At 39.8% G+C, this 72,089-nt stretch overlaps 1 protein-coding gene across 1 annotated transcript; it reads left to right on the top strand.

The window, feature by feature from the left end:
• The first annotated feature begins 23,378 nt into the window (after positions 1–23,378).
• PSMD8 (proteasome 26S subunit, non-ATPase 8) lies at positions 23,379–62,990 on the top strand. Its single transcript, XM_053721624.1, has 7 exons — positions 23,379–23,536; positions 40,658–40,730; positions 43,358–43,460; positions 44,241–44,406; positions 44,489–44,589; positions 46,218–46,329; positions 62,525–62,990. The coding sequence occupies exons 1-7, from the start codon at positions 23,408–23,410 to the stop codon at positions 62,660–62,662; spliced, it is 822 nt and encodes a 273-aa protein (XP_053577599.1). The 5' UTR covers positions 23,379–23,407; the 3' UTR covers positions 62,663–62,990.
• The last annotated feature ends 9,099 nt before the right edge of the window (positions 62,991–72,089 follow it).

Raw genomic sequence — 72,089 nt, 5'->3', positions numbered from 1 at the left:
CTATTACTGTGCATAATTATTAGGCAACTTAACAAAAAACAAATATAAACCCATTTCAATTATTTATTATTACCAGTGAAACCAATATAACATCTCAACATTCACAAATATACATTTCTGACATTCAAAAACAAAACAAAAACAAATCAGTGACCAATATAGCCACCTTTCTTTGCAAGGACACTCAAAAGCCTGCCATCCATGGATTCTGTCAGTGTTTTGATCTGTTCACCATCAACATTGCGTGCAGCAGCAACCACAGCCTCCCAGACACTGTTCAGAGAGGTGTACTGTTTTCCCTCCTTGTAAATCTCACATTTGATGATGGACCACAGGTTCTCAATGGGGTTCAGATCAGGTGAACAAGGAGGCCATGTCATTAGATTTTCTTCTTTTATACCCTTTCTTGCCAGCCACGCTGTGGAGTACTTGGACGTGTGTGATGGAGCATTGTCCTGCATGAAAATCATGTTTTTCTTGAAGGATGCAGACTTCTTCCTGTACCACTTCTTGAAGGTGTCTTCCAGAAACTGGCAGTAGGACTGGGAGTTGAGCTTGACTCCATCCTCAACCCGAAAAGGCCCCACAAGCTCATCTTTGATGACACCAGCCCAAACCAGTACTCCACCTCCACCTTGCTGGCGTCTGAGTCAGACTGGAGCTCTCTGCCCTTTACCAATCCAGCCACGGGCCCATCCATCTGGCCCATCAAGACTCACTCTCATTTCATCAGTCCATAAAACCTTAGAAAAATCAGTCTTGAGATATTTCTTGGCCCAGTCTTGACGTTTCAGCTTGTGTGTCTTGTTCAGTGGTGGTCGTCTTTCAGCCTTTCTTACCTTGGCCATGTCTCTGAGTATTGCACACCTTGTGCTTTTGGGCACTCCAGGGATGTTGCAGCTCTGAAATATGGCCAAACTGGTGGCAAGTGGCATCTTGGCAGCTGCACGCTTGACTTTTCTCAGTTCATGGGCAGTTATTTTGCGCCTTGGTTTTTCCACACGCTTCTTGCGACCCTGTTGACTATTTTGAATGAAACGCTTGATTGTTCGATGATCATGCTTCAGAAGCTTTGCAATTTTAAGAGTACTGCATCCCTCTGCAAGATATCTCACTATTTTTGACTTTTCTGAGCCTGTCAAGTCCTTCTTTTGACCCATTTTGCCAAAGGAAAGGAAGTTGCCTAATAATTATGCACACCTGATATAGGGTGTTGATGTCATTAGACCACACCCTTTCTCATTACAGAGATGCACATCACCTAATATGCTTAATTGGTAGTAGGCTTTCGAGCCTATACAGCTTGGAGTAAGACAACATGCATAAAGAGGATGATGTGGTCAAAATACTCATTTGCCTAATAATTCTGCACTCCCTGTATTGCCAGTTTGTCATTACAAGTTATTGATGTGGCTAAACTCCCCCCTAGGGGTGGGGATAAAGCCAAAATTTTGGGGAAAAAAGAATTATATTGGATCCTTAAACTGCAAACTCTTTATCCATCTGGTATAAACAGAGAATGTAACATCAATTTTTCTTATTGATAATTAGACAGCTAATCATTTAGCACTTTGTTACACTTGACAAATCTGTTCAAGCCAATGTTTAAATGAGGAAGTTTATACATTCATTTTGCAAATATTTATTCTGATATTGGTACTTTGTTTGTGCACATAATATTGAGTCTTAATAACTGGTGCGCTCATATATACTTGTCTTTTCCTCACCATTATGGGGTGTGGAGTTATGAGTGCATAGGCTATATTGTAAATGGTCAAATATTTTAAATGGTCAAACATATGAGTTTATCAGTATATTAACTATGCTGTTCATATTTAATATTTTGTAATATATATATTATCACTGTCTAAGGTAATTTTGGGTTTCTTCTATGTTTTGTAGTAAGATTAAGCCATCTGATTTTAAACATCCTGTGTCCAGTTGTATGCACTTTGTTCTTAACCTCTCTCTTTGTATGATGGGAATAAAGCAGTTAACACTGAGGTTCACATCGTATAAATAGACCAGGTTTCTACAGAGACCTTAGTCTATGAGTAAGCGCCTGTAGGGGGCGTGAAACGTGTCAGCCTGTTTTGCACACTTTCTGTCTGCCATGTCTGTCTAACCTTTTTATACATTTTGAATACATTTGAACTTTTATTGATTTGGTTTTGGGAGTAGTGCTCGCCGCTTTTTTTTCTCCCTCATCTGCTATAATGAGTCTTAGTATAAACTTGTTCGACAAACATCTACTCATACCAAGTCTAAAATTCATCATCTCAATATACATGTGTCTCCCATGAAAAGTTTTCCAATCGCTATATACACTGATTACAACATTAAAACCACCTGCCTAATATCATGTACGACCCCCTTGTGCTGCCAAAACAGCTCTGATGCGTTGAGTCTTGGACTCCACAAGACCTCTGAACGTGTTCTGTAGTATCTGGCACCAAGCCATTAGCAGGAGATCCTTTAAGTCCTACAAGTTGTGAGAAGGAGCCTCCATGGATCGGATTTGTTGCTCAATCAGATTGAGAGCTAGGGAATTTGGAGGCCAAGGCAGCACCTTGAACTCTTTGTCATGTTCCTCAAATCATTCCTGAACAATTTTGCAGTGTTGCAGGGTGCATTATCCTACTGAAAGAGGCCACTGCCATCAGGGAACACCATTGTGATGAAAGAGTATACATAATTTGCAACAATCTCTAGGTAGGTGGTACATGCCAAAGTAACATCCACATGAATGCCCATGTGGAAAATTGCCCAAGCATAACACCTGCCTTCTTCCCAAAGAGCATCTCTGCCCCAGGTAAACGTTGCACATGCACCCGGCCATCAATCTAATCAAAAATAAAATCTGATTCATCAGACCAGAAAACCTTCTTGCATTGTTCCATGGTCCAGTTCTGACACTTATGTCCCCATTAAAGGCGCTTTCGGAGGTGGAAGGGGTTTATCATGGGTAATCTTACACTGTGTATTCTGTCACCTTTTTTTGTGTGTTTTGTAAAATAAATTTGTGTGCCACTATGTGTATTACTGTAGGGCTTCACGGGTAAACCTACCTAGTGTTACTCCCCTCATTAAGAAAGTACTATGTGAGAAAATAATTAGCACCATAAAATGCAAGTAAGAGAGTTTATGAGTGCACATGCAGCTCCTATATTTATTTAGTGAAAACATTAACTTTAATATATAATTAAATTTACAGTTATGGTATCCTTTCCATTTAATCTTAATAATTATATAGTCAAGTTAATGTTTTAACTTAATAAATAAATAAAGGAGCTGCACGTGCATTCATAAACTCTCTTACTTGCACCATAGGGTGCTAAGTATTTTCTCACATAAACCGTTCTATCATGGCAAGCATTCATTTTTTCAGCAATTCCAGCTACAGTAGCTCTTCTGTGTGATCGGACCAGGCGCGATAGCCTTCGCTCCCTACGTGCATCAATTAGCCTTGGGCACCCATGACCCTGATGCTGGTGCACCGGTTGTCCTTTCTTGCACCACTTTTGGTAGGTACTAACCAGGAACACCCCAGAAGACTTGCCGTTTTAGAGATGCTCTGACCCAGTCATCTAGCCATCAGTATTTGGCCCTTGTCAAAGTTACTCAGATCGTTTCGCTTGGCCATTTTTCCTGCTTCCAACACATGAAATTCAAGAACTGGCTGTTCACTTGCTGCCTAATATATCCTAACCCTTTGATAGGTGCCATTTGACAATATAAACAATGTTATTCACTTCACCTGTCAGTGGTTTTAATGTTGTGGCTGATATGACTTCCATAACAAGTCTTTATCTTACTATTTGTGCATCTTCCATGACAAATGTTATATTAATTCACTCAATATAGAAATGTCCACTAGACATCTACTCATAAGTCTTATATTTATACGCTCACTAAATCTACGTCATCATAAGGAGTCATATTACCCAACTAACAAAAGTCTTAGATCAAGGTATGTGCTAAAATACTAGTAAAAGCATTCCTTTCTGTTGCCATTAAAACTTCTGGTGCCATTAGAAGTGAAGGTCTGAGTTTATTCTGAGGAGATAAGAATAAATAGGCACTATAAGGGCTTTCATGGCTCCTCTGCCAAATATTTAGCTAAACTTACTAAAATCAGGAAGAGAAAGAATATAATACCAGTCATCAAACAGAATAAGACCAGATATTTGGAGACTGCAGAGATTTGTGGGGTCTTTGCCTCTTACTATCAAGATCTATACTCTTCAGTTAAAATTAATCCTGAAGCACAAGAGATGTTCTGGTCTAAGATCGTTGTACCTAGGATTCAGTCGGAAGAACTAACATTGTTAAACGACCAAATAACTAGTGTAGAAATTAGCAAGGCCATTGATAAATTGAAATCTAACAAAGCTGTCTAACCTTTTTATACATTTTGAATACATTTGAACTTTTATTGATTTGGTTTTGGGAGTAGTGCTCGCCGCTTTTTTTTCTCCCTCATCTGCTATAATGAGTCTTAGTATAAACTTGTTCGACAAACATCTACTCATACCAAGTCTAAAATTCATCATCTCAATATACATGTGTCTCCCATGAAAAGTTTTCCAATCGCTATATACACTGATTACAACATTAAAACCACCTGCCTAATATCATGTACGACCCCCTTGTGCTGCCAAAACAGCTCTGATGCGTTGAGTCTTGGACTCCACAAGACCTCTGAACGTGTTCTGTAGTATCTGGCACCAAGCCATTAGCAGGAGATCCTTTAAGTCCTACAAGTTGTGAGAAGGAGCCTCCATGGATCGGATTTGTTGCTCAATCAGATTGAGAGCTAGGGAATTTGGAGGCCAAGGCAGCACCTTGAACTCTTTGTCATGTTCCTCAAATCATTCCTGAACAATTTTGCAGTGTTGCAGGGTGCATTATCCTACTGAAAGAGGCCACTGCCATCAGGGAACACCATTGTGATGAAAGAGTATACATAATTTGCAACAATCTCTAGGTAGGTGGTACATGCCAAAGTAACATCCACATGAATGCCCATGTGGAAAATTGCCCAAGCATAACACCTGCCTTCTTCCCAAAGAGCATCTCTGCCCCAGGTAAACGTTGCACAAGCACCCGGCCATCAATCTAATCAAAAATAAAATCTGATTCATCAGACCAGAAAACCTTCTTGCATTGTTCCATGGTCCAGTTCTGACACTTATGTCCCCATTAAAGGCGCTTTCGGAGGTGGAAGGGGTTTATCATGGGTAATCTTACACTGTGTATTCTGTCACCTTTTTTTGTGTGTTTTGTAAAATAAATTTGTGTGCCACTATGTGTATTACTGTAGGGCTTCACGGGTAAACCTACCTAGTGTTACTCCCCTCATTAAGAAAGTACTATGTGAGAAAATAATTAGCACCATAAAATGCAAGTAAGAGAGTTTATGAGTGCACATGCAGCTCCTATATTTATTTAGTGAAAACATTAACTTTAATATATAATTAAATTTACAGTTATGGTATCCTTTCCATTTAATCTTAATAATTATATAGTCAAGTTAATGTTTTAACTTAATAAATAAATAAAGGAGCTGCACGTGCATTCATAAACTCTCTTACTTGCACCATAGGGTGCTAAGTATTTTCTCACATAAACCGTTCTATCATGGCAAGCATTCATTTTTTCAGCAATTCCAGCTACAGTAGCTCTTCTGTGTGATCGGACCAGGCGCGATAGCCTTCGCTCCCTACGCGCATCAATTAGCCTTGGGCACCCATGACCCTGATGCTGGTGCACCGGTTGTCCTTTCTTGCACCACTTTTGGTAGGTACTAACCAGGAACACCCCAGAAGACTTGCCGTTTTAGAGATGCTCTGACCCAGTCATCTAGCCATCAGTATTTGGCCCTTGTCAAAGTTACTCAGATCGTTTCGCTTGGCCATTTTTCCTGCTTCCAACACATGAAATTCAAGAACTGGCTGTTCACTTGCTGCCTAATATATCCTAACCCTATGATAGGTGCCATTTGACAATATAAACAATGTTATTCACTTCACCTGTCAGTGGTTTTAATGTTGTGGCTGATATGACTTCCATAACAAGTCTTTATCTTACTATTTGTGCATCTTCCATGACAAATGTTATATTAATTCACTCAATATAGAAATGTCCACTAGACATCTACTCATAAGTCTTATATTTATACGCTCACTAAATCTACGTCATCATAAGGAGTCATATTACCCAACTAACAAAAGTCTTAGATCAAGGTATGTGCTAAAATACTAGTAAAAGCATTCCTTTCTGTTGCCATTAAAACTTCTGGTGCCATTAGAAGTGAAGGTCTGAGTTTATTCTGAGGAGATAAGAATAAATAGGCACTATAAGGGCTTTCATGGCTCCTCTGCCAAATATTTAGCTAAACTTACTAAAATCAGGAAGAGAAAGAATATAATACCAGTCATCAAACAGAATAAGACCAGATATTTGGAGACTGCAGAGATTTGTGGGGTCTTTGCCTCTTACTATCAAGATCTATACTCTTCAGTTAAAATTAATCCTGAAGCACAAGAGATGTTCTGGTCTAAGATCGTTGTACCTAGGATTCAGTCGGAAGAACTAACATTGTTAAACGACCAAATAACTAGTGTAGAAATTAGCAAGGCCATTGATAAATTGAAATCTAACAAAGCTCCTGGTCCGGATGGATTACCCGCGGAATATTACAAATGTCTTAAAGATGATCTAATACCAGTACTGGAGAAGCTTTTTAATGAATACTATACTTTAGATATTCCCATATCATCTTATTTTTCGATGGCTAACGTCACACTGATACTAAAAAAGGGTAAGGATCCAGAGGACCCAGGATCATATAGGCCTATATCAGTTTTAAACTGTGATTACAAGATCTTAGCCTCAATCTTAGCTAATCGACTCTCTCTCGCCCTACAGAAACTCATACATGTAGATCAGACTGGCTTTATGGTCAAAAGGAATGCCTCTAAAAACATTCGCAAGCTAATCACGCTGATAGATTACGTATGGAACATAGAGCAAAAACCCAGTACAGATATTGGGAAAGACAGGGCAGTTCTTACCCTGGACGCTGTTAAAGCGTTCGATTCGATTGTATGGGATCATCTTTTTACTTCACTCAGACAATTCGGGATACAGGGAAACTTCTTGCAATTTATTTATAGAGTCTATGCGAAGCCAATCTCATATATTCTGGTAAACGGAATGATCTCGCCTAAAATAATCTTACAGCGAGGCACTAGGCAAAGATGCCCATTGTCTCCCCTGCTATTCAATGTAGCTTTAGAACCATTAGCGATAAGATTAAGAAACAGTCTAGCAGGGATTGCAATGGGTTCTCTACGTCTAATCGCACTATTATACGCTGATGATATTCTAGTTTTTCTAGAAAATACACAACAATCAATTCCAATTTTGAGACAGATATTAGAGGAGTTCAGCTCATTCTCAGGATATAAAGTAAACACAGAAAAAAGTGAATTAATGTATATTGGGAATATAGCCACAAGCTATCCGGGTAATCCGTTCAAAGTGGTAGATTCTATTAAATATTTGGGTCTAATGTTACATAAAAACCCGAAATTCTGGTACACAGATAACTATCTCTCACTATTTCAAAAAATTAAACAAGATCTGAAACTATGGACTTCTTTCCCGATTTCTCTCACTGCGAGAGTAAATCTAATTAAAACCATCATATTTCCACGTCTTCTCTACCCGATACAAAATTTGCCCTTGTTCATAACAAACAGAGACCGTAGAGATCTATACACTGCTGTTTCCAAATTTATTTGGCAAAATAAAAAACCTAGCATTGCTCTAGCCAGATTAATGCAGAAATCATGGGCTGGTGGTTTATCATTGCCCGATATTAACCTTTATAATATTGCAGCGATGGTAAAAATTGCTATTGACTGGCTGGCAAATACAAATACATTTGCTTCTCTAGTACAGGAGTCCTTTCTGATCTACCCCTTTGCATTACCAGCAATTTTGCACTGTAAACCAGGTCAACTGCCTTCCAACGTTTCTTCATTAACTACAATCAAGAATATAGTCCTGGCATGGCACAAGTTCTGTAAGTTTTTGGAAATAGATTTTTCAATCTCAGAATTTCTCCCAATCAGGGGTAATCCGCTTTTCCCCCCCGGTTTACGTCAGAAAACTTTTAAGAATTGGGCCGAAAAAGGGTTAAATAAAATTTCTCAACTAATTGGCGCAGATGAGGTAGTATTAGAAGGTGAAACTCTGTTTTCCCTTTTTCAATTATCAAGATTGGATCTATTTGCGTTCTTTCAGGTACGTCATTTTATTGTGTCACAGCCTTGGAGGTTTCCCTTATCAGTTGCATGGTCCGATATCAGAGGTTTAATACAGAAAGTTGTGGCAGGTGTCACTTCGATCTCATTAATTTATGACATTATGCTTTCCAAACAAACGCAAGGCTTCCTCAGCAAGATCAGCGATTACTGGAGTAGGTCAATCGGGGATACAGAGCCCGAGAGAATTATACAAAGTTTTAAATCTTTAGAAAACTGTAAAGTCCCCTCAACATGGAAAGAATCGCATATGAAATTAATAAACAATTTTTATCTCTATCCAGTTAAACTAGCACGATTCTATCCATCCAGATCAGCCCATTGCCCTAGGTGTATGTATAAGGAAGCGGACTTACTACATATGTTCTGGACTTGTCCTAAGATAAATCAGCTCTGGCTGAAATTTATATATTGGTTTAATAATCTACACGGGGTTACTGTCTCTCTCACGTTCCGGGACATTATCCTGCTGGTCGAACCATCGACTAGTTCGGACAGGCATTGGACTTGTTCTCTAAATACCTCAATATTAGCTGTAAGACAGAGCATTCTTAAAAAATGGAAAGTAAAAAAAGGACCGGTTCTATCCGAGATCTTTTACGCTATCCAAGATCAAATTATTTTTGAATCATATCATCTACAGGAGGCCTCTGAAGCTAGAATTAAAAAGTTTCTTCTAGGGTGGTTTCCTATTATTAACTCCTATCCCAGGCCTATACAAAAACAGATTTTAGCGCCTTTTACATCTTCAGTAAGCTTTGCTGAAATGGTCTTACTAAATCTATTTCCACATACGTGGATATCCAATAGTTCAGAAATTTAATATCAAGTTTGGTTAAGAGAAAGGGTTCGAAGCGAGAGGTTTCCCTTGGGTTTTTTTTTTGGGGTTTTTTTGGTTTTTTTTTTGTTTCCTTCTTTTTTCGTCTTGTGTTCATGTTCTTGGCTTTTGTTTTTGTTGTTTCTTGTTTTCTTGGTTTTCTTTTTCTTCTTCTTTTTATGGTAAACAGAAAAAACCCAGCTCAGTGTACAAATATTGTCCTCATTGAGATGATTAATCAAATGTGACAAAGTATATATGTCTTGCATTCTGTAATATTTTGTTTTTCAATATGCTTTACCTTGCCCTGTGCGGCATAAAAGGTTTGATTTATCTGATTGTACACTGTACTGGATTCAAAATAAATATATATATAAAAAAAAAAAAAGTCTTATATTTATACGCTCACTAAATCTACGTCATCATAAGGAGTCATATTACCCAACTAACAAAAGTCTTAGATCAAGGTATGTGCTAAAATACTAGTAAAAGCATTCCTTTCTGTTGCCATTAAAACTTCTGGTGCCATTAGAAGTGAAGGTCTGAGTTTATTCTAAAAGCCCCCAAATATCACCAACACATCAAATATGATCCTAATGACTTAAACAAAAATAAAAAAGTCTTACAAACCCTTAATCCTTTCATTATACAGACAGAGCATACTAATTTAAAAACTTTCTAATTTAATTATTTGTTCTCTTTATATTCTTTGTTGAAAAGCAAACCTAGGTATGTCGCCTGCACTTGATTAGACCACTTCATGACAGCAAACACTGCTGCCATATAGTGAAGCAGCAAACGTATAACATTAATAAAAGTATTCTAGCAAAACCTCTGCCATTATAGTACGCCAGAAACGTTTCTGAGTATGCCTATTTGCTTTTCACAAAAGGATACAAAGACAACAAAGTAAATGTGATAATATCATTCTAAAAGTTTTGTTTTTTTTCTTAAAATGGCGCCTAACATTAAAAAATGTTTCCTTTCCTACATATTTCTAGATTGCAAATAATAAAGTTGAAATCTTTATTGGAAAAATTGCAGCATAATTATCATCTGTCAGAAACTTAAAGGGTCATGATAACCAAATGTTTAGCCCCTTAATGACAACAGTACTTTTCCATTTTCTGTCCGTTTGTGACAAAGGCTATTTTTACATTTTTGCGGTGTTTGTGTTTAGCTGTAATTTTCCTCTTACTCATTTACTGTACCCACACATATTATATACCGTTTTTCTCGCCATTAAATGGACTTTCTAAAGATACCATTATTTTCATCATATCTTACTATAAAAAATATATAAAATATGAGGAAAAAATGGAAAAAAAAACACTTTTTTTTAACTTTTAGCCCCAAAATCTGTTACACATCTGCAACCACCAAAAAACACCCATGCTAAATAGTTTCTAAATTTTGTCCTGAGTTTAGAAATACCCAATGTTTACATGTTCTTTACTTTTTTTGCAAGTTATAGGGCCATAAATACAAGTAACACTTTGCTATTTCCAAACTACTTTTTTTCAAAATTACTGCTAGTTACATTGGGACACTGATATCTTTCAGGAATCTCTGAATATCCCTTGACATATATATATTTTTTTTTAGAAGACATCCCAAAGTATTGATCTAGGCCCAGTTTGGTATATTTCATGCCACCATTTCACCGCCAAATACGTTTAAATAAAAAATTTTTTTACATTTTTCTAAATTTTTGGTTTCTTACTGAAATTATTTACAAACAGCTTGTGCAATTATGGCACAAATGGTTGTAAATGCTTCTCTGGGATCCCCTTTGTTCAGAAATAGCAGACATATATGGCTTTGGCATTGCTTTTTGGTAATTAGAAGGCCACTAAATTCTGCTGCGCATCACACTTGTATTATGGCTAGCAGTAAAGGGGTTAATTAGGTAGCTTGTAGGGAGCTTGCAGGGTTAATTTTAGCTTTAGTGTAGAGATCAGCATCCCACCTGAAACATCAGACCCCCTGATCCCTCCCAAACAGCTATATTCCGTCCCCCACCCCACAATTGTTCCCGCCATCTTAAGTACTGGCAGAAAGTCTGCCAGTACTAAGATAAAAAGGTATATTTGAGTTTTTTTTTTTTATAGCATATTTACATATGCTGCTGTATAGAATCCCCCCTTAGCCCCCAAACTCACAGATCCCCCATCAAACAGTTCTCTAACCCTCCCCCTCTAACTTAATGGGCACCATCTTGGGTACTGGCAGCTGTCTGCCAGTACCCAGTTTCTTAAAAAAAATATGCTTTTATTGTTTTTTGGACTTTTTTTCCCATTTTCTGTAGTGTAGCTTCCCCCCCCCCCCAGAACCCTTCGATCATTTATTGAATTAAAATCCCCCCTTTTCTCCCAATTTTGAAATACATGTTTTCTGTAGTGTAGCAGTTCCCACCCGCTCCCGCCCCGTGCACGCGCCCGCCCGCCGCCCACGTGCACGCGCCCGCGCGTCCGTGCGCGCCCCCGGACACTGCCGCATCCGATCCGGCCTCCGATCCCGCCCCCCTCCAAATCACAGGCCCTTGGCAGGTCGCCCACCCACCTCCCTGCCTTGCTCCCACCCACCAACGACGCTCCGGTGCAGAGAGGGCCACAGAGTGGCTCTCTCTGCATCGGAGGCTTGTAAAGGGGTATTGCAGGATGCCTCCATATGGAGGCATCACTGCAATACCCTCAGAGCTGCTGGAAGCAATTGTGATCGCTTCCAGCACTCTGTTAGACAACTGACGTACCAGGTACGTCTATTGTCATTAACTGCTTGTTAATGCATGACGTACCTGGTACGTCAGTTGTCATTAAGGGGTTAATCACATGAAAGTGATGCAGCATAGTTGTAAAAAGCTGACTACAAAATATCACCTGAACATTTCTAGGTAAAAAAAAGGAAGATATTTTACCTCAAATTTCCTAAGTATTCACACCCCACTGTTAAGAGACTTTAAGCAGCCAGTCAGGATGCCTGTCCCAGGACTTGCTATGGAGTGTGCATCTGGCATGTGCAGGCACAGTCATGTTAATTTTCTATTTAGTTTAACCCCTTCACCCAATAAGACTTATATATACGTAGGGTGACCATATTGCCGCTTTAAAAAGGGACATGTATGAAAAATACATATGTCAGGGCTGTTTAAATAAATGTTTTGTATAAGAACCCTGACATATGTATTTTTCACGTGTCCCTTTTTAAAGCGGCAATATGGTCACCCTATATATACGTCTTGTGGTACTTTATCTATTGTACCGCAAGACGTATATATACGTCTTAGCTTCAGGAAGCTCCAGCAGTCTCGGCTGTTAAGTTACAGCCGAGAGCTGTAGTTCCTGAAGCTCCAGGCATCTGCCGCATATGGAACTGGAGCACAAGGGCAGATGCGTGATCGTTACAGACGGTGAGACTGTGTGTGTCACTGTCTGTAATGATCTTATGTTGGTGCTGGCGGGAGGTGTGGGCAGGAGGCGGGTGGACGGCCCAGCAGTGGAGGGGAGAGTGGGAGGGGCCTACGCTACAGGAAAAAAAATAAAGGGACAGGGAGGGATGGGGCAGCTACACTACAGAAAACGGTTTTGGGGGTATGGGGTGCCCTAACTAATGATTGCAGGAAGGGGGGAAACACTACCTTACAGAAAATAATAAAACAAGTAAGAAAGAAAAAAAAAATATATATATATATATATATATATAAAAAAATTAAACGGTTTATAGATAATGGCAGACAGCTGCCAGTACCTAAGATGGCGGCTAAAAGTTAGAGGGGGGAGGTTTAGAGAGCTGTTTTATTATTATTATTATTATTATTATTATCAGGTATTTATAAAGCGCCAGCAGATTACGTAGCACTATACAACATATAATGGAACATTACAGGGATGCATTACATACACAAACAAACAAGTACAGTATTGGGGTACATTACAGTTGTAGGTGAAATAATTGAGTTATACAAAAGGAGAGGAATGCCCTGCCCTTGAGCACAATCAGTAGTAGCTCACTTTAAATACAAAGTGGCCTACAGGTAGAGAGGCTCTCAAGCTTACAATCTAAAGGAGAGGGATTGGACACAAAAGGTGAGGGAGAAGGGAAATATGTCTGATATAAGGCAGTGTAAACTGAGAGTGAGTGAAATGTGTGGTGAGTAAATGAGAGTTGGGAAAGTGTAACAGAATATGATAAAGTGTCAGTTCAGAGGCTGTGAGTGAGAAGTAGTGTCTCTATCCTGGATCATTAGTGACAGCTGCACCTAATTGCTGTTAGGTGTTTATATATTAAGGTAAAAACCAGGGAGGGAGGCTTGATGGGCTAGTGTGTGCAGAGAGTCTGTAGGATTGTTGTTGCAGTGAGGTCTTCAAATGTTTGTTGCAGAAATGGATCTTTAATATGTATGTGTGCAGAGAGTCTGTAGGATTGTTGTTGCAATGAGGTCTGTGTGAGAAAGAGGGGGGGATCAGGGAGGTTGGGGGGTAAGGGGGGAATCCTACACTGCAGAAAACATCAAAATAAAATAAAAAATATTTTATTAAAAAAAAAAGTATTTTATTTTCATACTGGCAGACTGTCTGCCAGTACCTAAGATGGGGGTGACCAGTGGGGGTTGTGGGAGGGAAGAGAGCTGTTTGGGAGGGATCAGGTAGGAATCAGGGGTTGGGAAGTGTCAGGTGGGAGGGTAATCTCTACACTAACGATTAAATTAAACTTTTAAGCTACCTAATTAACCCCTTCACTGCCGGGAATAATAGAAGTGTGGTGCGCAGCTGCAATTACCGGCCTTCTAATTACCAAAAAGCAATGCCAAAGCCATATATCTCTGCTATTTCTGAACAAAGAGGATCCCAGAGAAACTTTTATAACCATGTGTGCCATGATTGCACAAGCTGTTTGTAAATAATTTCTGTGAGAAGCCTAAAGTTTGTGAAAAAAATAAAAAAAATTTATTTGATCACATTTGGCAGTGAAAGAGGTGGCATGAAATATACCAAAATGGGTCTAGATCAATACCTTGGGTTGTCTACTTAATAAATATATATATATATATATATATATATATATATATATATATATATATATATATATATATATATATATATATAGTTTTGATAGGTAAATAAAAAAAATCCAATTTATTTCTGTTTAAATGGAGTGATAGCAAAAATGCTAAAAATTCTCCGGTATTTTGGGCGTGTTTTGAAAGTCCCGGTAGAGAAGGGGTTATGTAAGTTATATGAAATCTCATTAAATCACATCAAAGCATTACCTCAGCACTTCTGATGCTGACTGGCTATTGGTTTTTTTGCGGCGGTTACATTGCAGCTAAAGAAATTGTGAGGTAAAATATCTTCCTTTTTTACATAGAAATGCTCAGGTGATATTTTCATGTTAGTTTTTTAGTTATGCAGCATCATTTTCAAGTCATTTTCTTTCATGATTCAGATAGAGCATGACATTTTAAGCAGCTTTCTAATTTACTCCTATTATTAATTTTTCTTCATTCTCTTTCTATCTTTATTTTAAAATTAGGAATGTAAATCTTAGCAGCCAGTCCATTTTAGGTTCAGCACCATGGATAGCACTTGCTTATTGGAGACTTACATTAGGAAGCATAACCCAGGTTCTCAACCACAAATGGGCCGGCTCCTTTGCATCACATTCCTGCTTTTTAAATAAAGATAGCAAAAGAACAAAGAAAAATTGATAATAGGAGTAAATTAGAAAGTTGCTTAAAATTGCATGCTCTATCTGAATCATGAAAGACAAATTTGGATTTAGTGTCCCTTTAAGTCCTCTCTATTTAATATTACAACTTTCAAAAAGTTTTTCCTCAAATTTAAGCAAAGTCTCAGTTATATATAGGCACTAGGGTTGCCAGGTGTCCGGTAAAAGACCGGACTGTCCGGTATTTCCGGTTACTGCCCGGTAATTTAATTTAAAAAAAAAACGGACATAACCTTAGGTAATTAAGGTGTGTTTAAAAGTGTTTTACATTTTTTTTTAATGTTGCAAAACTTGCATCTATTTCCTTGTCCTACCGTTGCCGGAGTCCAAGCCGCATCCCCTACCTACCCAGCAACTAAGTCAGCCCGTGTCCACCGGCACCTCTTAGCCCTACACTGTACTTGTCTCACAGCAGCTGATCGCCATGCGTGCCTGCGTGCTGCTGTGAGTGTGTGTGAGACTGAGACTGTCGGACGTCACGTGATCACGCTCGTGATGTCACGACAGCAGGAAGACCTGCGGGGCGAGCTGCGTGTCTACAGTGTCAGTCTATGCTGCTAACTCGGTTGCAAGATAAGAATAGTGCAATTGAAGCAGTGAAATCTTAGATTAGACTCAGTCAGTCTAAATAATACAACATGAGGTATGTGTTTCAGTCTCAGACAGTTCTTTTAAAAAATTGTTATATTAATATCACCCTTCCTTCACCCACACAAAATGTGTATATATGTATGTATATATATATATATATATATATATATATATATATATATATATTAGGGTTGCCAGGTGTCTGGTAAAAGACCGGACTGTCCGGTATTTCAGGTTACTGCCCGGTAATTTAATTTAAAAAAAACGGACATAACCTTAGGTAGTTAAGGTGTGTTTAAAAGTGTTTTACATTTTTTTTTTAATGTTGCAAAACTTGCATCTATTTCCTTGTCCTACCGTTGCCGGAGTCCAAGCCGCATCCCCTACCTACCCAGCAACTAAGTCAGCCCATGTCCACCGGCACCTTTTAGCCCTACACTGTACTTGTCTCACAGCAGCTGATCGCCGTGCGTGCCTGCGTGCTGCTGTGAGTGTGTGTGAGACTGAGACTGTCGGACGTCACGTGATCACGCTTGTGACGTCACGACAGCAGGAAGACCTGCGGGGCGGGCTGCGCTGTCTACAGTGTCAGTCTATGCTGCTTACTCGGTTGCAAGATAAGAGTAGTGCAATTGAAGCAGTAAAATCTTAGATTAGACTCAGTCAGTCTAAATAATACAACATGAGGTATGTGTCTCAGTCTCAGACAGTTCTTTTAAAAAATTGTTATGTTAATATCACACTTCCTTCACCCACACAAAATGTGTGTATATATATATATATATATATATATATATATATATATATATATATATATATATATATATATATATATACAATTCCTTCTGGTTCAGCACTCACAACTCCTGTCCGGGGTGCTCAGCAACAAACAAATATTCCAAATAAAGTAGGCACTCTCCATTTACATTCACAAATTTTTACTGTGCAATAAGTGACGTTTCGGGGTTTCACCCCCGTCCTCAGACTTACAAACAATGTGCTCAAAACCTCCTACTATTTATACCCATACTCTCTACTATTTACATAATTAATCAATCAATCAATAATACTTATAATAATTTAACATACTACATCACCTTGTGCATGTCCGGCTTACAGCGGTGTATACCTGGTGCCTTGTATACGTCATCAAAGAAGAGACACCGCACGTAGTTAGGTATCACCTTTGGAAGCCGCCAACCACCTACCGTCGCCAACCCTAGCGTATCATCGTCATTACAGACGCCGCTTGTTGCTAGGATACGTGTAAACAGTGATCGTGTGCTAACTCGGTGAATCTGTTAAAAGAAGAAAGAACAATCTAATTAAAAACAACATACAGCATGTAGTGAAACACATTATCAGTACTCTAGCACTATTCCCTGTATGACTCTGGCTATCATCTATGGCTATTTCATAGTTAAGAATACTGCTAACTGGACATTACATTATTGTCTACGATTATATTATAAAGGAGATGAGTATCTCAATTTAGACGACTACTCTACAATTTATAGATGTATCTGTCATAATTACAATCAGTAAATACATAAGAAAATAAAAAAGATGGAAAAAAGAAAGAGGAAAAATATAAAGTTAAACACATAAGTAAATCACAGAGATATTCTGTCAACCAAACATATTGTTTAGAAAAAACACTGCCAGTCCAATTTCACATTTAGGCCTTTTGGTGTTAAGGTGTCTAATTCATATATCCATCTGCTTTCCCTTTGCAGCAAGATTGTGTCCCTATCGCCCCCTCTCCTGGGAACTGGGACATGGTCTATTATTGTGTAGCGGAGATCAGAAACATTATGCCCACTTTGTAGAAAGTGGCGAGCCACTGGTAGATCAGATTTCTGATTCTTTATTGCTGCCCGAATTGAGCTCCTATGATTGGCCATTCTGACCCGTAGATCGTCTACCGTCTTGCCTACATAAAATAAGCTACACGGGCAATGTAATAAATAGACCACATGGGTCGTAGTACAAGTCATTCTATATTTATGAGTATACTTCTTCCTACTTCTAGGATGGTGGAAGAACTGCCCTGCTATCAGCCCATTACAAGTAGTACACCCACTACATTTAAAACATCCAGGCTTGGCATCCTCTAGCCATGTTTTTGTAGAATAGCAATGTACTGGGTCTGTTAGTTGTAAGATGTCTTTGAAGGATTTCCCTCGCCGGTATCCTATCCTTGGTTTCCCCATCGCTTTGAATGGGAGGGTATCTTCCATACTTAGTATCTTCCAATTCTCTTTCAAGATGGTATTTAGGCCATTTTTGTCTGCTGCATATGTGGTGACTAATGTCATTTTTTCTCCTTCGACTTCAGGATCCTCCCGTATTCCTATAATTTCTTTCGAATTCACCTCTGTGATATGTTGTTCTAGTAGCCGATTCTGATATCCCCTTCTCAGGAAACGATCTCTCATTTCTTCTCTCTGTATCCTTGCTCTATCTTCATCAGTATTGTTTCTTTTCACTCTAACAAATTGGGATTTCGGTAAAGCCCTCTTGAGCGCTGGAGGATGACAGCTAGTAGCTTCTAGGAGGGAGTTTCTATCTGTATTCTTACGGAACAGAGTTGTACCCAATTTATCATTTTCTTTAAAGATTTTCAGGTCCAAGAACTCTATCTCCTTCTGACTTCGATTCATCTTAAATTTAAGCGTGCTATGCTCCGTGTTAAGTTCATTAAACCAAATATTCAGGTCATCCTCTTTTCCGGACCAAATTATAATCAGGTCATCTATGAATCTTTTGAAGTAGATAATCTCACTCCTCTTAAAACATTCTGTACCATTATTCTCGAATTCTGACATAAACAGGTTTGCATAAGATGGGGCCACATTGGACCCCATCGCTGTTCCCATCAGTTGCTGGTAATATCACCGTATACAGGCTGGTGACATCTAGGGTCACCAGCCATTCTCCTCCTTTTAATCGTACTTCCGTTAGTGAGCTAATGACATCATTAGAGTCCCTTATGTAGGTATTCATACTCTGCACCTGGGGTTGTAATAAACTATCTACATATATAGCCAAGGGTTGCAGTAGTGAATCTACAGCTGAGACAATCGGCCTACCTGGCGGTCTCTCCATGCTTTTATGCACCTTCGGAAGTGTGTAGAAGATTGGTGTCTTTGGATGATCCTTAATTAGGTAATTCATTGTATCCTGTGTAATGATACCATCCTTGTGTGCTTCCTTTAGGTATTCATCAATTTCTCTCTTGAATCTTACTGTGGGATCTCTGGGCAATTTAGTGTATACTTCTATATCACTCAACTGTGTTAGGATCTCTTCCCTGTAGTAGGCATAGTCCAGCAGAACTATTGCCCCTCCTTTATCCACCTGCCTAATCACAATATTTTTATCCTTAGTCAGGGCTCTCATATATTCTCTTTCTTTTTTTGTAAGGTTAAATCTTACCTGTTGTTGTTGACCCTTTATGGATTCCTGCATTTCCTTTTCAAGTACTCTGCTAAAGGTTTGAATGTTAGGATTATTGCTCTTGGGATCAAACGTGCTCTTTTTCTTAAATTCCACAGGTTGATCAGTCTTATTTATACCGAAGTGTTCTTTCAATCTTAACATTTGTTGAAATCTCTATATATCCACATGTAAGTCAAAGTAGTTAGACAACACTGTTGGCACAAACGACAATCCTTTCTTTAGTAGTGACCTGTCAGCTTCTGATAATGTTCTTTGACTTAAGTTGATAACTATGTCATCCTCCTCTAACGCCTCTGGCGTGGTGGTCTTCCTCTTATGTTGCCCCCTCCTCGGGTGGGGACGTCCCCTCCGGCGTTTTTTGACCTAGTGACAACTCCTTCCTGGAATTGCACTCCACTCAGGACACTCTCTCTGTTACTCCATCTGAGTCCGTTCCTGAACCTGAGCTGTCCACTGTTGTTAAGTTAGCTGGCCTCCTTACTGTATATCTCCTTGGCCGATATTCACGTATACGTTGTCGTTTCTCAGGTTTTAGAGTCCATTTATAGACCCTCCTTTCACGGTAGTCTTCTTGCACCGCCTCAAATTTCCTATTTTTGAAGGCTGTCAACTCTTTCTGGTATTGGTTAAGTTGTGTTTGTATTTTTTCAACCCAGTCCTCATCACCTCTTTGTGTTAACACTTCTTCATTTCCTGTGGTATATGTCTCTATTTCTATTTTCAATTGTGCAATGAGACTCCTCACCTCCTGTATCACCAATAGAATAAGGTCCAGTGCGCATTTATTTAATATATTGCACCATCTCTCACAAAAATTGGGATTATTTCTCCCCAATGTTGGTACATTTTTTACTCTAAATCCTCTGGGTATAAACCCCTTGTGATAGTATTCTGAGAGGTACTGGCCATGTAGCTCCAAGTCCTTCTCTCTTTTCTTGAGTTTTAGCAAGTGAGATACAATGTGTTCCACTGGTCTCTCTGTTGGGCCTGTAGTCAGTGTATCAAATAAGATATGTTGGGCATCCTCTTCTGTATACTGGATACTGGAATACCTTTGCTCCTAGAATGCAGCATGTCACAGCCAATTCAGGCTGATACAGAGGGAGTAAGCAGTGGGGCCATTGTAGGAGCAAAGGTATTCCAGTATACAGAAGAGGATGCCCAACATATCTTATTTGATACACTGACTACAGGCCCAACAGAGAGACCAGTGGAACACACGAGGATGGTATCATTACACAGGATACAATGAATTACCGAATTAAGGATCATCCAAAGACACCAATCTTCTACACACTTCCGAAGGTGCATAAAAGCATGGAGAGACCGCCAGGTAGGCCGATTGTCTCAGCTGTAGATTCACTACTGCAACCCTTGGCTATATATGTAGATAGTTTATTACAACCCCAGGTGTAGAGTATGAATACCTACATAAGGGACTCTAATGATGTCATTAGCTCACTAACGGAAGTACGATTAAAAGGAGGAGAATGGCTGGTGACCCTAGATGTCACCAGCCTGTATACGGTGATACCTCACAATGAGGGGTTAACAGCAGTAAGGAAACGATTATTGAACTTCCCCTATGTGGGACCCCCAGTGGAGTTCATCTTAGATCTTTTGGATACCTGCCTGAAGAAAAACTATTTCAAGTTTGAGCGACAATATTACCAGCAACTGATGGGAACAGCGATGGGGTCCAATGTGGCCCCATCTTATGCAAACCTGTTTATGTCAGTATTCGAGAATAATGGTACAGAATGTTTTAAGAGGAGTGAGATTATCTACTTCAAAAGATTCATAGATGACCTGATTATAATTTGGTCCGGAAAAGAGGATGACCTGAATATTTGGTTTAATGAACTAAACACGGAGCATAGCACACTTAAATTTAAGATGAATCGAAGTCAGAAGGAGATAGAGTTCTTGGACCTGAAAATCTTTAAAGAAAATGATAAATTGGGTACAACTCTGTTCCGTAAGAATACAGATAGAAACTCCCTCCTAGAAGCTACTAGCTGTCATCCTCCAGCGCTCAAGAGGGCTTTACCGAAATCCCAATTTGTTAGAGTGAAAAGAAACAATACTGATGAAGATAGAACAAGGATACAGAGAGAAGAAATGAGAGATCGTTTCCTGAGAAGGGGATATCAGAATCGGCTACTAGAACAACATATCACAGAGGTAAATTCGAAAGAAATTATAGGAATACGGGAGGATCCTGAAGTTGAAGGAGAAAAAATGACATTAGTCACCACATATGCAGCAGACAAAAATGGCCTAAATACCATCTTGAAAGAGAATTGGAAGATACTAAGTATGGAAGATACCCTCCCAATCAAAGCGATGGGGAAACCAAGGATAGGATACCGGCGAGGGAAATCCCTCAAAGACATCTTACAACTAACAGACCCAGTACATTGCTATTCTACAAAAACATGGCTAGAGGATGCCAAGCCTGGATGTTTTAAATGTAGTGGGTGTACTACTTGTAATGGGCTGATAACAGGGCAGTTCTTCCACCATCCTAGAAGTAGGAAGAAGTATACTCATAAATATAGAATGACTTGTACTACGACCCATGTGGTCTATTTATTACATTGCCCTTGTAGCTTATTTTATGTAGGCAAGACGGTAGACGATCTACGGGTCAGAATGGCCAATCATAGGAGCTCAATTCGGGCAGCAATAAAGAATCAGAAATCTGATCTACCAGTGGCTCGCCACTTTCTACAAAGTGGGCATAATGTTTCTGATCTCCGCTGCACAATAATAGACCATGTCCCAGTTCCCAGGAGAGGGGGCGATAGGGACACAATCTTGCTGCAAAGGGAAAGCAGATGGATATATGAATTAGACACCTTAACACCAAAAGGCCTAAATGTGAAATTGGACTGGCAGTGTTTTTTCTAAACAATATGTTTGGTTGACAGAATATCTCTGTGATTTACTTATGTGTTTAACTTTATATTTTTCCTCTTTCTTTTTTCCATCTTTTTATTTTCTTATGTATTTACTGATTGTAATTATGACAGATACATCTATAAATTGTAGAGTAGTCGTCTAAATTGAGATACTCATCCCCTTTAAAATATAATGCTAGACAATAATGTAATGTCCAGTTAGCAGTATTCTTAACTATGAAATAGCCATAGATAATAGCCAGAGTCATACAGGGAATAGTGCTAGAGTACTGATAATGTGTTTCACTACATGCTGTATGTTGTTTTTAATTAGATTGTTCTTTCTTCTTTTAACAGATTCACCGAGTTAGCACACGATCACTGTTTACACGTATCCTAGCAACAAGCGGCGTCTGTAATGACGATGATACGCTAGGGTTGGCGACGGTAGGTGGTTGGCGGCTTCCAAAGGTGATACCTAACTATGTGCGGTGTCTCTTCTTTGATGACGTATACAAGGCGCCAGGTATACACCGCTGTAAGCCGGACATGCACGAGGTGATGTAGTATGTTAAGTTATTATAAGTATTATTGATTGATTGATTGATTAATTATGTAAATAGTAGAGAGTATGGGTATAAATAGTAGGAGGTTTTGAGCACATTGTTTGTAAGTCTGAGGACGGGGGTGAAACCACGAAACGTCACTTATTGCACAGTAAAAATTTGTGAATGTAAACGGAGAGTGCCTACTTTATTTGGAATATATATATATATATATATATATATATATATATATATATATATATATATATATATATATATATATATATATATATATATATATATATATATATATATATATTAGGCACCAACCTGGCTTAGTGGTCACTTGCATCATGTAACCTTTACTAAGGATATTAATTATTCATATATTATTTGGTAGCACGACAGGCAGATAATTAATTGACTTATTTGCACAAATTACAAGAGTATAGATCATGGTTTTACCTCAGATATTAAAGGATTTACAAATAGGGCGGTTCAGACTCACCGGCATTTACACTTTTCTGCCGCTAGGTAGCCGCCTGACGTGACATTCTGGCGGCAACGAACATGCGCAATGACGTGGGCGCCATATTATTAAAGGTAATCACCGCCGCCATTTTAGTAAAGGAGTTCTAGCCATACCTATGGATCACTTTCTCACTACCTACCAATTTAATTTTGGTTACGTTAAACGTTAGGTTAAAAACGCTATTCAAACTAGTGCGGCCATGTTCGAAACGGGTAAATTGTGTCTAAACACAGTAGGAAGATTTGGTAACCATGTTTCAAAAGGCCATATAGAGGTAGTGAATGTAGCGAACATATTTGCAGAGACAAATGTTCACAAAATACATGGAATAGCCTTGACAACTACAACTATTTCGTTAAATAGCATTGTATTTTCTAATAAATTCTCGTTGCCCTTTTTCAATATGGCGATCGCGGCAGCCTTGGTTGCTGGGGTGACGCAGCGTGCCGTAGAACACTACAGGCTGTCGTGCTGCCTGTTGCCGACTCATTGTATAGATGGCGTTAAGCGGGGCTGATGCTGCAGGGTTGAAGCGGACGGCGGAAATGTACGAGCAGCTCCGGGCCGAGTGGGGCAAGAAAGCCCCCAATCTGGCTAAGTGTGGGGACGTGCTGACCAAGTTGAAGGTGGGTAGATAGGCCACCCTAGGCATGTGTGAGTCGGCAACCGATATACTTTTCTGGGCAAGGTATAAGAGAGGGGGCATCTAATACGGTAGTCTGGCAAGGGTGGTGACAACTAGTATCCTAGTCTGGCCATCTGTAAAGGAGGGGAAACTAATAGTCTAACCTGGGCAACTGGGAGAGGTTATCTAATACCCTTGCCTGGGCAAATGTGAGGGGAGAGGCTACTTATACCTTAGCCTTGGCAAATGTTAGGATAGGGCAATTAATATCCCAGCCTGGGCAAAATCGAGGGAGGGGGCAACTAATATTCTAGTCTGACTAACTTGAGGGAGGCGGTACCTAATATTTTTTCTTAGGCAAGATATTTATCTTGGCAAGTGCAGGAAAGTTCAGGGCAAGTTGAATGTGATTGTAGTCACTGTCCAGAACCGTGCTATTTACATATCATCACTGTCATCAGCTGTTATTCCTTTGTTATGATCCTGGTCTTTATCTGTAGTCTGACAATCCCCCGGTCATAATTTTTCTGTATTTTCATTATAACGTCATCATTTATCTGTGTGCTCAAGATCCCCCTTGTCACTGCTTATACTTGTTCTCAAGATCCCGCTGTCATCGCTTTTATCCCTGTTCTCAGGATCCCGCTGTCATCGCTTTTATCCCTGTTCTCAGGATCCCGCTGTCATCTCTTTTATCCCTGTTCTCAGGATCCCGCTGTCATCGCTTTTATCCCTGTTCTCAGGATCCCGCTGTCATCGCTTTTATCCCTGTTCTCAGGATCCCGCTGTCATCGCTTTTATCCCTGTTCTCAGGATCCCGCTGTCATCGCTTTTATCCCTGTTCTCAGGATCCCGCTGTCATCGCTTTTATCCCTGTTCTCAGGATCCCGCTGTCATCGCTTTTATCCCTGTTCTCAGGATCCCGCTGTCATCGCTTTTATCCCTGTTCTCAGGATCCCGCTGTCATCGCTTTTATCCCTGTTCTCAGGATCCCGCTGTCATCGCTTTTATCCCTGTTCTCAGGATCCCGCTGTCATCGCTTTTATCCCTGTTCTCAGGATCCCGCTGTCATCGCTTTTATCCCTGTTCTCAGGATCCCGCTGTCATCGCTTTTATCCCTGTTCTCAGGATCCCGCTGTCATCGCTTTTATCCCTGTTCTCAGGATCCCGCTGTCATCGCTTTTATCCCTGTTCTCAGGATCCCGCTGTCATCCCTTTTATCCCTTTTCTCAGGATCCCGCTGTCATCCCTTTTATCAGGATCCCGCTGTAATCCCTTTTATCCCTGTTCTCAGGATCCCGCTGTCATCGCTTTTATCCCTGTTCTCAGGATCCCGCTGTCATCGCTTTTATCCCTGTTCTCAGGATCCCGCTGTCATCGCTTTTATCCCTGTTCTCAGGATCCCGCTGTCATCGCTTTTATCCCTGTTCTCAGGATCCCACTATTATCCAGATGTTGTATTTATGATGTTATTGTTTATAGTCTGTGTGATATAATCCTGTAGTTATCATACAAGCGTATTATTGTCTATCCCAGTGGTATGTCCTTAAAGAGGCATTCCAGCCAAAATTGGAATCCACATAGATGCATTTCAGTTTTGAATAGAAGCATTTTGTTATACACATGCGTTTGCAAAATTGCTTCTATTGGAAGCTATAGCCGTTTCAAAAGTATATTAAAGTATGCACCGTGCACCAGCATTTTAAACACAGCACTTGTTCCGAGAGCCTAAGGTGCTTGTAACAGCTGGTAATGACTCAGTTTGTTAATTGCTGACATGATACGAGCCCCGCTGGTACGCTGAGCAACTGTAGTATCTAAAATGTTGGTGCACTGAGAATATCTAGCTAGTTTTCAGTCTTGCACATTGGGCCCCACCTTTTGGTGAAAACTTTCAAATTGAGCCCCCCCATCCGCACAAGCACACACAGGATCTTGTCAGAACATCTGAATATTATTTCTAACTGCCTATGAGTCATACTTCAGTACTGTGCTTGCTGTAACTAGGATTGCCCTCAGCTGGTACATGGATGCATGTTCTGGCTGTTCCCACTGTAAAATATAGAGATAATATTCATATAATGAATATATAAATATATCTATATAGCTGTGAGGCAAAAATCTTATTCTACAGTGGGAACAGCCAGCACATGCATCCGTGTACCAGCTGAGGGCCAGCAAGCAAAGTGCGTGTCCGGTGGATCACAATAAGGGCTGCAGTCACAAGTATCATCAGAGCCTACTTCTTGTCAGTCTGTACTTACGCCAATGATTCTCAGAGGGTCTCGGAAGGCGCTCAGTCTCCTTATCACAGTGCTGTTCGCTGGGGAGTTTGCCAATGAAAAATGACTGCACATGAATTAAATAAAAATAAAAACAAACACTTCCGCTCCTGTTCCCACGCCTCCCCTTAAAAGCTCTGGCGCCCCCCCTGGGAAAGCGTGCCCCACAGTTTGGGAACCGGTGGTGTATGTATATATACACAGACACACACATTATCTCTTCATTTTATTAGCTTTTCACAGCAAGACAGCACTAGTTCATGTGTGCCATATAGATAACATTGTGATCACTCCCGTTACATTATTTAGTCAGCACTGATTGGCTAAAATGCAAGTCTGGCAAAAGAACTGAAATAAGGGGGCAGTCTGCAGAGGCTTAGATACAAGGTAATCACAGAGGTAAAACGTGTATTAATATAACCGTGTTGGGTATGCAAAACTGGGGAATGGGTAATAAAGGGATTATCTATCTTTAACAGATAACAATTCTGGAGTAGACTGTCCCTTTAAGACTATCAACCCTGCACCACAAAGGGTTTAAACACTCAGAAGTACCACTTGGGACCTGCTGAACACTGCTGGTCCCGATCAGGAACTCTAGTTGCACGCTTGGAACTAGCTGTGCTCCAAGGATCCCAAGTGATACTTCTGTGTGTTTACCCCCTTTTTCAGGGGTTAATTACTGTAGTGCAAGGTCAATAGTCTTACAATTACAGGTTCTAAAAAATTAGAACCTTCACTTCTTCCTCATTTGTCTAAAAAATTAGAGCATGTCATATTTTTAAAAAAATGTTTTGGCCCTTTAATATTGGTTGATTCCACCTTTCCATGATCTAAAGTTGGCCGTTCTGCACTGACAGAGTTAACAACTGAATATTTCTTCTAGAAATCCCATACCTAGCGTGGAGTAGATTAGAGGTGGTCAGGGCATTAACAAATCATGTGGTGACTACAAGAAGGTATATAGAGCGTATGTGATTGGGAGCCCCATCGTTTCAGGTCAACCCGAAACGAAAGTTATGAAACAGCGGTTGCAGTAGGTGGCGGACTGAAATCATCTGGATCCAATACAATTGGGATAATTGACCGCCCCTGCTAGCGGCTGACCGGCCCCCCATTGCGCAGGGTGGTGACATTGCACAAGCATTTCACCAGAAATGCTTGTACAATGTTAAATACCGACAGCATATGTTGGGGTCTGTTTGATCATTTTATCAATGCTTCACATATTGCCCACTGTCCTAGGTTCACATTGGTCAGTGGGAATCTGTTGTCTGATGGGTTCACTGTGATGCCACCCTGCCAGACATGTACACATTTATTGGCTTCAGTCTATTCAGATAAGCCTCATATTAAAGGGGTAGAAAGGTCAACATTAAAATGTGCATAATTCCATTTAAATGTTTGAATTAGAAAAAGTGCTTCTTGTAAAAGCTATTGGTTTTTCAGCAACATACGCGCATATCCTGCGTCTTTTCAGAAAGCTGTCAGTGGTGTGTATTGCTTCTGTGAAGACGTAATTTGTGTCATACAAGCCATTGCTGACTTTTTCTGAGAAGGTGCAGTTTTTGAATACTGGTGCACAACACATTACAGAATCCAGTTGGTAAAGCTCAGCATCTTTTATACTGGTTGCCACCATCTTGTAGCATCCTGTGATTGAAGCAGTGAGCTTTCACATATTAGTGATGCTACTGCCTTGGACAGCTATAACTTGCACTTTGGGTTAGCTTACACAACAGAAAACAGAAGCTTTACATATTAAGTTTGTTTTTTGTAACGCAGTTTAAAAGTTAGATAACAAATATAAAAAGGCCTCATGAATAATAAAGAGTAACGTACCCACTGCAAAAATGCACAGTTCCTCCTCTGTAATGTGCGCTCTAAACTGAAGAGAACCATCAGGTTTGTCAAGACGACAATATCTCCGATCTGTGAATGCCACAACTTCGGTCGGTGTGTTATATGGTGGCGCCAGTGTGAAGATGCAGAGCTTCACTAATTGCGAACCCTGACAAAGTTCAGTCCGGCATAAAACGCGTAGGTTCTAGACTTTTGGTGAACCTAACTGGCTCAACACCACCTATGTTGGATTTTTTTTTTAACCCTTGAGTGCTAATGACGGCTCTGAGCCATCGCAAATTGTCCCAGTCAGTTGCCGACGACGGCTCAGGGCCGTCGCTAGCACTCACCCACCTTGAGGGCACTCTGGGGGCTCCCATCTACTCCCACCCGGCGATCTGGCCTGTATAGTGACAGGCATCGCCGGGGCTTGACGTTTCGTGCGGTGACGTCACGCGCAACTTTAACAATGACAAGTATAGGGAGATGGGGGCATTCTGCTTCGAAGCCTGTATCTCAGGCATCAAAGCAGCCACATACCCCCAAGATCCACAGTTGAAAAGGTAATCGCCTAACCTTTCCAACGGTATAAGTCTTGAGGATCTGTAAAAAAAAGTTTAAAAAAAAAGGAAATTTATGATTACCTGATAAATTGATTTCTTTTACAATATGCCGAATCCACAGGTTTCAACCTTACTAGTGGGATTTATCCTCCGGCTAACAGGAAGTGGCAAAGAGCACCACAGCAGAGCTGTTACATAACTCCTCCCCTCAGTCATTCGACCGAAGGTATAGGAAGAGAAAGGAAAAGCCAAAAGGTGCAGAGGTGACTGAAGTTTTGAAAAATAAAATAAATCCTGTCTTAAAATGACAGGGCGGGCCATGGACTCGGCATTTCCTTTTCTTTTACAAGATATGCCGAGTCCACGGGTTTCATCCTTATTTGTGGGATACCAATACCAATGCTTTAGGACACGGATGAAAGGGAGGGACAAGACAGGAACCTAAATGGAATGCACCACTGCTTGAAGAACCTTTCTCCCAATAAATAGCCTCAGAAGAAGCAAAAGTATCAAATTTGGAAAAAGTATGAAGGGAAGACCAAGTCGCAGCCTTACAAATCTGTTCAACAGAAGCATTGTTTTTGAAAGCCCATGTGGAAGCCATAGCTCTAGTAGAATGAGCCGTAATTTTTTCAGGAGGCTGCTGTCCAGCAGTCTCATATGCCAGGCGGATGATGCTTTTCAGCCAAAAATAGAGAGAGGTAGCCGTAGCTTTTTGACCCCTACGCTTTCCAGAATAAACAACAAAAAGAGAGGATGTTTGTCTGAAATCCTTGGTCGCTTGTAAGTAAAACTTCAAAGCACGGACCACATCCAAGTTATGTAATAGACGTTCCTTCTTAGAAGAAGGATTAGAAGACAAGGAAGGAACAACCATTTCCTGATTAATATTCTTATTTGAAACAACCTTAGGAAGGAATCCAGGTTTAGTACGCAAAACCACCTTATCAGAATGGAATATAAGATAAGGCGAATCACATTGTAAAGCAGAAAGCTTAGAAACTCTTCGAGCAGAAGAGATAGCAACTAAAAATAAAACCTTCCAAGATAACCGCTTAATATCTATGGAATGCATGGGTTCAAACGGAACCCCTTGAAGAACATTAAGAACTAAATTCAGACTCCATGGTGGAGCAGCAGGTTTAAACACAGGCTTGATTCTGATTAAAGCCTGACAAAAAGACTGAACGTCTGGGACATCCGCCAGACGCTTGTGTAATAAAATTGACAAAGCAGAAATTTGTCCTTTTAAAGAACTAGCAGATAATCCCTTCTCCAATCCTCGGAGAAAGGACAAGATCCTTGGAATCTTAATCTTACTCCATGAGTAACCCTTGGATTCACACCAATAAAGATATTTATGCCATATCTTATGGTAAATCTTTCTAGTGACAGGCTTGCGAGCCTGAATCAGAGTATCAATGACCGACTCAGAGAATCCCCGGTTAGATAAGATCAAGTGTTCAATCTCCAGGCAGTCAGCTGCAGAGAATTTAGATTTGGATGTTGGAACGGACCTTGAATGAGAAGGTCCTGTCTCAATGGCAGTTTCTACGGTGGCAGAGACATGTCCACTAGATCCGCATAGGCGCTATTAGGATTACTGAAGCTCTCTCCTGTTTTGATTCTTGCAATCACACAAGGCAGGAGAGGAAATGGTGGAAACACATAAGCCAGGTTGAACGACCAAGGTACTGCTAGAGCATCTATCAGTACAGCCTGGGGATCCCTTGACCTGGACCCGTAGCGTGGAAGTTTGGCATTCTGTCGATGCCATCAGATCCAATTCCGGTGTGCCCCATTGATGAATCAACGATGCAAACGCCTCCAGATGGAGTTCCCACTCCCCTGGATGAAAAATCTGACGACTTAGAAAATCCGCCTCCCAGTTCTCTACTCCTGGGATATAGATTGCTGATAGATGGCAAGGTGTGAATCTCTGCCCATCGGATTATCTTTGATACCTCTATCATCGCAAGAGAACTTCTTGTTCCCCCCCTGATGATTGATATATGCTACAGTCGTGACATTGTCCGACTGGAATCTTATGAACTTGGTCAGTGCCAACTGAGGCCACGCCTGTAGCGCATTGAATATTGCTCTCAGTTCCAGAATATTGATTGGCAACTGAGACTCCGTCGTAGTCCAACTAGTTAGCTAGTTTGAGAGCTTTAATTCTGTCCAAAATGTAATCTAGGGGCGTCTCTACTTTCAGAGACTCCTCAATGGCGTCAAACCAGAAAGCCGCCGCCGTAGTTACTGGAACAATGCAGGCAGCAAGTTGTAACAAGAAACCCTGGTGAATAAATCATTTCTTTAGAAGACCCTCTAATTTTTTATCCATAGGGTCTTTGAAAGCACAACTGTCCTCCCAATAGTTATAGTTGTACGCTTAGCTAGAGTAGATATTGCTCCCTCCACCTTAGGGACCGTTTGCCAAGAGTCCTTAATGGAGTCTGATATGGATAATATTTTCTTAAAATTAGGAGGGGGAGAGAACGGTATGCCTGGTCTATCCCATTCCTTTCTAACAATTTCCGAAATTCTTTTGGGAACCGGAAAAACATCAGTGTAAGTAGGAACTTCTAGATATTTATCCATCTTACACAATTTTTCTGGAGGAATTGTAATAGGTTCACAATCATCCAGAGTTGCTAGGACCTCCCTGAGCAACAGGCGAAGGTGTTGAAGTTTAAATTTAAAGGACGCTAAGTCCGTATCTGTCTGAGGTAACATATTCCCTGAATCTGAAATCTCTCCCTCAGACAATAATTCCCTAACCCCCAATTCAGAGCATTGTGAGGGTACATCGGAAATGGCTACTAAAGCATCAGAGGGTTCAGTATTAAAAGAGTAAAAGAATTAGACGCACTAGATGTACTAGGTGTCACTTGTGTGGGTGTTAAAGGTTGGGACACTTGAGGAGAATTAGATGGCATATCCTGATTCTCTTCAGACTGAGAATCATCCTTAGACATACTTTCATTTCCTAAAATATGTTCCTTACAGTGTAAGGCTCTATCAGTACAAGAGGTACAAAATGTAATAGGGGGTTCCACAATGGCTTCTAAACACATAGAGCAATGAGTTTCCTCAATGTCAGACATGTTAAACAAATTAGTAATAACCACAACAGTTGGTGAATACTTTATTTATTGAAAAAAAATAATTTTGTAAAAAAACGCATACTGCGCCTTTAAGAAATAAAAGCGCACAATTTTTTCCAAACACACTAAAGAAGTCTATATAAATGCAGTTGCCAAAAATTATTGCATGCCAAATGCAATAGCAGAATTTTACACTCTAGAGGAACATTTAAGCAAAAAAATTACACTTTGCTAAATAAAGACCCCTGCACCAGCTGTGGCGACTACCTGCCCCAGAACACTGCCAAATGAATCAACACCAATCCGCATAGTATAGAACACAGGGCCCAACCGGAGCAAATGTCTGCTGTCTCCTTCAGTGTAAACTGCGCGTCTGAGGCGCGAAAATAGGCCCCGCCCACAATGGACGTCGCACTGAAATTTAAACGACCTCATGTAAAACGGTTTTAAACTGCCATGTGGTCCCCAAAACACAATAAAAGCCATCCTTTTTGTTTAGATATATAATAAAAAAATTAGTAATATACCCCAGTGTCTTAATTATATGCTGCCTTTGAGTTGCATAAGTATTAGAAAACAAACACCCAGGAGTACAGTAACACCCTTTTGCATATAGGACTACTGCTTACCCTGTTCCCACTATGAGGAACCTAATACAGCCAGTTCTGATATATTAAAACTCCTCAGAAGTAAAAAGGCTGAAACATACCTCAAATGCTTCTTGCTGCATGAGACTGTTCTCCACACTGAAGAATTTTCCCATATTACCTTCAGATCTGTGGGAACCATAATTGATCTTAGTAACTGCTGCTAAAATCATCAAATTCAGGGGGAAATCTTCCATATCCCCCCTGAGCCAAATAGTACTCACCGGTACCATTTAAAATAAAAAAAACATCTTGATTGAAGAAAATAAAACTATCATTTTATTACCACAATCACTTTACCCTTCCTATCACTAGCATAGGCAAAGAGAATGACTGGGGGAGGAGCTATGTAACAGCTCTGCTGTGGTGCTCTTTGCCACTTCCTGTTAGCAGGAGGATAAATCCCACAAGTAAGGATGAAACCCGTGGACTCGGCATATCTTGTAAAAGAAATATATATATTTAAAAAAATTAAAAACCAACTTAGCACCCAGGTGGCAAATTAATTAGCAGCCAAAGGGTTAAAGATGTTATTAAACGTTAAGTTTTCTCTTACCCGTTTACCTACTGGACTTTTTGTTTGCATTTTTCACTAATCAGGACTTGTAAATAGTTAAAGCGACATGATACCCAAATGTTGAAACACTTGAAAGTGATGCAGCATAGCTGTAAAACGCTGACTAGAAAAAATCACTATGTAAAAAAAAAAAAAAAAGTAAATTTTGATGTAAAATATCTAAGTATTCAAACCCCATTGTAAAGGACTTTAAGCAGCAAATCAGTATGTCTGTCCCAGGACTTGCCTCATGCACACACATGTTATTTCCCTATTCAGTTTAAGAAAGTTTACTATGAAATCTCATGAGATCACAGTAAGAGAGTTCATGACCTCAGCACTGCTGATTGGCTGCTGTTCATTTCTTCATTTATTTATGTTTTACCTGCAGCTAGGCAGTACCTGAAAGATAACTTTATACACAGCACTTACTCTGGTGAGCTGAGGAAATTGTGAGGTAAAATTTCTTCCTTTTTACATAGAGATGCTCATATGTCAGCTTTTTACAGTTACTCTGCAGCACTTTCAAGTGACTTAGCATTTGAACATTATGTGTCTGTTAAATAAGAGAACAGCTTTAAAGAGAGTTGCAGGAAGCACAAGAGAAAAAAAAACAATATGTGCTACTGTAGTTATACCTAGCAGTTAAAGGGACAGTCTACTTGATTTTTTTTTATTTTAAAAAGATAGCTACTGCTTTTACTACCCACCGCGCAGCTTTGTACAACCAACATTGTTATATTAATATACTTTATAACCTCTAAGATTACCTGCTTTATAAGCAGCTGCAGGCCGCACCTTATCTCAGTGCTTTTTAACAGCCAGACAGTGCTAGTTAATGTATGCCATGTAGATAACATTGTGCTCACTCCCGTGGAGAATTATAATGGTTATACAAGAAACAAAAACGGCACTTTCAAACAGTGTTGCAATATGGCTGTGGACATGTGCTCGCCTAGGGTTATTTTATAACCATGGATACCAAGAGAATTGGCAAAGTTAATTTTAGAAGTAAAATGGAAAATGGTTTAAAGGGCCAGTCAAGTCCAAAAAAACTTTCATGTTTCAAATAGGGCATGTCATTTAAAACAGCTTTCCAATTTACTTTTATCACTAATTTTGCTTTGTTCTCTTGGTATTCTTGGTTGAAAGCTAAACCTAGGAGGTTCATATGCTAATTTCTTAGACCTTGAAGGCCGCCTCTAATCTAAATGCATTTTGATAGTTTTTCACCACTAGAGGGCATTAGTTCACGTTTCATATAGATAACATTGAGCTCATGCACGTGAATTTACCATGGAGACAGCTCTGATTGGTTGTGCAAAACTGGGGCATTGGTAATAAAGGGATCATCTATCTTTTAAAACAACAAAAATTCTGGTGTTGACTGTCCCTTTAAACTTTCATAATTAAGATAGATCAGCAATTTTAAGCAACTTTCTTATTCACTCCTATTATCAATATTTTTTTCTTCATTCTCTTGAGATCCTTATTTGAAAATGCAAGACTGTAAGCTTAGGAGCTGACCCATTTTTGGTTCAGAACCTGGGTAGCACTTGCTGATTGGTGTCTAAATGTTGCCACCAATTAGCAAGCACTATCCAGGGTGCTGAACTAAAATGGTCCTGTTCCTAAGCTGATATTATTCCTTTTCTCTTGTTAAGTGTATCCAGTCCACGGATCATCCATTACTTATGGAATATATTCTCCTTCCCAACAGGAAGCTGCAAGAGTCCACCCACAGCAAAGCTGCTATATAGCTCCTCCCCTAACTGCCATATTCAGTCATTCTCTTGCAAGCCTCAACATAGATAGGAGGTTGTGAGAGTCTGTGGTGCTTTCTACTTAGTTTATTCTTCAATCAAAAGTTTGTTATTTTTAAATGGCACCGGAGTGTGCTGTTTATCTCAGGCAGTATTTGGAAGAAGAATCTGCCTGCGTTTTTCTATGATCTTAGCAGACGTAACTAAGATCCATTTGCTGTTCTCACACATTCTGAGGAGTGAGGTACTTCAGAGGGGGAATGGCGTGCAGGTTTTCCTGCAGATAAGGTATGTGCAGTAAAATATTTTTCTAGGAATGGAATTGACTAAGAAAATACTGCTGATACCGAAGTAATGTAAGTAAAGCCTTAAATGCAGCGATAGCGACTGGTATCAGGCTTATTAATAGAGATACATACTCTTGTAAAAATGTGTTTTAAAACGTTTGCTGGCATGTTTAATCGTTTTTTAACATATGTTTGGTGATAAAACTTATTGGGGCCTAAGTTTTTTCCACATGGCTGGCTTAAATTTTACATAGAAACAGTTTCCTGAGGCCTTCCACTGTTATAGTATAAAAGTTACAGTTGGTGCAGTTAAAATTACAAACAGTGACATTCAGCTTCCCTCAGCAGTCCCCTGCATGCTATAGGACATCTCTGAAGGGCTCAAAAGGGCTTCAAAAGTAGGAGCTGTTATGACTGTTTAAAACATATTTTTCGTTTTGTTAATCTGTTTTTTGTATTAAGGGGTTAATCATCCATTTGCAAGTGGGTGCAATGCTCTGCTAACTTGTTACATACACTGTAAAAATTGTGTTAGTTTAACTGCCTTTTTTCACTGTTATTTCAAATTTTGGCAAAATTTGTTTCTCTTAAAGGCACAGTAACGTTTTATATATTTGCTTGTTAACTTGATTTAAAGTGTTTTCCAAGCTTACTAGTCTCATTATTAGTCTGTTCTAACATGTCTGACATAGAGGAAGCTCTGTGTTCATTATGTTTTAAAGCCATGGTGGAACCCCATCTTAGAATGTGTACCAGATGTACTGATTTCATGTTAAACAATAAAGATCATTTTTTGTCTTTAAAAACATTATCACCAGAGGATTCTGTCGTGGGGGTAGTTATGCCGACTAACTCTCCCCACGTGTCAGACCTTTTGACTCCCGCTTTAGGGACTCACGCTCAAATGGCGCCAAGTACATCAAGGGCACCCATAGCGTTTCTTTACCAGGGGATTCTGTCGAGGGGAAAGTTATGCCGACTAACTCTCCCCACGTGTCAGACCCTTCGACTCCCGCTTCAGGGACTCACGCTCAAATGGCGCCAAGTACATCAAGGGCGCCCATAGCGTTTATTTTACAAGACATGGCAAAGGTGGTGAATAATATTCTGGCAGCAGTATTAGTCAGACTACCTGAAATTAAAGGAAAGCAGTTAGCTCTGGGGGTAGATACAGAGCATACAGACGCTTTAAGAACCATGTATGATACTACCTCACAATATGCTTAGTCTGTGGGTGATTTTTTTTTTTTGACTCAGGGAAGATGATTTAACCTGATTCTGATATTTCTACATTTAAAATTTATGCTTGAGAACCTCCACTTGTTGCTCAGGGAGGCTTTGGCTGCTCTGAATGAATGTGTACAATCGCAGAGCCAGAGAAATTGTGTAGACTGGATAGATAATATGCAGTGCCGGTGTGTACTGATGTTTTTCCAATACCTAAAGAGGTTTACTAAAATTTTTTTTAATAAGGAATGGGATAGACCAGGTGTGCCGTTCTCTTCCCCTCCTATTTTTTAGAAGAATGTTTTCTAATAGTTACCACCACACGGGACTTCTGGCAGACAGTTCCTAAGGTGGAGAGAAGAGTTTCTACTCTAGCTAAGCGTACCACTACCTCTGACGAGGACAGTTGTGCTTTTTAGATCCAATGGATAAAAAATGTTTATTCAACAGGGTTTTATCCTGCAGCCCCTTGCATACATTGCTTCTGTCACTGCTGCTGCGGCGTTCTGGGTTGAGTCTCTTGATGAGGCTTTACAGTTAAGCGACTCCATTGGATGAATATATTTGACAAGCTTATGCTAGCCAATTCCTTTGTTTTCTGATGCCTTGTTCATTTGACTAGACTAACGGCTAAGAATTCTGTTTTTTTACTATACTGGCGCGCAGAGCGCTATGGCTTATATCATGGTCAGCTGTCGTGACTTTAATAAATAAGCTACTTAACTTCCCTTCAAGGGGCAGACCCTATTCGGGCCTGGTTTGAAGGAGATTATTGCTTATATCACTGGAGGAAAAGGTCATGCCCTTCCTCAGGATAGGTCTAAATCAAGGGAAAAAAAAAAAAAAAAAGTCTAATTTTCGTACCTTTTAAAAACTTCAGGGCAGGTGTGGCATCCTCTTCCTCTAAGGCAAAACAAGAGGGAATTTTTGCTCAGTCCAAGGCGGTCTGGAGACAATCGGACCTGGAACAAAGATAAGCAGGCCAAGGAGCCTGCTGCTGCCTCTAAGGCAGCATGAAGGAACGGACCCCTATCCGGTAACGGATCCTATAGGGGGCAGACTTTCATTCTTTGCCCAGGCGTGGGCAAGAGATGCCCAGGATACCTAGGCATTGGAATTTATATCCCAGAGATATCTTCTGGATTTCAAAGATTCCCCCCCCAAAAAAGGGGAGATTTCGCCTTTCACAATTATCTGCAAACCAGATAAAGAAGGAGGCATTCTTACATTGTGTACGAGATCCATCCAGTTCCAAGAGAGGAACAGGGACAGAGTTTTTACTCAAATCTGTTTGTGGTTCCCAAGGAGAGGGAACCTTCAGACCTATTTTGGATCTAAAGATCTTAAACAAATTCCTCAGAATTCCGTCATTTAAGATGGAAACTATTCGTACCATCTTAACTATGATCCAGGAGAGTCAATAGAGGACTACAATGGATTTGAAGGATGCTTATCCTCACATTGTGATGCATAAAGATCACCATCGTTTTTTCAGGTTTGCCTTTCTAGACAGGCATTACCAGTTTGTAGCTCTTTCCTTTGGGATATCTACAGCCCCAAGAATCTTTATGGAGGTTCTGGGGTCGCTTTGGCGGTCCTTAGACCGCGGGGCATAGAAGTGGCCCCTTATTTAGACGACATCCTGATACAGGCGTCAAACATCCAAATTGCCCAGTCTCATACGGACGTAGTACTGGCATTTCTGAGATCACATGGGTGGAAAGTGAACAAGGAAAGAGTTCTCTATCCCCAATCTCAAGGGTTTCCCTCCTAGGGACTCTGATAGATTCTGTAGAAATGAAAATTTACCTGACGGAGTCCAGGTTGTCAAAGTTTCTAAATTTCTGCCGTGTTTTTTTCATCCCATCCGCGCCCTTCGGTGGCTCAGTACATGAATGAAATCGGCTTAATGGTAGCGGCAAGGGACATAGTACCGTTTGCACGTCTACATTTCAGACCGCTGCAACTATGCATGCTCAGTCAGAGGAACGGGGATTACACAGATTTGTCCCCCTGTTAAACCTGGACCAAGAGACCAGAGATTCTCTTCTCTGGTGACTATGTCGGGTCCATCTGTCCAAGGGTATGACCTTCCGCAGGTCAGATGGGACAATTGTTACAATAGATGCCAGCCTTTTAGGTTGGGATGCAGTCTGGAACTCCCTGAAGGCTCAGGGATAGTGGACTTAGGAGGAGACCCTCCTTCTAATAAATATTCTGGAACTGGGAGTGATATTCCATGCTCTTCAGACTTGGCCTCAGTTAGCAACTCTGAGGTACATCATACTCAGTCGGACAATATACACGACTGTGGCTTACATCAGCCATCAAGGGGGAACAGAAGTTCCCTAGCGATGTTAGAAGTCTTACAATAATTCACTGGACAGAGACTCACTCTTGTCTATCAGCTATCCATATCCCAGGTGTTGAGAACTGGGAGGTGGATTTTCTAAGTCGTCAGACTTTTCTTCCGGGGGAGTGGGATTTCCTCCGGAGGTCAAGACCAAGCAGGAGAGGGCTTTGGTGTTTTTGACAGCGCCTGCGTAGCCACGCAGGACCTGGTATGCAGATCTGGTGGACATGTCATCCTTTCCATCACGGTCTCTGCTTCAGAGACAGGTCCCTCTACCTCAGGGTCCTTTCAACCATCTAAATAGAATCAATCTGAGATGGACTGCCTGGAGACTGAACGCTTGATGTTATCAAAGCATGGCTTCTCCGAGTCAGTCATTGATACCTTAATACAGACATGAAAGCCTGTCTCTAGGAAAATTGAACATAGATATGGTGTAAATATCTGATTGTTATGAATCCAAGGGTTACTCATGGAGTAAAGTCTGGATTCCCAGGATATTATCTTTTCTCCAAGATGTTTTTGAGAAAAGGGTTGTCGGCTAATTCCTTAAAAGGGGACAGATTTTTACTCTGTCTATTTTTTTGCACAAGCGTCTGGCAGGTATTCTAGACGTTCAGGCATTTGGTCAGGCTTTGGTTAGATCCAAGCCTGTGTTTAAAACTGTTGCTCCGCCATGGAGCTTAAACCTGATTCTTAAGGTTCTTCAAGAAGTTCCGTTTGAACCTTTTTTGTTCCATAGATATCAATCTTTATCTTGGAAAGTTCCTTTTGGGTAGCTAATTCCTCGACTCGTAGAGTCTCCAAGTTATCTGTGTTACAATGTGATTCTCCTTATCTGGTCCTTCGTACGGATAAGGTAGTCCTGCGTACCGACCTGGGTTTTTTCCTAAGGTGGTATCTAACAAGTACATCACTCAAGAGATAGTTGTTCCATGCTTGTATCCTAATCCTTCCTCAAAGAAGGAACGTCTATTACACAATATTGGACGTGGTTTGTGCTTTAAAGTTTTACTTACAAGCTACTACAGTTTTCATCAAACGTTCACCTTGTTTGTTGTCTATTCTGGACAGAGGAGAGGTCAAAAGACTTCATCAGCCTCTCTGTCTTTTTGGTTAAAAAGCATAATTCATTTAGCTTATGAGACTGCTGGACAGCAGCCTCCTGAAGGGATTACAGCTCATTCTACTAGAGCTGTGGTTTTCACTTGGGCCTTTTTTAAATGTGGCTTCTGTTGAACAGATTTACAAGACGGAGTCTTGGTCTGCGCTTCATACTTTTCAAATTTAACAAATTTGATACCTTGCTTCTTCGGAGGCTATTTTTGGGAGAAAGGGTTTTTTACAGGCAGTGGTAACTTCCGTTTAAGTACCTGCCTTGTCCCTCCCATCATCCGTGTACTTTAGCTTTGGTATTGGTATTCCATAAGTAATGGATGATCCGTGGACTGGATACACTTAACAAGAGAAAACATAATTTATGCTTACCTGATAAATTTATTTCTCTTGTAGTGTATCCAGTCCACGGCCCGCCCTGTCACTTTAAGGCAGGTAATTTTTTCATTTGAACTACAGTCACCACTGCACCCTATGGTTTTTCCTTTCTCTGCATGTTTTCGGTCGAATGACTGAATATGGCAGTTAGGGGAGGAGCTATATAGCAGCTTTGCTGTGGGTGGACTCTTGCAGCTTCCTGTTGGGAAGGAGAATATATTCCATAAGTAATGGATGATCCGTGGACTGGATACACTACAAGAGAAATAAATTTATCAGGTAAGCATAAATTATGTTTTTCAAATAAAGATACCAAGAGAACGAAGAAAAAATTATAATAGGAGTAAATTAGAAAGTTGCTTAAAATTGCTGCTCTATCTGAATCAGTTTATTTTTGACTTTACTGTCCCTTTAAGTTACTATACAATTTACAGTTCACCATTTCTCCTTATCCCCAATATGGCTGACCCACCCCTTCTTTAAAATGAGTGACTAAAACCGCCTCTCCACTAACTATATGACATCCGGTGCTTGTGTTTAAAGGACCAGTCAACACAGTAGATTTGCATAATCAACAAATGCAAGATAACAAGACAATGCAATAGTACTTAGTCTGAACTTCAAATGAGTAGTAGATTTTTTTTTTCTGACAATTTTAAAAGTTATGTCTTGTTCCACTCCCCCTGTACCATGTGACAGCCATCAGCCAAACACAAATGCATACACGTACCATGTGACAGCCATTCACAAATGCATACACACTTATTCTTGCACATGCTCAGTAGGAGCTGGTGACTGAGCTGGCGACTGAAAAAGTTTAAATATAAAAAGACTGTGCACATTTAGTTAATGGAAGTAAATTGGAAAGTTGTTTAAATGGCATGCTCTATCTGAATCATGAAAGTTTAATTTTGATTGAGTGTCCCTTTAATGAGCATGTTCTGGGGTGAGCATATGTTCATTTCTATTCACTAATTATGCTTGTTCTTTTCGTTCTTTAGCTGTCTCTGCTAGAGCAAAACTTCTTGCCAACCAGCGACAACAAGCTGACGAAACAGCAACTTATCTTAGCTCGTAAGTATTCATCCTTTCCTTTTCCCATCATATCCACCCCTTCTGTAATTAAATGCTTAGTCCTTTCATGTGAAATACTTAAGGCATAGGAAAGTCAAAATGTAACTTGCATGATTCATATAGGGCAGGTCATTTTGAGACACTTTTATAATTCACTTCTATTTTCAAATGTGCTTTGTTCTCTTAGTATCCCTTGTTGAAAAAGAATACGCACATATCCTACACTAGTGGGAGCTGCTGATTAGTGCCTGCACACATTTGTCTTTTGTGATTGGCTAACTAGATGTGTTCATCTTGCTGCCAGTAGTGCAATGTTGTTCCTTCAGCAAAGGATAATAAGAGAACGAAGCACATTTGGTAATGGAAGTAAATTGGATAGTTGTTTAAAATTATAATGAAATAAAACTTTAGAGTTTCCTGTCCCTTTAACCCCTTTAGTGACCACAGCACTTTTCAATTTTCTTACCCTTAATGACAATGGCTATTTTTACATTTCTGCAGTGTTTGTGTTTAGCTGTAATTTTCCTCTTACTCATTTACTGTACCCACACATATTATATACCGTTTTTCTCGCCATTAAATGGACTTTCTAAAGATACCATTATTTTCATCATATAATTTACTATAACATTTTTTTTATAAAATTATGAAAAAAACACACTTTTTCTAACTTTAACCCCCAAAATCTGTTACACATCTACAACCACCAAAAAACACCCATGCTAAATAGTTTCTAAATTTTGTCCTGAGTTTAGAAATACCCAATGTTTACATGTTGTTTGCTTTTTTTTTTTGCAAGTTATAGGGCAATAAGTACAACTAGCACTTTGCTATTTCCAAACCATTTTTTGTTCTCAAAATTAGCGATAGTTACATTTTAACACTAATATCTGTCAATAATCCCTGAATAACCGTTCACATGTATATATTTTTATTTAGTAGACATCCCAAAGTATTGATCTAGGCCCATTTTGGTGTATTTCATGCCACCATTTCACCGCCAAATGCAATGAAATAAAAAAAAATTGTTCACTTTTACACAAACTTTAGGTTTCTCACTGAAATTATTTACAAACAGCTTGTGCAATTATGGCACAAATGGTTGTAAATGCTTCTCTGTGATCCCCTTTGTTCAGAAATAGAAGACATATATATGTCTTTGGCGTTGCTTTTTGGTAATTAGAAGGCCGCTAAATGCCGCTGCGCACCACACTTGTATTATGCCCAGCATTGAAGGGGTTAATTAGGTAGCTTGTAGGGTTAATTTTAGCTTTAGTGTAGAGATCAGCCTCCCACTTGACACATCCCACCCCCTGATCCTTCCCTCCCCCACCACACAATTGTCACCAACATCTTAAGTACTGGCATCACAGTAGCGGGCGTGCGCACACCGCACCCATTCGCGCACCCCTGCCCTCGTGTGCATGCTCCCTATGCCGGCACTCCTGGACCTCATCTGCAGCGATAGGCCGCCTCCCTCGTATCCCTCCCACGCCACCAACGATCGGCACCATCGCTGCCCGATGCAGAGGGGGCTACATAGTGGCCCCCTCTGCATCGGTTGCCTAAAGAAAGGGTATTGCACAATGCCTCAACATCGAGGCATCGCTGCAATACCCTGAAAGCATCTGGAAGTGATCATGATCGCTTCCTGTACTTGAAACCCCAGAGGACGTTCCAGGCACGTCCTTGGTCATTAAGTGACACCCAATGTAGGACGTGCCTGACACGTCCTCGGTCGCCAAGGGGTTAAAGGGACTGTACACACCTTGCAATTACAAGACATTTCTTTTGGGTTGCTATAGAATAAAATATCAGATATGTCTCAATGTTTTCAAAACAAATCATCATTTTTACTTCAATTAGTTCTCAGTAGTCAAACTCAACACACCATTTGCCTTATTTTAAAGAGCCAATCTGGGCTTTAGTTCACAGATAACGAGGCTTGTCACTGTCATAAATTTATTATAAGGTGTATTGCTTTGCAGTTGATTTCTAATAAACCAATTAGGGTCATATATGTAGCAGAGTTAGCCACGAGAAGTCAGCAAGGTGTATTTCAAGTTTTGAGAACTACCTGAAAAGGGGGCAGAATAAATACTGAAAATATATTGCAAAGTTGTTTCGTTATGCATAAAATAACATTTTATATAAAAATCTCAAGGTGTTTGCTGTCCCATTTAAAGGGCCATAATAGTAAAAAAATAAATAAGACATACTCTAATCTCTTATTGACCCCAGATTACTGTGTGTTTAACCCCGCAAAAGGGTTGAACACACAGTAGAAACACTGCTCAGCAGAGCACTGCTGGGCCAGAGTGGAAAACACTGCTGAACCAATCGCCAGGGCTAGTCGCACGGCTTAGCTGTGGAGCTAGCACTGATTGGCTCAGCTGCGTTTTCCGCTTGTGACCAGCAGTGCTCTGCGGATTAAAGCATAATTTGTCTATGCATTTGGAGCTGTTGTGCAGCGCTTTCTTTTATCCTGCATGATGCAGCCCTTGCCCATCCATTTCTCTGACCCTCAGCCTCGTCTGTGCACAGTTCCTCGGCCAACCACCACACTCCCTCCCCTTGCTATATCTAGTTATTGTTAAATATCTTCATACGTTTCATTTATTCTGCAGGGGACGTTCTAGAGATTGGTGCACAGTGGAGCATCCTGAAAAAAGACATCCCATCGTTCGAGAGATACATGGCGCAGCTAAAGTGCTACTATTTTGATTATAAGTATGAGAAATCTTCTTGCATTGGATAACTTTCACTCCATTTTGCATTCAGGTGTAAATTAGGCAGTAGAGAGAAGGGCCGATGGTTAGATGCTGGGGATGTGTAGCCGTTAATGGTGGGATAACTTACTGAATTATTGTGTTTAAAGGGACAGTCTACTCCAAAAATGTAACTGTTTAAAATGATAATCCCTTTATTACCCATTCCCCAGTTTTGCATAACCAACACAGTTATCTAAATATATTTTTTACCTCTGTAGTTACCTTGTATCTAAGCTTCTGCTGACAGCCCCCTGATCACATGACTTTTTATTTATTATCTATTGACTTGCCTTTTAGCCAAGTAGTGCTGTGTTGTGCACAACCCACGGTTGTGAGAACAATGTTATCTATATGGCACACATGAATTAGATCTGTCTGGTTCTATTGCACGGGCGTGAGCACAATGTTTTCCATATGGCCCACATGAACTAACAGTCTCTTGCTGTGAAAAGCTAATTAAAAAGCATGTGATAAGAGGCTGTCTGTAGTGTTTTAGAAACAGGCAGAAATTTAGAGGTTTAAATGTTATAACGTATATTAATATAACAATGCTGGTTGTGCGAAGCTGGGGAATTAGTAGTAAAGACGTTATCTATCTTTTTAAACCATAAACGTATCCTCAGGGTAGACTACCTCTGTGTAAAAGAAGAAAAAAAACATATTGGATCAGATAACTAGATCCTTGAGAGAAAGTGCTACTATTCTCTGTAACACGGTTTTCTCCCCATTACCTTTGTAGGGATGAGCTCACAGAGTCTGCATACAACCATCAAATTCTGGGCCTCAATCTTCTCTTTCTTCTCTCACAAAATCGTGTTGCTGAGTTCCACACCGAGCTGGAGAGGCTTCCCGCCAAGGACATCCAGACTAACGTTTACATAAAGCACCCTGTGTCCCTTGAACAGGTAGATAATACAGATGTATAATATCTTTATGTATCTCTTTAGATTTAGAGATGCCGTTTCTAATTCTAATATTCTTCTTCAGTATTTGATGGAAGGAAGTTACAACAAAGTATTTCTGGCCAAAGGGAACATTCCAGCTGAGAGTTACACGTTCTTTATAGACATCCTGCTCGACACAATAAGGTGAGGTCTTCTTACTGCTCCTCTGAACTTTTTTTTTAAAATTATTATTATTAAAGGGACACAAGTCAAAATTAAACTTTCATGAGTCAAATCGAGCAGCAATTTTAAACAACTCTTCAATTTACTTCCATTAACAAAATGTGCACAGTATTTTTATATTTACATTTTTTGAGTCACCAGTTCCTACTGAGCATGTGCAAGAATTCAGACTATACTTATATGCATTTGTGATTGGCTGATGGCTTTCACATGGTACAGGAGGAGTGGAAACAAACATAGCTTTGAAGTTTGTCAGAAACAAATCTACTCATTTGAAGTTCAGACTAAGTGCTATTGCATTGTCTTTTTATCATGTATTTGTAGTTTATGGGAATCTACTGTATTTACTGGTCCTTTTAAAGGGACAGCAAAGTAAAAAATTAAACTTGATTAAACATGATTCAGATAGGGTGTGTAATTTTAAACTTCTTACTAATTTACTTCCATTATCTAATCTTTTTTTGTTCTTTTTCTAAACTTGATACTTAGGTAGGCTCAGAAGCAGCTATGTAGTACTAGAAACTAGCTGCTGATTGGTGGCTGCACACATATGACTTGTTATTGGCTCACATGATGGTTTTAGATTATTCCCAGTAGTGCATTTCTGCTCCTTCAACAAAGAATACCCAGAGAATGAAATATATTTGAACATAAAAGTAAATTGGAAACTTGTTTAAAATTGCATGCTCTGTCTGAATCGTGAAAGAAAAAAATAAGGTTTTCATGCCCCTTTTTAATATTATTTTTTTTTTTAAAAATACACAAAGAAACGCAGGGCAATAAAACGTATAAGAATGTGCAATAGTATAAGCTGTAAAAAAAATACTCAGTAACCAAGACCCTCAGACGCAAATCTGCGTATCTGACCCCTTATATGACTCACGTGGTGATTCCTGGAAGTTAGTGTGCGGAGTACCAGCTGGAACTCATATTATTGTCCTCCCTGATCCCCAGTTGAGGCTATGTACCAGGTCATGAACAGTTTGACATCACTGTGCACTCCTCGGGCAATTTGACACCAGGTATAGTGTGCAAAGCAAGATTGTGCATTGTGTGGGCGTATCCCTACAGAAAAGTATATGGGGCCATAGGGGAGGGTTACTCATTTTAAGAGACAGTAATTGATAGAGAGAGGTTGCACTTATATAAATATGGTCACAGGTTGTTTAGGTATAGGAAGCATAAAATGTTGTTGGCCTTCGAAAAACAATTGTGAAACAGAGTAGCAGTGCACTACTGGGCGCTAGCTGCTGATTTCTAACTGGCTCACCAGATGTAGCTATGAAATAAAGTCCTTTGGAAATACAGTGGTGTGGCTGACTTTTTTCTTTTTGACTGGGGGTTTACAGTGACCCACGCAGCACGTACACTTTCTGGAATTTTGTGCTGGTTCTACTGTGTGGTGGCTCACCAGATGTGTTCATCTAGCTCACAGTAGTGCAGTAGTTTAACCTATACATAGCAAACACACTGAGCATTATTATAGCACTGTTGCTAGTATATAATACATTTTTTACTTTTTTTTTTTACTTCCCTTTACTACAGTAGTTTGAGCTTAGTTTCATTGATACCTTCTTTTTATATACTAGGGATGAGATTGCGGGCTGCATCGAAAAGGCATACGAAAAAGTTCTGTTTAACGAGGCCACCAGAATACTCTTCTTCAATACGCCCAAGAAGATGACAGATTATGCCAAAAAGGTTTGTATGAGCTCCAGTGTACCACCAATGCTCAATAAGCCATGATCACCATTGACCATGTCAGATATGTTTCTGATTCTCTACCTGCAACCACTGCCATCTTCTCTAAACCTGTATACCTCCCATCACCCACTTTCTCAATGACATAGAAACATTGGTTTTGATGGCAGATAAGAACCTTAGGCCCAACAAGTCTGCTCAATATTTCATAAAAGTCTAAATTTAGTTTGTTGGAATAGCCTTATCCCAGGCATCCCTCGTGTTTGTCAATAACTTCTAATGGAAATATATTTCATGAATCCCTTGTCCTTTCTGTGAAAAAGTGCTAATGCAAATTACTCTTGAAGCTACTACCCTTCAACTTAAGATCCTGACCTCTTGTTCTGGTGGCTCATTTTGTGAAAAATACCCCTTAATATGCTTGAAAGTTTCTATCCTGTCACCGCTTTCCCTTCTCTCCTCTAAACTATACATATTTAGGTTGTTGTGCCTGGTATGTTTTTTATTTTTTAGACCGTGCACCATTTTAGTAGCCCTCTAAACAGATTCCCACGCCAACACTCGCAGGGGGAGCCGTCATTAAATTCTATTTATAAAAAAAAAGGGGGGCGCTGTCCCTGCGAGTGGAGAGATGTCTCTCATACAAATAATGAGAGCTCTCTGCTAGGTAGAAGTTAACAATGGAGGACGAGGTACAGAGGGAGTAACCAGCTTGTTTTTAAACTTAAGCCTCCTTGTGTTGTGCGTTATGGTGGCATTAAGCTCCATACCGCACAAAAGCCAGAGGCTGAGTTTACGTGCTTGTGCACGTTTTCCCCCATAGACTTCAATGGGGAGAGAGTGTTAAAAAAAAAAAACTAACACCTGTGAATGCGGAATGGAGATCGCCGTAACGCAACCCCATTGATGTCTATGGGGAAAAGAAAGATAGGTTTAAACCTAACATATAGCCCTGGTCTAAACACCCCTAATATACTGCCCCTGACATCGCAGACACTAAAAAGTTATTAACCCCCTATTCCACCGCTCCCCGACACTAACTAAAGTTATTAACCCCTAATCCGCCACCCCAACATCACTGACACCTAAATAAACCTATTAACCCCCCTATTCCACCACTCCCCGACATCGCCGACACTAATTAGTTATTAACCCCTAATCCGCCACCCCAACATCGCTGATACCTAAATAAACCTATTAACCCCCTAAACCTCCAGCCCCCCACATCGTAACTACTAAACTTAACGCCCTAAACTGCTGCCCTCCCATCACAAACACTATAATAAAGAATTAACCACTAAACCTCCAGCCCACCACACCGTAACAACTAAACCTATTAACCCCTAAACCACTGCCCCTATCACAAAAAACTAAAATAAACTAACCCCTAAACCTAACACTCCCTAACTTTAAATTAAAATTACAATATAACTATCTTTAAAAAAATAAACTTACCTGTGAAATAAAAAAATAAGTTTTAACTATAAATTAACCTAACATAACTATTCTAATAAAAAAACTACCATTTAAAAAAAAAAACTAGCACTTACAAATATAATAGACATTAAATTACGAAAAATAAAAATCTGATTACAGAAAATAAACAAAATTATCAAAAATAAAAACAATTACACCTAATATAATAGCCCTATAAAAATAAAAGCCCCCCCCAATAAAAACACCCCTCTAACCTACAATAAATTACCAATAGGTGTTAAAATGGCCTTTTGTAGTGCATTTCCCTAAGTTAAACAGCTCTTTTATCTTTAAAAATTGTCCCCCTACCCAACCAACCCCCCAAAATAAAAAAAAACCTAACTCTAAAAAATCCTTAACTACTTATTGCCCATAAAGGGGCATTTGTATGGGCATTGCCCTTAAAAGGACATTTAGCTCTTTTACTGCCCTTAAAAAGGCATTCATCTCTTTTACAAGTGCCCATCCCTAATCTAAAAAAAAAAAACACCCCAAAAAAAAACAACCTAACCCCATAAAATCTACTTACGGTTCCTGAAGTCCGGACATCCATCTTCATCCAGGCGGTGACACCTTCATCCATCTTGGGGACGTCTTCTATCTTCATCTCGGCTGAGCTATCCTGGATGGATAAGACATCTTGCGCGGAGCATCCTCTTGATACAGTCTCCGCCGTTCACTGAAGTTGAACTCAAGGAAGCAGTTTCTTGCATTTCATATTGGCTGATTTGATTCTTCCAATTCAAATCAACCAATATGCTGAGAGCTTCTGAAATCCTATTGGCTGTTCAAAACAGAAAAAACAGAATTTATGCTTACCTGATAAATTACTTTCTCCAACGGTGTGTCCGGTCCACGGCGTCATCCATTACTTGTGGGAAATGTTCTCCCCCACAGGGAAAGGCAAGGAGAGCACACAGCAAGAGCTGTCCATATAGCTCCCCCTCTGGCTCCACCCCCCAGTCATTCGACCGACGGTTAGGAGAAAAAGGAGAAACTATAGGGTGCCGTGGTGACTGTAGTGTATAAAGAAAAAAATTTCAACCTGATTAAAAAAAAAAAAAACAGGGCGGGCCGTGGACCGGACACACCGTTGGAGAAAGTAATTTATCAGGTAAGCATAAATTCTGTTTTCTCCAACATTGGTGTGTCCGGTCCACGGCGTCATCCATTACTTGTGGGAACCAATACTAAAGCTTTAGGACACGGATGAAGGGAGGGAGCAAATCGGGTTACCTAAACGGAAGGCACCACGGCTTGCAAAACCTTTCTCCCAAAAATAGCCTCCGAAGAAGCGAAAGTATCAAATTTGTAGAATTTGGCAAAAGTGTGCAGAGAAGACCAAGTCGCTGCCTTACATATCTGGTCAACAGAAGCCTCGTTCTTGTAGGCCCATGTGGAAGCCACAGCCCTAGTAGAGTGAGCTGTGATACGGTCAGGAGGCTGCCGTCCGGCAGTCTCATAAGCCAAGAGGATAATGCTTTTCAGCCAGAAAGAGAGAGAGGTAGCAGTAGCTTTTTGACCTCTCCTCTTACCAGAGTAAACGACAAACAAGGATAAGGTTTGTCTAAAATCTTTTGTTGCTTCTAAATAGAACTTTAAAGCACGAACAACATCTAAATTGTGTAATAAACGTTCCTTCTTTGAAACTGGATTTGGACACAAAGAAGGATCAACTATTTCCTGGTTGATGTTCTTGTTGGAAACAACTTTTGGAAGAAAACCAGGCTTAGTACGCAAAACAACCTTATCTGAATGGAACACCAGATAGGGTGGATCACACTGCAAAGCAGATAATTCAGAAACTCTTCTAGCAGAAGAAATAGCAACCAAAAGCAGAACTTTCCAAGATAGTAACTTAATATCTATGGAATGTAAAGGTTCAAACGGAACCCCTTGAAGAACTGAAAGAACTAAATTTAGACTCCAAGGAGGAGCCATGGGTCTGTAAACAGGCTTGATTCTAACCAAAGCCTGAACAAAAGCTTGTACATCTGGCAAAGCTGCCAGTCGTTTGTGCAACAAGACGGATAATGCAGAAATCTGTCCTTTTAGAGAACTAGTTGACAATCCTTTATCCAAACCTTCTTGGAGAAAGGAGAGAATCTTTGGAATTTTAATCTTACTCCAGGAGAATCCTTTGGATTCACACCAACAGATATATTTTTTCCATATTTTATGGTAAATCTTTCTAGTCACAGGTTTTCTGGCTTGGACCAGAGTATCAATCACAGAATTTGAAAACCCACGCTTGGATAAAATCAAGCGTTCAATTTCCAAGCAGTCAGCTGCAGAGAAACTAGATTGGGATGTTCGAATGGACCTTGTACTAGAAGGTCCTGTCTCAAAGGTAGCTTCCATGGTGGAGCCGATGACATATTCACCAGGTCTGCATACCAAGTCCTGCGTGGCCACGCAGGAGCTATCAGAATCACTGAGGCTTCTCCTGTTTGATCCTGGCTATGAGCCTGGGGAGGAGAGGAAACGGTGGAAACACATATGCTAGGTTGAACGACCAAGGCGCCACTAATGCATCCACTAGAGTCGCCTTGGGATCCCTGGATCTGGACCCGTAGCAAGGAATCTTGAAGTTCTGACGGGACGCCATTAGATCCATGTCTGGAATACCCCATAATTGGGTTAACTGAGCAAAGACCTCCGGATGGAGTTCCCACTCCCCCGGATGGAAAGTCTGACAACTCAAATAGTCCGCCTCCCAGTTGTCTACTCCTGGGATGTGAATAGCAGATAGATGGCAGGAGTGATTCTCTGCCCATTGGATTATCTTGATTACTTCCTTCATCGCTAGGGAACTCTTTGTTCCCCCCCTGATGATTGATGTACGCAACAGTCGTTATGTTGTCCGACTGAAATCTTATGAACCTGGCTTCCGCTAGCTGAGGCCAAGCCAGGAGCGCATTGAATATAGCTCTTAGTTCCAAAATGTTTATCGGGAGAAGCGACTCTTCCCGCGACCATAGGCCCTGAGCTTTCAGAGAGTCCCAGACTGCGCCCCACCCCAAGAGGCTGGCGTCGGTCGTGACGATGACCCACTGCGGTCTGCGGAAACTCATTCCCTGAGACAGGTGATCCTGTCCCTGGTTACCTGGTCTACTTGAATTTGGGGAGACAAGTCTGTATAGTCCCCATTCCACTGATTGAGCATGCACAGCTGTAATGGTCTTAGATGAATTCGAGCAAAAGGAACCACATCCATTGCTGCGACCATTAGTCCTATTACTTCCATGCATTGAGCTATGGAGGGTTGAGGAATAGAGTGAAGAACTCGACAAGCTTTTAGAAGCTTTGTCTTTCTGACTTCTGTGAGAAAGATCTTAATTTCCACAGAATCTATTATTGTTCCCAGAAAAGGAACCCTTGTGGACGGTGAACTTTTTTCTATGTTCACTTTCCACCCGTGAGATCTGAGAAAAGCCAACACAATGTCTGTATGAGCCCTCGCTTTGGAAAGAGACGACGCTTGGATTAGGATGTCGTCTAGATAAGGTGCTACAGCGATGCCCCTCGGTCTTAGGACCGCTAGAAGGGACCCTAGCACCTTTGTGAAAATTCTGGGAGCGGTGGCTAAACCGAATGGTAGAGCCACAAACTGGTAATGTTTGTCCAGAAAGGCGAATCTCAGGAACTGATGATGAGATTTGTGGATTGGGATATGCAAATACGCATCCTTTAGATCCACGGTAGTCAAAAATTGACCCTGCTGGATTGTTGGTAAGATTGTCCGAATGGTTTCCATCTTGAAGGATGGAACTCTGAGGAACTTGTTTAATATCTTTAAATCCAGAATTGGCCTGAAAGTTCCCTCTTTTTTGGGAACCACAAACAGGTTTGAGTAAAACCCTAGACCTTGTTCCCCGGAGGGGACTGGGTTTATCACTCCCATCTTTGATAGGTCTCTTACACAATGTAAGAATGCCTGTTTCTTTATCTGGTCTGAAGGTAAGCGAGACAGGTGGAACCTTCCCTTTGGAGGAAGTCCCTTGAATTCTAACAGGTATCAATTGGAAACTATCTCTAGTGCCCAGGGATCCAGAACATCTCTTGCCCAAGCCTGAGCGAAGAGAGAGAGTCTGCCCCCTACCAGATCTGGTCCCGGATCGGGGGCTACCCCTTCATGCTGTCTTGGTAGCAGCAGCAGGTTTCTTGGTTTGTTTACCCTTGTTCCAGCCTTGCATGGGCTTCCAAGCGGGTTTGGGCTGGGCCGCGTTACCTTCTTGTCTAGCGGCAGTGGAGTTATTAGCCGGTCCGTTCCTGAAATTGCGAAAGGAACGAAAATTAGACTTGTTCTTAGCCTTAAAAGGCCTATCCTGTGGGAGGGCATGGCCCTTACCCCCAGTGATGTCTGAAATAATTTCCTTCAATTCCGGCCCAAAAAGGGTCTTACCCTTGAAAGGAATATTCAGTAACTTAGTCTTGGACGACACATCTGCCGACCAGGATTTTAGCCAAAGCGCCCTCCGCGCTACTATAGCAAAACCTGAGTTTTTCGCCGCCAATTTCGTTATTTGAAAGGCGGCATCCAATATAAAGGAATTAGCTAACTTTAATGCGTGAATTCTGTCCATGACTTCTTCATAGGAAGTCTCTTTCTGGAGCGACCTTTCTAGTTCTTCGAACCAAAAGGACGCCGCTGAAGTGACAGTAATAACACACGTAGCTGGTTGAAGGATGAACCCTTGCTGAACAAAAATCTTTTTAAGCAATCCTTCCAATTTTTTATCCATAGGATCTTTGAAAGCGCAGCTGTCCTCTATAGGAATAGTTGTGCGCTTCGCTAGTGTTGAAACAGCTCCCTCAACCTTCGGGACCGTTTGCCATGCGTCCCTTCTAGGGTCTACTATGGGAAACATTTTCTTAAATATAGGAGGTGGGGCAAAGGGTACACCTGGCTTTTCCCACTCCTTTTCCACTATGTTCGCTACCCTCTTAGGTATTGGAAAAGCGTCGTCGTGCACTGGGACCTCTAAAAATGTGTCCAATTTGCACAACTTCTCTGGTACTACCATGGAATCACAGTCATCCAGAGTAGCTAATACCTCCTTAAGCAAAGCGCGGAGATGTTCTAGCTTAAACTTAAATGCCACTAGATCAGGTTCTGCCTGTTGAGAAATTTTTCCTGAGTCTGAAATTTCACCCTCAGACAGCCCTTCCCTCACAGCCAATTCCGATTGATGTGAGGGTAAAATAGATAAGGCATCGTCAGCATCTGATTGTTCATCCTTTTTATCTGTATTTAAAACTGAACAATCATGCTTTCTCTGAAAAGCTGGCAGTTTGGATAAAAGATTTGCTATAGAATTATCCACTACTGCTGATAATTGTTGCATAGAAATAAGCACTGGCGCGTTAGTTGTCGCCTGCGCGGGCAAAACTGGTGTAGACACAGAAGGAGAGGATGTAGAGCTATCCCCACTACCTTCATTAGATAAATCATCTTGGGCAACATTATGAAAAATAACAGAGCTGTCCTGATTTTGTTTGGACGCTATGACGCAATTATCACAAACACTCGAAGGGGGAACCACATTTGTCTCTATACACACAGAACATAGGTTATCTGATGGAACAGACATGTTAAACAGATTTAGGCAGGCAAACAATGCAATAAAAACAATTTTAAACAATGCAATAAAAACGATTTTAAACGATTTTAAACAAAAACGTTACTGTCTCTTTAATAAAATGACACATTTATTTCTGAATGTTCAAAAAACTATGAAGGCAATATCCGATTTTTCTGAAATTTGGTGTCTTAATGCTTAGAAAGTATTGCACAGCAAATATGGAGACTCTAGCTCTTAAAACAAGCAAACCGGAGCTAATTGGATTTAACCGTTTTTATACACCACAATCCCAGCTACAGCCTTGCTGCAGCTTTTTACCTTCCTTAGGGGTCACCATTCACAGAAAAAAGCCTTTTGGAGTCACTTTCTGAACCACAGGACCCTCTCACATGAATCTGCATGCACTGCCTTGAAATTCAACTGCGCAGCTGAAGTGCCAAAATGAGGCTTCCTCCCTCAGCACACTAGAGTGAAGGGGCCTTCCTGACTAGATTTAGGTGTCTAAAACAAGCCAGATCAATAAAAAACGTTCCCAAGTGTATGTGAGCTTATAAAATATTTCAAATGGTATAATATTGTAATAAAAACCAATCGATTTAGCCCCTAACAGAGTCTACCAGCATAAAAAACAAAAAGGGGAAGCCTGTTATCTTTTTTGCTGAGGTGAAAGAAAAATGGCTTACCGTTTCCCCTGAGGGGAAAAATGACTGTCATCTAGCATTAGCCTGTGTTGTTAGGAGACTAGTCATACCTGAAGCAGATGAGTCTGCAAACTGTTACCCCCAACTGAAGTTCTCTTGTTTCAACAGTCCTGCGTGGTAACAGTAATGGATTTTAGTTACTTGTGCTAAAATCATAGCCCTCTTAAACAGAAATCTTCATCACTTTTCTGTTATAGAGTAAATAGTACAAGCCAGCACTATTTTAAAATAACAAACTCTTGATAGAAGAATAAAAAACTACAACTAACACCACAAACTCCTCGCCATCCCCGTGGTAGATGCTACTTGTTCAGAGCGGCAAGGAGAATGACTGGGGGGCGGAGCCAGAGGGGGAGCTATATGGACAGCTCTTGCTGTGTGCTCTCCTTGCCTTTCCCTGTGGGGGAGAACATTTCCCACAAGTAATGGATGACGCCGTGGACCGGACACACCAATGTTGGAGAAAATGTGGGTTTAGTATGGTGGTGGTTTTAACATACACAATAAGCTATTTAAATGACACGGTAAAGAAGTTGGTTGCAAACAATTTTAAGAGACATGAAACCCATTTTTTTCCTTCAGCTAAAGCATGTCATTTTTAAACAACTTTCCAATTTACTACTTTCCAATTTTCTTCATTCTCTTGGTATCCCTTGTTGAAAAGCAGGAAAGTAAGCTCAGGAGCGTGCTGTCTCTGCAACACTTTTGTAAGAAGGTTATACATTAGCAAGAGCACTAGATGGCAGCAGTTTTTATAATAATGTTATACATTAGCAAGAGCACTAGATGGCAGCAGTTTTATAATGTTATATATTAGCAAGATCACTAGATGGCAGCAGTTTTATAACAATGTTATACATTAGCAAGAGCACTAGATGACAGCAGTTTTATAATAATGTTATACATTAGCAAGAGCACTAGATGACAGCAGTTTTTATAATAATGTTATACATTAGCAAGAGCACTAGAGGGCAGCAGTTTTATAACAATGTTGTACATTAGCAAGAGCACTAGATGGCAGCAGTTTTATAACAATGTTATACATTAGCAAGAGCACTAGATGGCAGCAGTTTTTTAATAATGTTATACATTAGCAAGAGCACTAGATGGCAGCAGTTTTAGAACAATGTTATACATTAGCAACAGCACTAGATGGCAGCAGTTTTATAACAATGTTATACATTGGTAAGAGCACTAGATGGCAGCAGTTATATAATGTTATATATTAGCAAGATCACTAGATGGCAGCAGTTTTATAACAATGTTATACATTAGCAAGAGCACTAGATGGCAGCAGTTTTATGACAATGTAATACATTAGCAAGAGCACTAGATGGCAGCAGTTTTATAAGAATGTTATACATTAGCAAGAGCACTAGATGGCAGCAGTTTTATAACAATGTTATACATTAGCAAGAGCACTAGATGACAGCAGTTTTATAACAATGTTATACATTAGCAACAGAACTATATGGCAGCAGTTTTATAACAATGTTATACATTAGCAACAGCACTAGATGGCAGCAGTTTTATAATGTTATATATTAGCAAGAGCACTAGATGGCAGCAGTTTTATTATAATGTTATACATTAGCAAGAGCACTAGATGGCACTTTTTCTTGCCCATGTCCAGGCATTTGCACTCTACCTGTCTAGGTATCTCTTCAATAAAGAATACAATGAGAGCAAAGCAAATTTGATAATAGAAGTACATTTTTAAATATTTTTATTTTTTAAATTGTATGAGCATTGTCTGAATCGTAAAAGAAAACAAATGGGTTTCGGGAATAATTGGGAATTTATCAAAAAACCCTTTAATGTTTTTTTGTTTGTTTTTTTCATGTCCATTAGTGAAATTGACAAATTTAATTTATTTGATTTATACTTTGAAACCCAAATAATTATATAAAAAAATACATCTGCTATATTTAAAAAGAAACACAAAAAAAAAACTATCATAATTTTTAAAAAAAAACGCAAAAGCACTTTGCTTGGATTTCAAATGAGTAACAGAATTTATGCTTACCTGATAAATTACTTTCTCCAACGGTGTGTCCGGTCCACGGCGTCATCCTTACTTGTGGGATATTCTCTTCCCCAACAGGAAATGGCAAAGAGTCCCAGCAAAGCTGGTCACATGATCCCTCCTAGGCTCCGCCCACCCCAGTCATTCGACCGACGGACAGGAGGAAATATATATAGGAGAAACCATATGATACCGTGGTGACTGTAGTTAGAGAAAATAATTCATCAGACCTGATTAAAAAACCAGGGCGGGCCGTGGACCGGACACACCGTTGGAGAAAGTAATTTATCAGGTAAGCATAAATTCTGTTTTCTCCAACATTGGTGTGTCCGGTCCACGGCGTCATCCTTACTTGTGGGAACCAATACCAAAGCTTTAGGACACGGATGAAGGGAGGGAGCAAATCAGGTCACCTAAATGGAAGGCACCACGGCTTGCAAAACCTTTCTCCCAAAAATAGCCTCCGAAGAAGCAAAAGTATCAAATTTGTAAAATTTGGCAAAAGTGTGCAGTGAAGACCAAGTCGCTGCCTTACATATCTGGTCAACAGAAGCCTCGTTCTTGAAGGCCCATGTGGAAGCCACAGCCCTAGTGGAGTGAGCTGTGATTCTTTCAGGAGGCTGCCGTCCGGCAGTCTCATAAGCCAATCGGATAATGCTTTTAAGCCAAAAGGAAAGAGAGGTAGAAGTCGCTTTTTGACCTCTCCTTTTACCAGAATAAACAACAAACAAGGAAGATGTTTGTCTGAAATCTTTAGTAGCCTCTAAATAGAATTTTAGAGCACGGACTACGTCCAAATTGTGTAACAAACGTTCCTTCTTTGAAACTGGATTCGGACACAAAGAAGGTACAACTATCTCCTGGTTAATATTTTTGTTGGAAACAACTTTCGGAAGAAAACCAGGCTTAGTACGCAAAACCACCTTATCTGCATGGAACACCAGATAGGGCGGAGAACACTGCAGAGCAGATAACTCTGAAACTCTTCTAGCAGAAGAAATTGCAACCAAAAACAAAACTTTCCAAGATAATAACTTAATATCTACGGAATGTAAGGGTTCAAACGGAACCCCTTGAAGAACTGAAAGAACTAGATTTAGACTCCAGGGAGGAGTCAAAGGTCTGTAAACAGGCTTGATCCTAACCAGAGCCTGAACAAATGCTTGAACATCTGGCACAGCTGCCAGTCTTTTGTGAAGTAAAACAGATAAAGCAGAGATCTGTCCCTTCAGAGAACCTGCAGATAATCCTTTCTCCAAACCTTCTTGTAGAAAGGATAGAATCTTAGGAATTTTTATCTTGTTCCATGGGAATCCTTTAGATTCACACCAACAGATATATTTTTTCCATATTTTATGGTAAATTTTTCTAGTTACAGGCTTTCTAGCCTGAATCAGAGTATCTATTACAGAATCTGAAAACCAACGCTTTGATAAAATCAAGCGTTCAATCTCCAAGCCGTCAGTTGGAGGGAAACCAGATTCGGATGTTCGAATGGACCCTGAACAAGAAGGTCCTGTCTCAAAGGTAGCTTCCATGGTGGAGCCGATGACATATTGACCAGGTCTGCATACCAAGTCCTGCGTGGCCACGCAGGAGCTATCAAGATCACCGAGGCCCTCTCCTGATTGATCCTGGCTACCAGCCTGGGGATGAGAGGAAACGGTGGGAATACATAAGCTAGGTTGAAAGTCCAAGGTGCTACTAGTGCATCTACTAGGGTCGCCTTGGGATCCCTGGATCTGGACCCGTAGCAAGGAACCTTGAAGTTCTGACGAGACGCCATCAGATCGATGTCTGGAATGCCCCATAATTGAGTTATTTGGGCAAAGATTTCCGGATGGAGTTCCCACTCCCCCGGATGGAATGTCTGACGACTCAGAAAATCCGCTTCCCAATTTTCCACTCCTGGGATGTGGATCGCAGACAAGTGGCATGAGTGATCCTCCGCCCATTGCATTATCTTGGTCACTTCTTTCATCGCCAGGGAAGTCCTTGTTCCCCCCTGATGATTGATATATGCAACGGTCGTCATGTTGTCTGACTGAAACCTTATGAATTTGGCCTTTGCTAGTTGAGGCCAAGCTCTGAGAGCATTGAATATCGCTCTCAGTTCCAGAATGTTTATCGGGAGAAGAGACTCTTCCCGAGACCATAGACCCTGAGCTTTCAGGGATTCCCAGACCGCGCCCCAGCCCACTAGGCTGGTGTCGGTCGTGACAATGACCCACTCTGGTCTGCGGAAGCTCATTCCCTGTGACAGATTGTCCAGGGTCAGCCACCAACGGAGTGAATCTCTGGTCTTTTGATCTACTTGAATCGTCGGAGACAAGTCTGTATAATCCCCATTCCACTGTCTGAGCATGCACAGTTGTAATGGTCTTAGATGAATTTGTGCAAAAGGAACTATGTCCATTGTTGCAACCATCAATCCTATTACTTCCATGCACTGCGCTATGGAAGGACGAGGAACAGAATGAAGTACTTGACAAGAGCTTAGAAGTTTTGATTTTCTGACCTCTGTCAGAAAAATCCTCATTTCTAAGGAATCTATTGTTCCCAAGAAGGGAACTCTTGTTGACGGGGACAGAGAACTTTTTTCTTTGTTCACCTTCCATCCGTGAGATCTGAGAAAGGCTAGGACGATGTCCGTATGAGCCTTTGCTTTTGACAGGGACGACGCTTGAATCAGGATGTCGTCCAAGTAAGGTACTACTGCAATGCCCCTTGGTCTTAGAACCGCTAGAAGGGACCCTAGTACCTTTGTGAAAATCCTTGGAGCAGTGGCTAATCCAAATGGAAGTGCCACAAACTGGTAATGCTTGTCCAGAAAAGCGAACCTTAGGAACTGATGATGTTCCTTGTGGATAGGAATATGTAGGTACGCATCTTTTAAATCCACGGTAGTCATAAATTGATTTTCCTGGATAGTAGGTAGGATCGTTCGAATAGTTTCCATTTTGAACGATGGTACCCTGAGAAATTTGTTTAGGATCTTTAGATCCAAAATTGGTCTGAATGTTCCCTCTTTTTTGGGAACTATGAACAGATTGGAATAAAATCCCATTCCTTGTTCTCTTATTGGAACTGGATGTATCACTCCCATCTTTAACAGGTCTTCTACACAATGTAAGAATGCCTGTCTCTTTATTTGGTTTGAAGACAATTGAGACCTGTGGAACCTTCCCCTTGGGGGTAGTTCCTTGAATTCCAGGAGATAACCTTGAGAAACTATTTCTAGCGCACAAGGATCCTGAACATCTCTTGCCCAAGCCTGAGCAAAGAGAGAAAGTCTGCCCCCCACTAGATCCGGTCCCGGATCGGGGGCTATCCCTTCATGCTGTTTTGGTAGCAGTGGTAGGCTTCTTGGCCTGCTTACCCTTGTTCCAGCCTTGCATTGGTTTCCAGGCTGGTTTGGGTTGTGAAGTATTACCCTCTTGCTTAGAGGAAACAGAATTAGAGACTGGTCCGTTTCTGCGAAAGGGACGAAAATTAGGCTTATTATTAGCCTTAAAAGACCTATCCTGTGGGAGGGCGTGGCCCTTTCCCCCAGTGATGTCTGAAATAATCTCCTTCAAATCAGGTCCAAATAATGTTTTACCTTTGAAAGGAATGTTAAGCAATTTTGTCTTGGAAGACACATCCGCTGACCAAGACTTTAGCCAAAGCACTCTGCGCGCCACGACAGCAAACCCTGAATTTTTCGCCGCTAATCTAGCTAATTGCAAAGCGGCATCTAAAACAAAAGAGTTAGCCAATTTAAGTGCTTGAACTCTGTCCATAACCTCCTCATACGAAGATTCTTTACTGAGCGATTTTTCTAGTTCCTCGAACCAGAAACACGCTGCCGTAGTGACAGGAACAATGCATGAAATTGGTTGTAGAAGGTAACCTTGCTGTACAAAAATCTTTTTAAGCAAACCCTCTAATTTCTTATCCATAGGATCTTTGAAAGCACAGCTATCTTCGATAGGAATAGTAGTGCGTTTGTTTAGAGTAGAAACCGCCCCTTTGACCTTGGGGACTGTCTGCCATAAGTCCTTTCTGGGGTCGACTATAGGAAATAATTTCTTAAATATGGGGGGGGAACAAAAGGTATGCCGGGCCTTTCCCACTCTTTATTTACTATGTCCGCCACCCGCTTGGGTATAGGAAAAGCGTCGGGGGGCACCGGAACCTCTAGGAACTTGTCCATCTTACATAATTTCTCTGGAATGACCAAATTGTCACAATCATCCAGAGTAGATAACACCTCCTTAAGCAGTGCGCGGAGATGTTCTAATTTACATTTAAATGTCACAACATCAGGTTCAGCTTGATGAGAAATTTTTCCTGAATCTGAAATTTCTCCATCAGACAAAACCTCCCTCATGGCCCCTTGAGATTGGTGTGAGGGTATGTCAGAACAGTTATCATCAGCGTCCTCTTGCTCTTCAGTGTTTAAAACAGAGCAATCGCGCTTTCTCTGATAAGTAGGCATTTTGGATAAAAAATTTGCTATGGAGTTATCCATTACAGCCGTTAATTGTTGCATGGTAATAAGTATTGGCGCACTAGATGTACTAGGGGCCTCCTGTGTGGGCATAACTGGTGTAGACACAGTAGGGGATGATGTAGTATCATGTTTACTCCCCTCATTTGAGGAATCATCTTGGGCAATATCATTATCTGTTGCAATACTGTCCTTACTTTGTTTGGACACTATGGCACAATTATCACATAAATTTAAATGGGGAGACACATTGGCTTTCATACATATAGAACATCGTTTATCAGATGGCTCAGGCATGTTAAACAGGCTTAAACTTGTCAACAAAGCACAAAAAACGTTTTAAAATAAAACCGTTACTGTCACTTTAAATTTCAAACTGAAAACACTTTATTACTGAATATGTGAAAAAGTATGAAGGAATTGTTCAAAATTCACCAAAATTTCACCACAGTGTCTTAAAGCATTAAAAGTATTGCACACCAAATTTCAGAGCTTTAACCCTTAAATTAACGGAACCGGAGCCGTTTTTACATTTAACCCCTTTACAGTCCCAGAATGAGGCTCTGTCTATAACTAGAAAGGCCCCCATCTGAAAAAGGTGTCCAACACAGTGCCTGCCGTTTTTCTAAACGTTCCCCAAGATTATAATACCAATAATTAGTTAGAATCTGCATAATATGCCTAGTAAAGCAATTGTTTTAGCCCAGAAAAATGTCTACCAGTTTTTAAGCCCTTTTTGAAGCCCTTTATTCTTTTATGTTTAACTAAGAAAATGGCTTACTGGTCCCCATGAGGGGAAATGACAGCCTTCCAGCATTACATGGTCTTGTTAGAAATATGGCTAGTCATACCTTAAGCAGAAAAGACTGCTAACTGTTTCCCCCAACTGAAGTTACTTCATCTCAACAGTCCTGTGTGGAAACAGCAATTGATTTCAGTTACTGTCTGCTAAAATCATCTTCCTCTTACAAACAGAAATCTTCATCCTTTTCTGTTTCAGAGTAAATAGTACATACCAGCACTATTTTAAAATAACAAACACTTGATAGAAGAATAAAAACTACATTTAAACACCAAAAAACTCTTAACCATCTCCGTGGAGATGTTGCCTGTGCAACGGCAAAGAGAATGACTGGGGTGGGCGGAGCCTAGGAGGGATCATGTGACCAGCTTTGCTGGGACTCTTTGCCATTTCCTGTTGGGGAAGAGAATATCCCACAAGTAAGGATGACGCCGTGGACCGGACACACCAATGTTGGAGAAATATATATTTATTTTTTTCTGACAAATTTGAGTTACATTTTCCTTCCCACTGCATCATGTGACAGCCATCAGCCAATCACAAAATACATATACGTATACACACTTAAGGGAATAGTTTAGTCAAAATTAAACTTTCATGATTCAGAAAGAGCAGCAGTTTTAAGCAACTTTCTAATTTACTGCTATTATCTGATTTTCTTCATTCTTTTGCTATCTTTATTTGAAAAAGCAAGAATGTAAGCTTAGGAGCCGGCCCATTTTTGGTTCAGTACCTGGGTGGCACTTTCTGATTGGTGTCAAAATGTAGCCGCCAATCAGCAAGCGCTACCCATGTTCTGAACCAAAAATGGGGCAGCTACTGAGCATAAATTCAAATAAAGATAGCAAGAGAACAAAGAAAAACATGAAAATGGGAGTTAATTTGAAACTTGTTTAAAATTGCTGCTCTATCGGAAATATGAAAGTTTAATTTTGATTAGACTAGCCCTTTAAACTTTTGCACGTGCTCAGAAGGAGCTGGTGTCTCAAAGTGTGCATATAGAACGATTGTGTACATTTTAGATAATGGAAGTGAATTGTAAAATTGTGTGCTCTTTCTAAATTTTCATTTTGACTTTAGTGTTCCTTTTTAAACTTTTTTTTTTCTCCGCAGCGTGGCTGGGTTTTAAGTTCAAACAACTATTACAGTTTTAGCAGCCAGAAGCAGAACCCCGAAGAGGCAACTATCCCGTCCACAGAACTAGCCAAGCAGGTCATAGAGTATGCTCGCCAGCTGGAGATGATCGTCTAGTGGGGCTGGAAGACATCAAAGTTCTTTTGTTCAATTTTTTTTAATGGTCTCTGTTCTTACCTGTATTTTATAGTATGGGGTGGTTTTTGGATTATCTTTCTATGGATCCTCTCTCTGGGCCATTGAGCTCAATTGTCCTCCCAGCTTGACAAAGGACACTGCACCATTCAGCACTGTAACGTCCTTGTGTGCCGTTATGGGGTGCTTGTATTTGGGCAACATTATTGCATCGTGATGGTATCCAAATACCTGCTACATAGCTGCTCAGGATAATTACTCCCTGCACTGAGACTTTAATTACCATCATTAAAATTCATGTTTCTCTGTGGCTGAGAGCTTTTATTTAGCTTGCTTTCATTATAAAAATATTGTTGGAAAAATGTCGCTATTTTACACAGAGGCTCCATGCTTCTCTTTCTGCTTGTAGCACATTCGCGTCTCCTCCTAGGTACAAACTCGCCACTACTCATGATTGCGTCACACTTGCAGATCCCAACATGGCTGCATTTAGGAAAACTGCATACTCTTTATAACTGGGGCACGGAATCAGACTTGCCAGGTCCTCCTCTGCAACATCAAATAGTAGATTCCATCCTCCATATTTTTTAAACAGACCTTTATTTTCTTACATGGGGTCCAAAGAAAAAAGTACAATGTTTCAGGCCTTTAGTCATGTATGTTTATTCACAGGTTTAATAAAAATGTTTGAGATGTAATACTTCATTATGTCCACAAGATGTCGCTAATATGCTGAAAGTGCTCCTATGGTAACAGGTGAGGGTATAAGACACAAACCTGTGTATAATCAGGCATAAATGACTAAGGGCCTAGCATTGGCCTGAAATGTTTTTGTACTTTTTTTTTTTTTTTTTTTTTTTTTTTGGACCCCATGTAAAAAAATAAAGATCTGTTTTAAAAATTTGGATGCAGGAATCTACTATTTAATTTTTAGAATGCTCACAGCTTTACTAGGCACAGAACTACAGGAATGCACGTTCCATTAAACAATAAAATAAATAGAAGTGCTTTATTCGTCTTAAACAAAACTTTATTTTACTGCACATGGATACAAAAAACACCATGTACAGGTAAAGGTCTGGTTTGAAGAGGCTGGCAAATCGTATTTATTGACTTGCATATACAGAAAGGGTCACTTACATTCTGTAAATCTACTTTTGTAGAATGATTCTTATTTCCATTGGAGCATCAGTTTTGTTAAAGTGAGCATATTGTGCATTTCTCTTGTGGTTTTGGCCAATATTAATTTAAAATTAGCCATTATCAAAAATGTTATCATTAAAGTGAATGTAAAGTTGAATGAATGAGTGCCCGGTTTTTTAAAATACTTTTAAAAACAGGGACACTTTCATTCATGAAACTTTACATTGCAGCGTATTTTTTTTTTTTTTAATAAATACTTACCTTTTTCTTTAGCAAACACAGACTGCGATCCACCGCCCGCAACTCCTCTGTGCTTACTTCAGCAATGACGAAACCGGGTTCCTCCAATCATGGCGTGCACCTCAGAGCATTCATCTCATGAGGCCATGCCGTGATTGGAGGAAGATGGTTTCGTCATTGCTTTGCTAAGTACTGCATGAGAAGCGGGTGGAGAATCGCCGATCCGGCTTTGCTTAAAAAAAAAAAAAGGTATTTTTAAAAATACGCTGCAATGTTAAGTTTCATGAATGAAAGTGCCCCTGTTTTTAATAGTATTTTTAAAAACTGGGCACTCATTCATTCAACTTTACATTCACTTTAATGATAACATTTTTATGTTAAATTATACAATTAATTTGTGCTTTGGATAGCTAAAAATGATATATTAGAAAATATTACACTGCCCCCACCCAGTTACTTCAAGTGTGTGTGTGTGTGTGTATATGTACGTACGTATGTACGTACTCAGCCGGTAACAAAGTTTGATGCTGGATAACACATGTAGAGGACTGGGAACTACAAGCTATAGAAAATGACTGATAAATGCAAATGTTTTAATAAAAACCTCATCTTTGAGGGGGGGAAAAATGTCTGTTTTAACGAAAGGGGCCAGAAGGCAGGATATGAATGTGTATGTACAGAGTGGTTAAATGGGCGCTAAACTTGAAACAATATAAAGTATGGTAATAGTAAATCTTAAAGGAATATAAATCTCAAAATTTAAATTTATTTCATTTTTGCAATTTACTTGCAATAGTAAAACTTCTTCTAGTAACCGTTATTATTTCAGAGCCATTTATACATTCTATTCTTTTGAGGGTGTAGGTGCTGGCTGGTATCTAAGAAAATAATGTAAAGGGCATCTTAAATAGTTTAGCTTAATTATGCATAGTAACGAACTCTGTCTTTGTTTTGTTTTCCTTTATTTCTGAAAATTGTGAGTTTTCCAAAGTTGAGAATTGGAGGTTGACCTGCCACCTCTCAAAAGCCTTACTCTGCCCCATATCTGTCTCTAACTGGCTTCAGCAAAGCTGATGATACCCCAAAACAAAGCACGGTTTGCTAACAAAATGTCAGTGGCTATACTACAGTAACAAGTCTAGATTGCCATCTCCAAATAAGTCAAGTGCAAGGGGGGACTTTTTCCAATGAAAAGCAATCACAGCAAATATGACGTTTTTAATATAATCATAAAGTGTTCACACTCCCCTAGTATGAGAATTTATTGGAAGAGATTATGAAAGTGCAAGATGTTTTATGTTATTTATACTGGAACACTGCAGAGCAACTGCAGCAACTGAGAGCTGGTGATACATATACAGTTTAAAATGAAACTGAACCTATCAGTGATTTGTGACAGAACATTGTTTTCATATTTGTGTATTCTAATTTATTATGAACCATAAGTGTGCATTATTATCACCAATTGTGTCCGTTACAGTGGTAAAATGACATGCTAAGGGGGTAAAACACACACATACAACAAACAGAAGTGAGTACACCCCTGTGCAATATCACGTAAATGTCAAATGATTTAAAATTGTATGACCTTACAGTAATTGTACTAAGCATGACAATGCAATTGACTGCATCTGGATGAAAGTAACCAAGCTCACTAAAAGGGGACTTCCTAACAAAAAGCTCCAAATACATAGAGAATAAAAGGGACAAAATAGGAGTGCTAAAGGTTACTTGTCAAGGGGTATGCTAATGGTATTGTATGGGTCAAAGCAATACAAACTTAAAATATAAAAAAAAAAAATTAATAAAAACGTTAAAACAAAAAGTTTAATTATATCAAATCTGACTACATATAGGCATATCAGGCTGACCAATCAGTGGAGTATTGCGAACAAGAGTGCATAAGAAATAAATACAAAAATAATCACCTGACTACAAAGTGCTTAAATCGGTGTACAATGACAAAGTATGAAGGTGACAAATAATCATATATGCAAGATAAAGGTAATGCCTGGGTATAGACAAATGAGATGAACTCTCATAAAGAAGGTGCCCTTCCTGGGGCAAAGTGAAAAAATATAAAAAATGAGGTGGAAATATAGGTGTTCGTATAAAAAGAGTTCAAATGGCCAAAAAAGTGGTTAAAAATGAAGTCCTGAATGGTGACCCTAAAAGGGATAAAATCCTTGAAGGGTGTCCTAAGTGGTGCTGTACCAGCCTTAAGGTGTGGACCTCTTGGGATTAATGAGCCTAAGCGTGCTCTGCCTGTGAAAAATAAATAGAAAACATGCAAAAACAGCTATATAAAGTGAGTCTATTGAAAACTGACTCACCAGGGTAGAATACAAGCCTCCTTATGTGCAATCTACGCGTTTCAGCCCATAACAGGGCCTTTCTCAAGACATAAGGAGGTGTGTATAAAGAGGCCTTATAAGTGTTATGAGTACCAATCAGTGACTAAAGAAGTTAAGGCCAAAAACAATGCAGACCAATGCTGTAACGTCAAAACGTGTATCGCGCATCATATCCTGTATACTTCCGGTTTGGCGCTATTTCCGGTATTGGAATGAACGGATTCAATGTTTGTTGAGGGCAAACCTTGCCCTAAAGTGGAACTGCTCAAATCAATAACGAGTATTTTGGATCAACTTAGTGATTATATGTAATCAACTTAATGTTTAAAAATATATATGTGTTGTCAACTTAAGGAAATAACTTTATTTATTGTTTCGATAATGTGATTGTAATCTCAGGTCAAGTTCTATCTAGTCCAGACCAGTCTGTACCTGTTATGGAATTCTGGTTATCGGTTTAGCATGAAACTGGTGTAACTTTTGAGATTCATGGTTATTGGTTTAACATGAAACAAATGTAACAATAATAATGGCTAAAAATGTATTCATTTCACCAATAGCAAGTGACAATATGAATAAAAGAGAGACTACATAAATAAAATGGAAGAAATAGTGGTGTTAACCGAGGCCTGTATTCTTCCCAGTTCTGTACATACAAATAAGAAAATGTAAAAAATATATATAGAAATATATTTTTCCATAACTCATATGACAATTATGCCACTAGTATTAGCAAAAGATCTAACATGGGTGACAATGGAATAACATAAATTGGTTACACATAATCTCACATTGGTTATAACATATATGGAACACAATATAAACCAATGATTAAATATTTTATATCACACGTGATCAGGTTCAAGTGTACAGGGCATTAAAGGGACATTAAACCCAAAAAAATTCTTTCAGATTCAGATAGAGAATACAATTTTTAACAACGTTCCAATTTACTTCTATTATCTAATTTGCTTCATTCTTTAGATATCCTTTGTTGAAGAAATAGCAATGCACATGAGTGAGCCAATCACACGAGGCAACTATGTGCAGCCACCAATCAGCAACTACTGAGCCTATCTAGATATGCTTTCCAGCAAAGGATATCAAGAGAATGAAGCAAATTAGATAATAGAAGTAAATTAGAGTTGTTTAAAATTGCATGCTCTATCTAAATCATGAAAGAAAAAAATTGGGTTTCATGTCCCTTTAATAATCGTCACTCAAGAGAGATATTAAATGAACTAAAAGTGATTAATTAATATACATATATTAATATATACATAAACACGAGTGATCATTATTAATGCCTTGTATACCGAACCTGATCATCATTTATGATGCGAAATATTTTAAGCAATTATTGCAACATTTATTTACCACATCATGTGCTTATGTCTATATTAATATATGTATATTAATCACTTTTAGTTCATTTAATATCTTTCTTGAGTGACGATTATTAATGCCTTGTACACTTGAACCTGATCACGTGTGATATAAAATATTTAATCATTGGTTTATATTGTGTTCCATATGTGTTATAACCAATGTGAGATTATGTATAACCAATTTGTTATTCCATTGTCACCCATGTTAGATCTTTTGCTAATACTAGTGGCATAATTGTCATATGAGTTATGGAAATATATATTTCTAGATATATTTTTTACATTTTCTTATTTGAATGTACAGAACTGGGAAGAATACAGGCCTCCGTTAACACCACTATTTCTTTTATTTTATTTATGTAGTCTCTCTTTTATTCATATTGTCACTTGCTATTGGTGAAATGAATACATTTTTAGCCATTATTATTTTTAAATGTGTTTCATGTTAAACCAATAACCATAAATCTCAAAAGTTACACCAGTTTCATGCGTAACTGATAACCAGAATTCCATAACAGGTACAGACTGGTCCCTATGTTTCAAATAGACTAGATAGAACTTGACCTGAGATTACAATCACATTATCGAAACAATAAATACATTTATTTCCTTAAATTGACAACACATATATATATTTTTAAACATTAAGTTGATTATATATAATCACTAAGTTGATCCAATATACTCTTGTTATTGATTTGAGGAGTAGTTCCACTTTAGGGCAAAGTTTGCCCTCAACAAACATTAAATCCGCTCATTCTAATACCGTAAATAGCGCCAAACCGGATATGATGCCAAACCGGAAGTCTGTGTACCGGAACCGGAAATGCATGTGGCATCAACACGCGATACACGTTTTGACGTTATGGCATTGGTCTGCATTGCTATTGGCGGTAACTTCTTGAGTCACTGATTGGTACTCATAACACTTATAAGGCCTCATTATACACACACCTCCTTATGTCTTGAGAAAGGCCCTGTTACGGGCTGAAACGCGTAGATTGCACATACGCAGGCTTATATTCTACCCTGGTGAGTCAGTTTTCAATAGACTCACTTTATATGGCTGTTTTTGCATGTTTTCTATTTATTTTTCACAGGCAGAGCACGCTTAGACTCATCGATCCCACGAGGTCCACACCTTAAAGGGACACTGAACCCAAAAATTTTCTTTCGTGATTCAGATAGAGCATGCAATTTTAAACAACTTTCTAATTTACTCCTATTATCAATTTTTCTTCGTTCTCTTGCTTTCTATATTTGAAAAAGAAGGCATCTAAGCTAAGAACCATGGAAAGCATTTTCCCACCAATCAGCAAGAACAACACAGTGTGTTCACCAAAAATGGGCCGGCATCTAAACTTACATTCTTGCATTTCAAATAAAGATACCAAGAGAAAGAAAATAATTTGATAAAAGGAGTAAATTAGAAAGTTGCTTAAAATTGCATGCTCTATCTGAATCACGATAGAAAAAAAATTGGGTTCAGTGTCCCTTTAAGGCTGGTACAGCACCACTTAGGACACCCTTCAAGGATTTTATCCCTTTTACGGTCACCATTCAGGACTTAATTTTTACCACTTTTTTCGCCATTTGAACTCTTTTTATACGAACACCTATATTTCCACTTAATTTTTTATATTTTTTCACTTTGCCCCAGGAGGGGCACCTCCTTACAGTATTATTGTATTACTTTTAAGATCTGCAGTCAAGTATTTGCTCTTATGTAAAATTAAAAACTAACAGTTTAGATTTACTATTTTAAAAATACAGGCCCCCCTGTAGGAACTCGATGCAACAAAAGCCACTACACCTTTTATTACTGAGATTCAAATCTTTTATTTTTTTTGTTAATACTTCATATGTCTACCTTTTTTTTTTTTTTATCACACTCAATCGTTCTTGGCAAAAAGGAGAAATATTCCGTCATTCTTCAGAGACTTTTTTCTAGCTGTTCTTTGCTAAAGGGGTTGTGTTCTACCTTTCTCTTTAAAATACCCCGAAGATGTTCTATTGGATACTAGTCAGGCAACATATTTGGCCAGGTCATAGTTTTCACTTGTATTCTTCTTTAGAAACTCATTCATGATTTTGGCAGTGTGCTTTGGATCGCTATCTTGCTGGAATATGCCACTTGTTCCAAACCTCTGGAGATTAGGAGATTACCTTTATAGATGGCGGCACCATGTTTACCTGTGAATATACCAAAATACTGTCTGACAAGATGACTCCCAAACACCTTTTGCTCTGATGCAGTTCCATCTCCGTGCTTCACTGTCGGGACTATGTATTCACTTTGGTAGTCCTGGCCAGGTTCACACCATACATGCTGTACCCCATCTGAGCTGAACAAATTTACCTTGGTCTAACCTGACTAAAGAATGTGCTTCTAATATTTATCAGGCTTCTTTTCATGCTCTTTAGCAAACTTAATCTTGAGGTTTGTGCCATATAGCAAGCTCCCCCCCCCCCCCCCCATAGAGGTTGATGTTATGCAATGTCCTTCACACTGTCTGAGCTTTTACAGAAACTCCTATTTCTATTGATAACTCCTGAGCCAAGTCTGAAGCACTTGCCCATCTGTATTTCAGAAGTAGCTTGTGCAAGTAGTGCGTTGTCCAAGGCATCATTTTAGGAGGACGGCCACTGTGGCTCTGATTAGAGGTACTATAGCTCATTCTATACCTCATTATTGCTGCAACTGTGTTTCAACAAATTTTTAGTAGTTCATCGATTTTTCTGTATCCTTTTCCATCTTTGTGAAGTCTCACAATCCGTAGCTGGATAGGGGCAGTGTAACAGAATTTAATAAATTTATAAATTTTATTTAAAGTGAAGGTAAACTTTGGTGAATGAAAGCCCATTTTTTAAAAATACTATTAAAAACAGGGGCACTTTCATTCATCAAAGTTTACAAATCAGACGTTTTGATAAAAAAAACTTACCTTTTATTTTTTCACAGATACAACAGCTTCCCCCTCCTGGAAATCCTCTCTTCACACCTCAGCAATGACTAATCCTGCTTCCTCCAATCACAGCTCCCCCCCCCCCCAGGGGGGTTATTGCCTAAGGCCATGCTGTGATTGGAGGATGCCGGATTAGTCATTGCTGAGGTGTGAAGAGAGGATTTCCAGGAGGGGAAGCTGCTCTGGCTGTGAAAAGAAAAAAAGGTAAGTTTTTAATCAAAACGGCTGATTTGTAAACTTTGATGAATGAAAGTGCCCCTGTTTTTAATAGTATTTTTTAAAAACTGGCTTTTATTCACCAAAGTTTACCTTCACTTTAAAGGGACATGAAACACAATTTTTTTTCTTTCGTGATTTAGAAAGAGAATGTCATTTTAAACAACTTTCTAATTTACTTCTATTATCAAATTTGCTTCATTCTCTTGATATCACTTGCTGAAAAGCATTATCTATTCTAGATATGCTCAGTAGCTGCTGATTGGTTCCTGCACATAGAGGCCTCGTGTGATTGGCTCACACATGTGCATTGTTATTTCTTCAACAAAGGATATCTAAAGAATTGAGCAAATTAGATAATAGAAGTAAATTGGAAAGTTGTTTTAAATTGCATGCCCTATCTGAATCATGAAAGTTTAATTTTGACTAGACTGCCCCTTTAAGCTATCTGAAGCCCAAATGAATTGCATAATTTAACAAACTGATTTAATAATAATCTTAACTACAAACTAGGACAACTGGAATTAAAAAGGCGAATAAATGTTGTCTTAAAGTAGCAATAGCCAATTGATTTGGTGCAGACCCTTGAAATAATTATTCTATAAAAATTTAGCGCTGTTAGGACGGAATAGAACATCCTAGCCGTTTGGCTGTCCTGAAGCCAATGGCGCCTTCCTGGATGCGATCGCGGGCTGGAGGGCGTACCTAGCCTCATAGCGACGCCCCCCTGACCCGATCCCATAACTGAAATCTTGCGATCGCGTGCATGATTGCGGGATTTCAATTTGTCTAAATCGGAACATTGTTCCGATGTAGACAAATTGACCCTGTCATGAAAGGGTTAAGAGTCCAGGAAACTGCAAGAACATACAAAGATATAATCAAAACCGCATCACGGCAAAGACTATGCCCGGCACTGGGACCCCGTGCTGATACCTGACACATGTTTCGTCCAGATCTTAATAAACACAGTCGCTCCTACAATCAGCAACTCCACATCCAGCCCGGCAACGTCGTTGCAACAAGTGGGGGATGAGCTAAGCTAGGACATGCTCTGGAAACTGCTTGATTGATACCCACGTAGAGGGAGTATGTTCTTGAA

The sequence above is a fragment of the Bombina bombina genome, chromosome 7 (assembly GCF_027579735.1).
Source record: "Bombina bombina isolate aBomBom1 chromosome 7, aBomBom1.pri, whole genome shotgun sequence".
Lineage (NCBI taxonomy): Eukaryota > Metazoa > Chordata > Amphibia > Anura > Bombinatoridae > Bombina > Bombina bombina.
The sequence above is the reverse complement of the archived record's forward strand: the minus strand, read 5'-3'. Positions and strand labels throughout refer to the sequence as shown.

What these genes read in the sequence shown, in the direction of transcription:
- PSMD8 (XM_053721624.1), top strand. Translation starts at nt 23,408, where the DNA reads ATGGCGTTAAGCGGGGCTGATGCTGCAGGGTTGAAGCGGACGGCGGAA. An exon ending in ACAGCAACTTATCTTAGCTC is followed by an intron (nt 40,731 to 43,357) that starts GTAAGTATTCAT and finishes TTTATTCTGCAG; the next exon opens with GGGACGTTCTAGAGATTGGT. An exon ending in ACCCTGTGTCCCTTGAACAG is followed by an intron (nt 44,407 to 44,488) that starts GTAGATAATACA and finishes ATTCTTCTTCAG; the next exon opens with TATTTGATGGAAGGAAGTTA.